Source organism: Nicotiana tabacum, unplaced genomic scaffold (genome assembly GCF_000715075.1).
Source record: "Nicotiana tabacum cultivar K326 unplaced genomic scaffold, ASM71507v2 Un00001, whole genome shotgun sequence".
NCBI classification, from domain to species: Eukaryota; Viridiplantae; Streptophyta; class Magnoliopsida; order Solanales; family Solanaceae; genus Nicotiana; species Nicotiana tabacum.
In genome coordinates this window covers 5,143,581-5,215,669 of record NW_027438239.1, presented here as the reverse complement: position 1 = coordinate 5,215,669, position 72,089 = coordinate 5,143,581, and the positions used below count along the sequence as shown (strand labels likewise).

Here is a 72,089-nt window from a genome sequence, read left to right as displayed (position 1 = left end):
TAAGCTATTATTAGATAAGGAAAGTCAATACCTTCATTGCTTCCTGCGAATAGATCCCCAATAGCTCGCAGATGAGGAATTCTTCCGCTACGACCCTTAGGCAAGCTAATCAGTCTTGCTTTGCCAAAATCTCCCTCCTAACTCTTCTATTTATTGAATTTTGGGGTAAGAAGCATCCAATTCCATGTCTTAAGGATGATTAGGGTTAAGGGAAGGATTGCAGCTAGATAGTAGGTGGCGGGGGAAAGCTAGCTGAAGATGCATAGAATGCCCTGTTAGGGAGAAGCCGATTCGCCACTTTAAGAAAGTATTTTGAAACTAATGTCACATATTCTACTTCGACAAGGCAGGTGCAAAAGGAAAAAGAGTAAGGGCTTAGGAAGGTAGAGCAGTGGAAGCAGCAATCCCTATTTTGCATATCCCTTTATTGGGTAAAGTGAATTAGAATAGGCGGGTTGACATTCAATTAGAATAACCGATGTTGTCTCTTTCCTGCTCTCCTCTGCTACAGAATTTGGTCTTAGTTGAATAACCCTTGCTATTGAATCTGATGCTCTAGATCTTCATCTACGCAAAGATGAATTATTGCTTATTCGACCGGTCCTATCCCGGATTATTAGGATAGGACCTTTTCTTATCCCGGATGACTTGAGCTTGTCTTGGATCTCTTCTTTGACAAATAGGACTTTGCTTAGATGGTTTGGTACGCTTATCTTTTGATTGAAAAAGACGGGAATTTGTGAAAGCGGTCTTATTGCCCTATGTCTTACCTTTAAAAAAAAAGGCAGGAACTTATTAGCACAGATGACTTGCTTGCATACCTTCTCCGAGATATGGAAAGGGGGTTCAGATGACTGACATTAAAGGAAGCACTTTTAGCACACACCTAAACAATCATGTACTTGGGATCCCCAAAACTTCCTTATAGATACAGATTTTCCATACTGCCAAGGAAGGAATACACTTTACAAAGGATCTACTTAACTAGCAAATGAGCATTTCATACTTTTCCGCGCTACTTCCCAGCCCAATAGAGGTCTTTCCAGTGAGGTCATGTACCACAGTTCGAGTTAAAAAGAAGAAAAAGGTTGCGATAGAAAGAGAGGGCACAAGAGAAGCAAGATACGACATTCGTTGGAACAAAAAAGAGCAACAAAAAACAACCTAAGTAAAGATCTGGTTGATTCCATTCACTGCTCCACATTTCTCTTGACTCGTAATGATACTTTTCCTGTAAATGCATTACAGTGTATAGCCCTCCATGCACCCATAGTAGGGGAGTTCGAGTGTGAAAGTAGTGTACTCATGCCCCTGAGGTAAGGTATGTTTTTAGTGCCTTATCTAACTATAAGAGAAGGAGAAGCAAGCACTTACTTTCTTTAAGACATTAAGTTCCACAGCAGCTAAGAATTATCTCAGGTTTTCCGTTAGTGCGCTCCAGAAAGAAGGAGTAAAGGTGAAAAAGCTCAAGTGATTTTCCCTTAACTATTGTCAGGTTAGGGAAGATAACCACATAACCTAGGGAATACAACTCCATAAGAGAGAGAAAGTATGGGGATAGAAAGAATCACACGATTCCCTATCGTGATAGAAGCAACAATAGGATAGGAGTGCATAGGTTCACAACTGGACTCTTCTCTGACTAGAAGAGCCGTGCCTAAGACTTTAAAGCGAAGGGAGGTGGTCCTAAGCGTTGCCTATATGGATATATAATGTCAGCATTGTTTGCAAGTCACATCAGTGCAGGCGTAGCATAGCGTCATAGTAGCGTTAGCTATGCTCGACTAATAGGATGAGTCATGTGATTGACCTAACATTTTATTGAGATGAACTTCGAGCTGCTGAACTGATAACGTGTTTTCTTGCTTGTTTTGGAAGTTTGAAATGACAGACAAGTGGTGACTCTAAGACGGCCTTGCTACTGAGCTTCTTGTCTTCCATCTTTCTTTTTTTGTGGGGTCCGCTCAACAAGAACAAGAGCGCTTCCTCTTTATTTTTCTTTGCCACCATGAGATCAAAAATCAATGCTTTGGCACGAAGTCCTTGTCACTATAAAAAACTGGTACTTTCCTATAGTTGATCAAGGCTACTTGAACTTTCAAACCTGGTTAGGTTTTGAAATCGGGCTAGGAGCAGCTATTGAATCTGGTGATAGTGGTGTGATAATGCTAGTCGAAAGGGTAAGACTTTGGTTAGACAATTGTTGCAGTTTCTTATTTCGGAGATTATCCAATTGTAAGGCCCCGTAAAAATTTTCCTAAAAACCCGGATTTCGTGATGCCAAAGTAGGCATAGAGGTTAATAATAGCAAAAAATATTGAAGGAAAATGTTAGGAAAAAGTACGCATTTCTGCCGCCCATTCTGCGGCCGCAGAACCACTCTGCAGATCGCAGACTGGTCGCAGAGTCGGGCAGATTTCTGGGGCATTTTTTATGTCCAATTTCGCATCCATTATACGACTGCATAACCGTTTTACGGGCCGCATTTTGGTCGTATAATCATCCTTAGAATTTTTTAGAGGGAGGTTCTGTGGTGCACTATGCGACCGCAGAACCGTTCTGCGGTGCACTATGCGACCGTAGAATAGGTCTGCGGGCCGCATAGTGACCGCAGACCAAATCAGTTTCTTCCCAGTTCTGGCACCCATTTTCGCGGTCATTTCACGGACCTCATAACCATTATGCGGTCGCATATACGACTACAGAACCCATTTCGGAGCTTCATTTTTGGGATTTTTAAACCTGACCCTATTCCGTTAAAACACCTACCTTGGACCATTTTGATCATATTTTCTGATATGTTAGAGTGAGAGAGAGGGTCCTAGAGGGAGAAAGTGATCTTCACCAAATTTCTCTTCAATTATCACTTGAAACCTTTAAGATAATCAAGAGAGGCACCTAGGTCTTCTTACTAAGAGGTAAATTCTATCACCCAAACTCTTAATTTCAAAATGTAACTAGAATGGGCCATTAGTAAGGTAATTCATGGGGATAGGGGTGCTTACTTTGCATGCATGTGTTCCTAAGGTATGTGGGAAGGCTGTGAGTTAAAGATAGAAAAGAATGGGGTGTGGGTTGGTGAAGTCTTTCATGAAATGGCCATGGAACCTTAATGCACACATAGTGTTTGATAGAATACTCAAGTGAGCTAGAATTATGATTGTTTTCCTAATTTTGGGTTTAATTTTGCTATATTGCTAAAATAGATTGAAGTTGCTAATATTCCAAAACATCTTAGAGTTTTAAGAGGCTCAATTGAGGTATGTTGGCTAAACCTCCTTCTTCTTAGAATCAAACCCCATGGTGTTCATGTAATTGGAGTAAGCCTTTGATCATTATAGAATTGGCGATTTATAATGTGTTTGTGTTGAAGGATGTTAGTTTAATATTTATTCTAAATGCTTCATCATGTTATCTTGTTATTTGAGGATGTGTTCAAAAATGTGGAATATGTGTTTAGAAATGTTAAGACTTCATGTCCAGAACGAAATAAAGGTTGTTATGCCAAATTGTATGAAAAGCCCCTATGTGCCTAAGACTCCCAAATTGCTCATAAGTGAATCTAATGTCTTGAATGGGAAGCCTTATTGTTGTGGATAATGATGATGATATTTGAATGTGGAAAAAGGGGACCAGAATTATGAAATACGGCCAAGTGCCAAGAATGACTTTGTAATCGTAATCACTAGTGCCAATGAATTGAAAGTATATGAAAGAAGTACGATGTGAGATGATTGACTGAAAAAGGTAATGTCTCAAATGCGATGGCCTAGCTGATCGGGCTGAGATCGGACTCCGTGTAAGAACATAATGGTATTGTGGATGAAATTGTGAAAATGGTTGATGTCTCAAATAAGATGGCCTAGCCGTGATCGGACGCCATGCCGCACACATGGTGGTACTGTGCTGGAAATTATAATGAAATTGTGGTAATGTCTCAAATGAGACGACCTAGCCAATCGGGTCAACATCGGACTCCGTGTAAGAATACGGAGGTATTGTGAATTGTGGAATATCGGTTCTAAAGGTCTCCCAATCTAATAATATGGAAATTGACTTGAAAATGTATATGATCCTTAACACTGTTGTTTCTATATTATTTGAAACCCTTATTGAATTCTTGACTATTCCTCTTGTATTATTATTCATTCTATTGAGTTGATGTTTAGCTTTACATACTAGTGTTATTCGACGGTACTAACGTCCCTTTTGCCGGGGGCGCTGCATCTTTAAATGGATGTAGGTGGTTACATAGCAGACAATGTTGATCACAGATAGTGTTGCATCCTCTTTTCAGTGGATTCAGTGAGCCCCATTTCATTCTAGGCTCATATATTGTACCTTCTATTTATACTGTGGTCACTTTTGAGGTATAGTCGGGGCCTTGTTGCCGGCACCATCTTTACTCTTTTTTGTATCTTTAGAGGCTCTGTAGACACTATGTGGGTTGTATATGGGTGTTGGGAATGTTAAACAAGTATATGTTGTGTTGATCACTTGTTCCACTCAGCCTATAGGAATCTGTATATTTTGAGACTTAAAGGCAAAATAGCTAATGAAACGATTTAGGATTGTATGAATGAGCTTCGTACTGTATAATTAATGAAATCACATCTTTTCTTGATCATGAGTGAATTGGGCAGAAAGTATCTAACATGCTTGCTAGGCCGGGTTCACTCGGTTGAGCGCCGGTCACACTTTTCGAGGTTGGGACGTGACACCAATCCTTCTTCTTAAGCCTTTTAGAGGGCTTTCGGATAGTTCGGTACCGACTATCGGTAAAGGAAACATATGCCTGTAACTCAGTTTATTCCTTACATGGTAATTGTAGGTACGTCGGTACCTCCTTTTTGGTTCAACCAAGGTAGGCTCGTGCCCGGGTTCACTCGTGAAAGGAAGGTTCTAGCGGTAAAGTAAAGAAAATCCTCCCTTCTTCCTTCCTTAGGGTACGCCCCATATCGACTTTCATTTGGAAAAGGAATTATCAGCACTGGCTTCAGTTAGCCGTGAAGTACGCTGATACCCCGGTTGTCTATAAATCGTCACAGTAAAGTGTGATAACCTTAAATTCTCTCTGTACTTTATTTCAAATAAGCACCTTGAGGCTAGCTAATCTAGCCAGCAAGCCATAAAAGAAAGGGAAAAATTAGTAAAGGTGCCCTGCGCGAAACTAACTCTTCTAAAACCTGAAATGGGGAAGGAGAAAGAAAGGAAGGACTAGCTATTCGATTGATTTACTTTTTATTACCCCGTATGCTCTCTTGTTCATATATTGGTTTTTAGATTTGATTCCCCATATGCTCTAGTATAGAGAAAGGTATACTTCTTTTCTCTATACTAGTAAGAGAGATTGAACCTGCAAGGGCTAACCTAACAGAAAAAACCTCCTCTAGGGAAATGGCCACGATGCGTGTAATAGAGAATAGGCATGCATGGCTTACTTGAATCTGCGTTAGGGATGAGATTTCCTACCTGCCTAGTTAGCTTGAATGAAAGCGTAAAGCAAGCCCAAGGGCTAGTAGTAAGGCATTGGGATTGTAGACCGCTAAGGAGAGAGGCCAGTCTTCCTACTCAGCATAGGACTTAGCTGTGAAGAGACTTTCTTCTTCTCCCCCTGTCGATCTGGGAGCAGCCTTGTCTTTTCCTTAGTACTATTTGTAGTTGATAAAGAAGAAGCTCTGGAAGCGGATAGGCCAATGGTAGGGAAGGCTAGCTGCCACGACCCAAAATTCAACTAGTCGTTATGGCACATAACCCAACCCGCTAGGTAAGCCAGTTATTAGCTATCTATTTCCAATGAAATTTAACAAGATAATTAAGTAAAAGAAAATATCTAAAACTTATCACAAATCATGAGCTTCTAAGACTAGAATATACAAAGCTGGTATGAAATAAATACAATATCTGTTCGAAATGTACATAAACAGATCTTTATAAATCTAAGGCTACCATGAATAAGAAGCATCAACAATCGGAACACGGGTACATCTTCAAATCCAGCTCCTGTCGGTCTCAGCAATGTTAGCAGCCAATATCTGCATGCAAGGTACAGAAGTGTAGTATGAGTACAACCGACCACATAAATTCAATAAGTAACAAACCTAACCTTAGGTTGTAAGTAGTGACGAGCTGGAACAAAGGTCGGGTCCAACACCAATAGCCAACAACAATCCATAACAACGTAAAGAAAGTAATAAAAGAAGTAACTCAGAGATAAAATGCTCAGCTTAATCATGATTTCTGAAAATAGTTCTGCCTTTCAAGTATATCAGTGAAAACCCAAATTGTTTACCGAAGTTGCAAAAAATATGAGTAAGATTGAAAACAGTAAATTTCCAAAAATTCCTTTTAACAATAAATAAGATGTTTCATTTTCTTTCCAGATAGCCAGTGTAAAATGCATCACTATGCCCATATGACAATATGTGTGAGAATTCATGACTGGCATGATACCGTACAGCATGAGGAAGATACATCTTTATGCTTGTATGTCATGTGTGCATGTCAATGCAATGTATCTCAGAGATGAACTCATGTACTGAAACTCTTAGAGTACTCAATCTCACTGTCTCACACTTTCAACTCATCATGCTCAATAACTCAGTACTGTATATGGCCAATCTGGCCCAGAGAAGATCCATCCCGGAATATATACATCAACTGGCCATCAGTCACTCAATACTGAGTAGGGCCAATCCAGCTAGTGGGGAAGATCCATCCCCAAGTATAAATTCTTCGGACAAGATCCATGTCCAGAGAAGATCCATCCCTCAATATAAATCAATCGTGCTCACTAGCGGTATGTGCAGACTCTGGGGGGGCTCCTTCATCCCAAGCGCTAAAATCTGCACGGACAACTCATGTGCTATAGTATCAATATCTCAAAATTAGACCCTTGGCCTCACTCGGTCATCAACCTCTCTAGTCTCTCGGGCTCATAATGACATGAACTAGCCCACAATAATGATATGATGTATCAATAAATAACAACAGAGACTGAAATATAATATGCAATGAATGAATATGACTGAGTATGACATTGCAGTGTAAGCAAATAACTCAATAGCAGTAATCACCTCAGTGGGTCCCAACAGAATAAGCATGTAGCCTAGACATTGTTTCTAATACGAATCACGGCTCGATAACGCTAGTACGTAGAGATTTCATGATTCCAGATAAATTCAGGTAACTACATAGTACCACAGAAATAACGGAGTCACAGTTCACACGGTGCACGCCCGTCACCTATCATGTGCGTCACCTCAACACCAAACACATAACACATATAGTCTGGGTTCATACCCTCAGCTCCAAGATTAGAAGAGTTACTTACCTCGAGCAAGACGAACCCAATGTCGGGCAAGCTAAACAATACTCCAAAAATTCCACTCCGCACGTATCAACCTCCGAACGCCTTCATATCTCCTAAATTCCACGCCAAATGATATGAATCTAGTCAAACAACGTGCAAATTAATCAAAATATACTCCAATGCTTGCAATTTAACAATTTATAAAAATTTCTAACTCCGCTCGAAAAATCGACAGTGAGGCCCACATCTCGAAATCCGACGAAACTCACATAATATGACAACTCATCCAATAACGAGTTCAACCATACTAATTTCACTCAAATCCGACTCCGAATCAGCATTCAAATCTCGAAAATTCGTTTTATTAAATTATAGAAATTTCCTGCGATTTCTCTTGAAGATTCGATAATCATACACCAAAAATGAAGATTAATTCATGAAATATAATCACAATGGAGTCAAGAACACTTACCCCAAGTTGTGTGGAAATATTCCTCTCCAAAGTCGCCCAAACCGAGCTCCAAAATACGATAATGGATCAAAATATTGAACCCTCGAAAATAAGTCATTCTACCCAGCGTTTCCGCATTTGCGGATACTAGGTTGCATCTACGAGACAGCCTTGGCCAGCAGTGATCGCTTCTACGATGTTCAAGACCACTTCTGCGGTCGCTCTTCTGCGCAGGTTCCTTCTCATCTGCGGTTCCTTCCGCTTCTGCAATCAGTGTCACCGCTTCTGCAGTCGCGCTTCTACATGCAAAATTCTGCATCTGCGGCTCATGCCCAACAGTGCCGATTCCATTTCTGCGAAGGGTTGCTCACTTCTGCAGGCCGCACCTGCGGTTCCTCATGCACAAGTGCGAAGATACCAGCAACAGAAAAATTCCAGCATTTCCTTAAGTCCGAATTTGATCCGTTAATCATCCGAAACTCTCCCAGGGGCCCCGGGACCTCAACCAAATATACCAACAAGTCCTAAAACATTATACAAACTTAGTCGAGGCCTCAAATCACATCAAACAATGCTAAAACCACAAATCATACCCCAATTCAAGCTTAATGAAACTAAGAATTTTCAACCTCTACATTCGATGCCGAAACCTATCAAATCAAGTCCGATTGACCTCAAATTTTGCACACAAGTCATAAACGACATAACGGACCTATTCAAATTTCCAGAATCGGATTTCGACCCCCGATATTAAAAAGTCAACTCCCCGATCTACCCTAATTTAACTACGAACTTCCAAATAATTTTCCGGACACGCTCCTAAGTCCAAGATCATCATACGGAGCTATTGGAATCATCAAAACTCTATTCCGAGGTTGTTTAAACATAGTCAACATTAGGTCAACTATTTTAATTTAAGCTTTCATTTTGGAGACTAAGTGTCTCAATTCATTTCAAAAACTCATCGGGCCCGAACCAATTACCGCGGTAAGTTATACAACAACTGTAAAGCATAAATTGAACAATAAATAGGGGAATGGGGCTGTAATACTCAAAACGACCGGCTGGATCGTTATATTCTCCCCCACTTAAACATACGTTCGTCCTCGAACGTGCCAAGAGTTGTTACCAAGCCATCAAATCACTATTCCATCTTACCACTCACGTACCCGGGGGTGATCCCACGCCACCCTATTCCATATAGGCCTGACAATATAACATAATTGAAGATCATTACTTTAACTTTAGTCCGTAAATTTTAGAACCCAAATTTCTAACATCCAGAATTCTTTTCAAGACACGAATCTCAAATCTACACAATGTATGAGTCTGAACAAGTTGTATCAAGACATAACCATAACCATAACCCCAAATATAATCACATAACATACTACACAACTCGCATGCTCACAGCACCATTCCCAATCACAGTAACTACTCGAAACTAACATTGTACTAGTGTTAAACCCCATATCAGATCAATAAGTCATGGAGCTCTCTTTCCCCAACCAGAACCATAATCACTTTCTAAGCTGACTTTCAATGCCATCCTCCCAAATATACCGTAATCAAACCTGATAGTACCCATTCTAGGTCCAATGACCATGTATTATTAAACACAACTATCCCACAGACATTCCATACCAATATACCTCAAGCCACAACTGCGCAATCCGTGTATCCAAAAATGAAAAATGTCTCAGAGAAGAGAACCGTATTGCAAGTTCAACCAGCACCACCACAACTGCAATTCTATAAGTAGAGGTGTCAATGGTTCGGTTCGAAAGGTTATTTTATAAAAATTTTACCATACCAATTTTTCGGTTATTCTATTATGTATAACTAAAATTAGACTTTTCGAAATTGTCCCAATCATGTCGGTTTCTCTTCGGTATCGGTACGGTTCGGTTAATTTTCTTTATTTTTTTAAATATCATGTAAAATTCACCAGTAAAAGTATAATGCTATACATACGTTCTCTTATAGGACTTAGCAAAACTTTCTAGACATTTTTACTGTTTAAAGGGTGATAAATTTTAAAAAAATGAAAGATGCCTAGAGTATAGATCCATCAACTATTCTAAAACAACGTAAAAGAAACCAAGCAAAGACAAAGAAAATATAAATTACACGAGTGGAAAGATATTAACCAAGTTGGGACTCAAGAATAAAGTCTATAGAAGATTAAATATCCAAAAAGATAAATCTAAATTATATGAAAGGAAACATAGTCAATACATTGTAGTTTGCTACTCATAATCGCTAGAATACTTTGAAATAACTTAGTTTAAATAGAAGTAACATAATAGGTTTTAGGAATTAGTATTTTGAGTTTAATTACTTGTTGGCTTGTAATAGTTTTCATAATTTCAAGGCCCAAAGAAAAATTTAATGCATTATTATTTTTAAACTCACTAAATAAATATATTTTCCACATGTAAAATTTATTCGGTACAGTTCGGTATTTTTTCGATTTATTTTTATAAAATAAAAAATCTACCTTAATTATCGGTGCGGTTATAGATTTATATAAAAACCTACGATTTCTTAAAAAGAAACCTAAAAATCGATTCGGTGCGGTACAGTTCGGCCGGTTTAATTGGTTTTCGAATATACATTGAAACCCCTAGATATAAGCTCATCATATATAGTAGAACCAAGACACACGAATCTAACAACAGTAACCAGCTCTTCTAGAACTCACATTAACATCAACCGCACGGCATGGTCACAGGCCTCGAGTCCCAGCATATTATACAGGAGCAATTAAACAAGTGCACATGTATATGATAATAAAATAAGATTCCCATTATCCTGGACTGGTATAAATAACACGCCATAGTGTAGGCATGTACAAAGTCTGCTATCACAACTCAAATCGGCAAGTTAACACAGAAATAGTAACTACCAAGTTTTCTTAGGGAATTAACCTCTTCATAACCTTAAGTATAGCCTAGATAGTTCTCCACAAAGGTACGAGTACGAGAAACGTTATAACTTTATGCTTAACAGTCAACTCTAGGCATATCATAGCCTAAGCATTCTTCCGAGTATGAATACTTGCCCCGATGCCCGCACATGGGCTCAAACCTTACCTATATGCACACTCTTAGCGCGTAGCTGTCACAAATAATTAACGCAACTAGTGCCTCCACTGAGTTTAAATAAAATACTCACCTCAAACAGGTCACAACCCTAAAACAATATGCTTCTGAGAACTCCCAGTCTCCAAATTCATAGGACACATGAATCTTCATAACTGATCCCAGTTCTAGCATTCGAATGGCTAACTCACCCTTCATACACGATCTTCCCACGAGGAATACTTCTATAATTCTTCCGTGCCACATAGCAAAAATTTGAATACCATGAGTCTATCAACCAGGTGAGTATCGCAATACTAATGAAACATCTGTAAGTCAAAACACAATGTGCCTTCTAAAATACGCACCCTTCTCATGCAATACCAAGTAGTAATAGTATTCATCTAGTCATTTGGAACCATCCATGTTGTCTAAGAATTCCTTACCATCCCTTCAAAACTGAATTGTATACTTGCACATGCAAATCTCAGTCTCACTCCACGCGCCGCCTCTATTAGGCCATTACATGAAAACACAAGAACCTCATTAACACTCTGAGTCACCAGCAAATTACATACCCGGTCAGTTAGAATCCTTCCTCTTGCTTCCTTCTAGGAGGAAATCACAATACACAACACGTTCCCCACACCGGTAGAAAATATCTGATTCAAACCATGGTAGAAACCATCAAGAACACTTTGAAATCCATTTGCACATAACCAAGCTATCATAACTGAATTCCTCTAACTTGACCAAGACACGCAGGTCACCAAACCCAAGAATATTTCCACTAAAACATCTGTAGAGCCTCACCACATTATAATCACCCAAAATAACCAAGAATACCATTACCACTAAAATACGCACCCTTCTCATGCAATACCAAGTAGTAATAGTATTCTCCAAGTTTCTTCGGAATTACCCTCAAGTTGGCACTTCTCCTTGTCAGAACACTACGACCCTTACCCAAAGCTCACTATAAGATACCCTAACATAAAACCACACTGCCCTAAGGTCCATAAGACGTTGTATTCTTCTTAAGCACCCCGTAAATACCACAACCAAGACATCTACTCTGAAAGTCCTTATGTGAATTTAAAATTCTTCCTCTTCCCTTTTTTATACTGAAATGTAGAATCCATAGTCATACAGAATTATCGCAAGTCCCGACACCATCCAATGTAAATAACTGATTCTAGCGATATACGAATCCGAAAACTTTTTAATTGCCACTTATACATTTTTGAATCCATTAGCACCTTCTCGAGAGTCACCCACTTTGTTCAAATCTAAATTGCACCGCCCCAAACGGGCCGAAAGACACATGCCCCATTAGCATAACACCCAAAGAAGTAACTCTGCCTTACTACCACCGATCAAATTCATACTCCGTACACACTACATCTTTCAGAAATAACAGCTCACTCATCCCATATTTTTCATATACTCTTAATGTGCCATATAACCCGTATCCAGTAATTTCATTACTTGAGTCCTCCTCGATATCAACCTCGGTAAGTCGTAACCGATCCATAAGTATGCCTCAGGCCAAAACCAATACAGCACATAACCGTGTAATCAAATCGTAGGTAGTAAACTCCCCCACTTGGCTCAAAGTCATATATCATGACATTCAATAACTCACAATAACCATACCGTATTATTGACATGATATTGCAGCGAGATTTGACTAAATTCTTCACAAGCTCATGCAACGCAACCCGTATAGTACCTCAATTCATCTGCTAAGCTCGCCTTTATTTCTTTAGACAGTCAAATAAACTTTCTCAACCAGATTCAAATTTAAATCTCAACACATACACCCTGCTGGTAGAAAATAAACTCCCCACTCAACATTATAAGGAACACACTTACGTAGATTACTACACAGGAGATAACCCACCTACTTAGCCTCAAATTCGTATCTTGCTATACCCTTTCGCAGCCACAATTCCTACGTAATCCCTTAATCTTTATGAGTTTGAACTCATCAACACGACATGAAAATCTAATTCGCTCCACAATTAAATTGTATGACAGATCCTTCAACACACTCACAACTCGGACCGTACGTCACATCACAACGAAAATCAAGCACCCAATGGCCCTCTTTACATTCCAAGAAAACACTTCTCGTCACATTTAAACCATCTTAACACATCCCACAATTACATCATACTTATCATATATCCATTCAACCATTCATCGAGCCACAAATTCCATTCATAGGGACACCACCGGATATATGAGTCCAATTGTACAAGTTACAACTGAAGATACCGAGCCTAAGCTACGGTCTAAACCTGGCCTCAAGTCCTCCAGACTGGCCCATCACCAAAACATAGAATACATATTTCGAACCTCATTCATGGAATCAAAAGATGGCGATGCACAGCTGATACTGAGCGCTCACATGCGCACACGAATGCGTGGAACGAATTCAAAGAGTTATGTTTCAAGCTGAATTAATTTCGCACGATAAGGAAAGAAAGATAGAAAATTATCCTAAATGCCTTGTAGCCTCTCGAAGATAAGTATGGACGTCATCATACCGATCCGCACGACTCTACTAGACATTTGCTCATGACTTGTAGTACCTATGAACCTAGAGTTGTGATACCAACTTGTCATGAACCAAAATCCAACTAGTCGTGATGGCACCTAACCCAACCCGCTAGGTAAGCCAGTTATCAACTATCAAATTCCAATGAAATTTAACAAGACAATTAAGTAAAAGAAAATATATAAATCTTATCACAAATCATGAGCTTCTAAGATTAGAATATACAAAGCTGGTATGAAATAAATACAACATCTGTTCGAAATGTACATAAACAGATCTTTATAAATATAAGGCTACCATGAACAAGAGGCAGCTACAACCGGAACACGGGTACATCTTTAAATCCAGCTCCTGTCGGTCTCAAAATGTCAGCAGCCAATATCTGCATGCAATGTGCAGAAGTTTAGTATGAGTACAACCGACCCAATGTAGTCAATAAGTAACAAACCTAACCTTAGGTTGAAAGTAGTGACGAGCTGGAACAAAGGTCGGGTCCAACACCAATAGCCAACAACAGTCCATAATAACGTAAAGCAAGTAATAAAAGAAGTAACTGAGAGATAAAATACTTAGCTTAATCATGATTTCTGAAAATAGTTCTGCCTTTCAAGTATATTAGTGAAAACCCAAATTGTTTACCGAAGTTGCCAAAAATATGAGTAAGTTTGAAAATAGTAATTTTCCCAAAAATCCTTTCAACAATAAATAAGATGTTTCATTTTCTTTCGAGATAGCTAGTGTAAAATATATCACTATGCCCATATGCCAATATGTGTGAGAATTCATGAATGACGTAATACCGTACAATATGAGGAATATATATCTCTATGCATGTATGTCATGTGTGCATGTCAATGCAATGTATCTCAGAGATGAACTCATGTACTGACACTCTTAGAGTACTCAATCTCACTGTCTCATACTTTCAACTCATCATGCTCAATCAGTCAGTACTGTATATGGCCAATCCGGCCCAGGGAAGATCCATCCCGAAATATATACATCAACTGACCATCAGTCACTCAGTACTGAGCAGGGCCAATCTAGCCTGTGGGGAAGATCCATCCCCAAGTATAAATGCTTCGGACAAGATCCATGTCCAAGGAAGATCCATCCCTCAATATAAATCAATCGCGCTCACTGGGGGTGTGTCTAGACTCTGGAGGGGCTCCTTCAGCCCAAACGCTAAAATTCGCACGGACAACTCACGTGCTATAGTATCAATATCTCAAAATCTATCAATATCTCAAAATCAGACCCTTGGCCTCACTCAGTCATCAGCCTCTCTAGTCTCTCGGGCTCATAATGACATGAACTAGCCCACAATAATGATATGATGTATCAATAAATAACAACAGAGACTGAGATATGATATGCAATGAATGAATATAACTGGGTATGACATTGCACTGTAAGCAAATAACTCAATAGCAGTAATCACCTCAGTGGGTCCCAACAGCATAAGCATGTAGCCTAGATATGGTTTCTAATATGAATCACAGCTCGATAACTCTAGTACGTAGAGATTTCATGATTCCAGATAAATTCAGGTAACTACATAGTACCATAGAAATAACGGGGTCACAGTTCACACGGTGCATGCCCACACGCCCGTTACCTAGCATGTGTATCACCTCAACACCAATCACATAACACATATAGTCAGGGTTCATACCCTCAGCTCCAAGATTAGAAGAGTTACTTCCCTCGAACAAGACGAATCCAATGTCGGACAAGCTAAACAATGCTCTAAAAATTCTATTACGCGCGTATCAACCTCCGAACGCCTTCATATCTCCTAAATTCCACGCCAAATGATATGAAACTAGTCAAACAACGCGCAAATTCATCAAAATATACTCCAATGCTTGCAATTTAACAATTTATAAAAATTTCTAACTCCGCTCGAAAAATCGACAGTAGGGCTCACGTCTCGGAATCTGACGAAACTCACATAATCCAACCCATCCAATTACGAGTTCAACCATACTAATTTCACTCAAATCCGATTCCGAATCGGTATTCAAAACTCAAAAATTTGTTTTATGAAATTATAGAACTTTCCTTCGATTTCTCTTGAAGATTCGATAATCATACACCAAAAATGAAGATTAATTCATGAAATATAATCACAAGGGAGTCAAAAACACTTACCCCAAGTTGTGTGGAAAATTTCCTCTCCAAAATCGTCCAAACCGAGCTCCAAAATCCGAAAATGGATGAAAATGTGGAACCCTCGAATATAAGGCATTCTGCCCAGCGTTTCCGCATTTGCGGACACTAGGTCGCATCTGCCACCATCGCTTCTGTGTAACAAGCTCGCATCTGCGAGACAACCTTGGCCAGCAGTGATCGCTTCTGCGATGTCCAAGACCGTTTCTGCGGTCGCGCTTCTGTGCAGGTTCCTTCGCATATGCGGTTTCACTACAAAAAACGTTGAATTTGCGGAGGTTTTATTTGCATATTACGGCGGTCAGAAACCTCCGCAATATACTTTTACGGCGGTTTCCAAAACCCCCCGCAATAATGTTCGCCGAAACCAATTTGGAAGGATTTTTTGACAGACCGCCGTTATCATATAGCGGCGGGTATTTGACGCGGTATAACCTCCGCAATTTGGTAGTTTGACTGTCACTTATTAAAAAAAATAGCGGAGGTCTAAACCCCCGCAATTTGTTTACTTAACCTCCACAAATTTTATAACACAATATTATTATAGGTTAAATAGTGGCAGTCATAACCTCCGCTATTCATTGAATTTTGTTTTCTGCAATGTCATTCCATAACTGTTCCAATTTCAATTATATTAATATACTGAAGCATCAACAAATTATATAAATTGCTTAATGGAATCAAGTAACATTATTATATTAATAAATCACAAAATACATTAAAGTAAATTATCATTAGTCTCAAAAATTTTCTTTAAACACAACTACTCCGACCATTAAACACAAAACATCAATATTATAAGTCTTAAAACTAACTTTAAACAGAACATCCACTCCAACTCATTATGGACAAAAGATCTACTATGACCATTCAATCGAGTACGATACTTAATTATCTAATATATTTACAAGCAACTTCAATGGTTGTCGTTAGGATTACTTCCACCGGATGATCTTCTTATATCCATGGGTGAAATGGATCCGCTAGCCGCATCACTTGGCTACAAAACAATCAAAATAAAATATAATTAACAAAAAGTACCTCAACAATATCCTAACTAATAATCACTTAGCTTTAGTCAAGTATCAGTAACTAATAGAAACAACTTCTTATTATCAAATAAGCATGAGAACAAATGGAAAACATTCAGTTCTTGGTATTACAAAAAAGTGCTTAGTCAATTGGTTCAAAAGCAGAACTGAAAATTAATATGTAGAGTTAAAATTTCAACATATGTAGAGTGAAATTTTTTGGCCATTTGCTGTATAATCTGATCTGTGTCTATTCTATATTTCCACTGTGAAAGAATGACAATTTTATTCTTAAGTTTTTTCATTTCTGAGAATACATTTCCTGTTTATATCACAAACTGTGATTATGTACGTGAATGAAAAATTCCATACAAGTTGGGAGAGGGTATTGTAACTCTTCTAAGTTCTCCTTACCTCAAAAAGGACAATATTGAAACGAAAATGGTGAAATGATGCGAATTCAAATCAAGTTTTACATGATACAGAAGTGAGAAATTAGTTAACAGTAACTTTGCCAACCATTCCAGCTCCCTGGTGAGGTACACAATAGAAACTGTAAGTTCCTTTCTCACTCAAAGTGACAGAGTAAGTCTCCCCTGGTCCATTCAGATATTCCTCTTCAGGCATGGAAATCTTACTTACATCAACACCAGTTGGGATTTCATCTTCATCAAATACAACGTTGTGAGGGAACCCGACATTAGAAAGACTAACCCCTATGATTAACATTTTGTTCAGACATTGCCTATTCTAAAGGTCTGTTACCAAATACAGGAAAAAGATTATCTCACATCCTTCCATTAGAAAGATAATGCAAAATGCTAGATTCAACCAGACACATTCTACTTGCACCACATTACACATTTCTGCTAAGTTGCTAACAACTTGTAATTATCAATGATGCCATAATATAGCCCAAGAAATGGCAATTCTCTCCACAGTAAACAACCAAATTTCCAAAAATCCAACAAAGAATATCTTAATGTTGTGAAGCATAATTCAGGGGAGTGTTAAACTCCAGGTAACTCCAGGATAAAAAAGAACTAAAACCCGCAATTTACATACATTTTCCAAACAAACCCGCAATTTACATACATTTGTTAGTATTTTCTGTGGAATATTTCTTCCACGGAAGAGAAGGCATGAAGATGAAGTCAAATTGCCAAAGAAACATACTGTAGGAAACTGCAAATGTGATATATGTTAATAATGTTATGAACGATCACCACTAAAACAACTGCAATACATACGTAATTACTTGTTGACCAAATCCCATAAACTGATAATATCAGTCCAATATATTCCTCATCACTCTGACAAATAAAATAGAAAATATGTTATTGATTCATTAGCCTTTTGAAAGAAAGCATAATTGATGTTCATGCAACCTAATTTATTTTCTGCGCATTTTATATTACAAACCTAGAAAGAAAAATAACTATTATTCAACACTACGAAGAAAACTAAAAATCTGTTGGTACCTTAAGATTGATTCAAACACCATGTAGAGAAGAAAGAAGAATAGTATCTAGTGACAATTGCGTCTTCTCTGAAGGTCCTCAGGAGTTCTAAAATACACATGCAAGAGGAAATATTTCAATTAAGTAGACCCAAAATGGCAGAAATTAACCTACAAAAATACTGAAAAAGCTAAATTTTACAACCTAAAATACCTAATACAGAAGGAGAAAGAAGACTTACATCTCGAATTCAAAAGAGAGTGTTATTTCCTTCTTCAAAATACACTGACTCAATAAAAATTTCTGTTACTCTCAGTAGAGAATCGAAAACAGAAAAGCCACAAATTGGAGGAAAAATCAGTTAAGTTAAAACACAAATTAACAGAGGAAATAAACCTAAAACCCACATGCAAGAAGAAAGAAACACAGAAAAGCAAAATCAAAGAATGGGAAAGAGGAATTACTATAGATCTGAATCCACAATCAAACTCAGCGTTGTGAATCTCTTTCATAGAATGGGGAAGAAAGCAAAAATTTGCATTAGTGACGGTCCGAGCCTGAACCCAAGTTGGGAAAGCTATTCCTCAATTTTGAAAGCTGAAAATCTGAAAAGTCCTACGGTCCAAATGGAAGTGAGGGAGGGGTTTGGGAAAAACATAGGGAAAAAATTGGGGTTAGTGCGCGCTTTTTTTTTTTTAAACGTTGGCGGAGGTTATTGACCGCCGCAAATATAATATATTTGTGGGGTTGTATAAACCCCCACAATTTGATATAAATTGCGGAGGTTACAATAATAGCCGCAATTAATCCTCCGCAAACTCACTATTTTTTTGTAGTGTTCCTTCCGCTTCTGCGATCAGTGTCACCGCTTCTGCGGTCGCGCTTCTGCGCACAAAATTCCGCATCTGCGGCTCCTGCCCAGTCCGTTTCTACGAAGGGCTGCTCACTTCTGCGGGCTGCACTTGCGGTTCCTCATGCGCAGGTGCGAAGACACCAGCAACAAAAAAATTCTAACATTTCCTTAAGTCCGAATTTGATCCATTAATCATCTAAAATTCACCCGAGGCCCCCGGGACCTCAACCAAATATACCAATAAGTCCTAAAATATTATAAGAACTTAGTCGAGGCCTCAAATCACATCAAACAACACTAAAACCACGAATCATATTCCAATTCAAGCTTAATGAAACTAAGAATTTTCATCTTCTACATTCGATGCCGAAACCTATCAAATCAAGTACGATTGACCTTAAATTTTGCACACAAGTCATAAACGATATAACGGACCTATTCAAATTTCCAGAATCGGATTCTTACCCCGATATCAAAAAGTCAACTCCCCAGTCAAACTTCCAAACTTAAATCTTCTCTTTTAGCCAATTCAAGCCCAATTTAACTACGGACTTCTAAATAATTTTTCGGACATGCTCCTAAGTCCAAGATCATCATACGGAGCTATTAAAATTATCAAAACTCTATTTCGGAGTCGTTTAAATATAGTGAACATCCGGTCAACTATTTCAACTTAAGCTTTCATCTTAGAGACTAAGTGTCTCAATTCATTTCAAAACCTCACCGGACCCGAACCAATTACCCCGGCAAGTCATACAACAATTGTAAAGCATAAATTGAGCAGTAAATTGGGGGAACGGGGCTGTAATACCCAAAACATCCGGCCGGGTCATTACACTAGCACACATCATTTCTCTAAGAATAAGTGAGTTTCACGACGAGTCCAGCTCGTAGTGACCCTAAGACTGTGTTATGGCGAACTGGGAATGCCTTCCAAGTGTATAGTCTTATAAAAGTAGTAATGTCGTATTCCCTCTTCAGTTATCGTGAAATTTCTCAAGGCTCTTATCTTTGAAGAATGCCTCCTCGTTCTTCGTCCATTCCCGTTTGATGGAGAAACAACTTCTTTCGGGTGTTCGGTCAGGCTTGCTTAGGCCGAGTAAGCAACTGAAGAAATTTCGTATACAGGTTTTCAGTATTAGAAAGGTCTGGGTGATTGTAGTATATTTTGGCCTGTAGTTAGCTTCAGCTAAGGTAGTGAAGTGAGCCATTAGCTCAGATTTCGCATCTAAATCATTAGCTCAGCTAAGAAATCAAGCACCCATTTCGATAAGAGCATCAAATACAAATCATGTCCGAGACAGGAGAAATAGCATAGTAGTAAAAAAAGTGCATAAACCCATTCCTTCGAAAATGATGCCATAGTCAACGCTCTATCTAAAAACCATTCTCTCTTTCAGGCCGGTAAGGGGAACCTTCCACATGAAAGCGAAAGAAAGCGACCGATCAAGAAATGCAAAGAGATGGGGAATGGTTAGTGATTACGGCATAGGACACAGAAAGTTCCTTCTCTCTCTTTTGAATCTCAGGGATTGCCTCAAGGGAGAGGCCAGTCCCTGAAAAAGCCATCTCGATTGGTATTATTAAAATGCGAATATAGGCCTTAATAATAATAATAATAATAATAATAACAATAATAATAATAATAATAATAATAATAATAATAATAATAATAATAATAATAATAATAATAATAATAATAATAATAATAATAATAATAAGAGGCTTTTGTTCGTTGACGGTCATATTACCTGTGTCCTACGCTATGCTATCAACTGGATCAATCGCTTTGTCCTGATTTATTAAACAGGTGCCCTGTGGAACATGTTTTATGGAATTTCAGTCTTTATGTAATATTTCGTTTCTTACTGATTGAATTCAGGTAGAGAGGGGAATATTCGATCAAAACCCTTAGTCCAATAGGGGGATAATATACATTCAATCCGGATAAGACACTGAGATGAAAGACAAATCAAGCAAGAAAGGCAGAAAGGGGAAGCTTTCTCGAGTGATAGTTCTTTTTGGGTTAGTCTGACTGTCCTCATTCTAGTTGGTAGGCGTGCAAGTAAGAGGGTAGTTGGCAAAATTATATGAATTGAATGGGACTTCAACTTCGACAATCGTATCCTCCCTCCAACAAATAAGGTGGAGTGGGCAAGGCAGAGAAGACAGGAAAACAAAAGCTCAAACTTCAGCATTTTTATTACCTGCGGAAGTAAAGGAAGCATTTTTAGTGAATAAGAACTAGAATTTCCATTGGGTTGGGAGCTAAGAGAGATTGAAAAGGTTTAAATAAGGGTGTGCCTAGCGTCTTTCTCTCTCTCTTATTAGAAGAAGGAAGGGGTGCGACCCCACTCAGCTCGAAGATGTAGCTCTTTCAACTAATCCATACTTTTCCTTTCCTTCTCCTCGCTACTGTAAAAATATTGAATTTCTTTTTTTACACTGGCACAGATGATTTCCCCTAAGGCACCGATGGACCAACGCCTTTGTATGTATATCACCCGAATTTCTTGATTCACATCGTCGAGTATTTGCACTTTAGATCTCATGACTCGACATGTAGACGATGATACTGCCACCTTTGCCGACGTGATCTTTTCTTAATCACTTGTGCTGGTGGTGGAGAGGTCGGTGCCTGTGTTCTGGATCTGGGGGTGGGTCTTCCCTTTCTCAATTATGACGTACTCGGCTAGGTTGCCATCTAGGTCTCGGTAGGTGGCGACTTCCAAATTATGGTCTCATTCTTCCCTTCCCTTGATTCACGATCCTTGCAGCTTAATTAATCCCCCATGTGTCGGGACCTCAACCGTGATGGTGCTCTTCTACAGCTTCTTCTACATAGGCTCCGTAACTTCTGGAATTGAAAAAGGAAGTTTTTCCATGCCCGAACAAGATCAAAAGAACTGATCGCTTTCTACAATAACAAAATAGTTATCTACTAGCCATGTTTTCTTTCTATGATAATGTCGTAGCGTAGGACTCCAGGAATTTTGGAAGTTGAACATGCTCAAAAGATGCCTAAAGCTTTTAGCTTTGATCATTAGACGCCGAGTGAGACGGTTCCTACTTAATAAAACCAAAGTTCCACTACAACCAAGGAAAGAGATAGAACACATCTTGGCCAAATGTCAATCCTCCTAGTTTAAAAGAGAATAAGAGTGGAGATGTGCGAGGAGCCTCACCCTCTTGACTTGATATGTCAAGAAGACTACAACCAATAGTGGATCACATTTTTCTTAAAAAGGCCTGCCCATCTCATATATATGATAAAGGAAGCAGGCTATTTTTAGCTATTTTTGCCTTTTCTTTTATTTTTTTTATGGGGGTCTAATATGAGATGTATAGCGTGCTCATACTCATCCATTAGGATATTCCCCCCTTCAATAGCTCCGCTAGGATACTAACTTGGTTACCTAGCATTGAATTAGGTAGGACACTCGTCCTACTTCATAGATAGAAAAATAACTAGTAAGTCCATTATTTGTGGTACCCCTACGAGACCTTTTTCCTTGTATTGTATTGTATTAAATAAAAACTAAAGAACTTTCTTTTAAGAATGTATCCGGTTCCATCTTTCTTTCATTAGTTAAGCCACCTTTTTTCTAAAAAGGATTGTAGTAATTCTGGTTTGACACTATTCGTAATGGCTCTCTCATATTGAGAAATTCTATCTAGTGGCATTCGATCACAGAATCCATTAACAGCTGCATAAATGATTAGAATTTATTTTTCAATTGGCAGTGGTGCATATTGTGGTTGTTTCGGTACTTCTGTCAACCTTACACCTCTATTGAGTAATGCCTGAGTTGCAATATCAAGGTCTGAGCCAAATTGAGTAAGGGTGGCCTTCGCGATATTGTGCCAATTCTAGTTTTGAACTACCGCAGACTTGTTTCATAGTTTTTAACTGAGCGGCAGACCCGACGCGACTGACAGATAAGCCGACATTAATGGTAGGTCTAATTCCGCGATAAAAGAGCTCTATTTCCAAACAGATTTGTCCATTAGTAATGGGGATCACATTGGTGAGAATATAGGCCGATACGTCTCCAGCTTGTGTTTCAATGATGAGTAAGGCATTCAAGCTACATGCGCCTGTCTGGTCCGATCATTTAGCCACTCTTTTTAAGAGATGTGAATGTAAATAGAAAACATCCCTTGGGAAAACCTCACGGCCTGGTGGTCGGCATAACAATAATAACATTTGTCGATATGCTACCACTTGTTTACTCAGATCATCATAGATTATTAATGCATGCATTCCATTATCGCGAAAATATTCCCCCATGGCACACCCAGAATATGGAGCCAAAAATTGTAGAGGAGTAGGATCTGAAGCGGTGGTTGCTACAAGAATAGAATATTCCAAAGCATTTGCTTCTGCAAGAATTTGAACTAATTGTGCCACAGTTGAGCATTTTTGTCCAATCGCTACATAGACACAATACAATATCTCACTCTCAGAGGTGGCCCTTGAGTTCAATTGCTTTTGGTTTAATATGGTATCGATAGCAATAGCAATTTTTTCAGTTTGTCGGTCCCCGATTATAAGTTTTCATTGTAGAGACTAACTTAGTGGGAACTTTATTAAGTAAGTATGTTGCTGCTTACAAAGCATATCCCCTTAAATTTATTGGAAGATCAGTGAACCCCATCATAAATCTCACCATATCTAATAAGGTTTGATTTCTCCTTTCAGACACATCATTGTGTTGTGGTGTTCCTGGAGGTGTCCACTGTGAGAAAATCCTATTCTCTTTCAGATACCTGGTAAACTCTTCACTAAGATATTCTCCACCCCTATCAGACCTTAGTATTTGATACTTTTACTAGTCTGTTTCTCAACTTCACTACGGAACCTTTTGAACATTTCAAAAGATTCGGATTTATGTTTCATAAGATACACAAATTCATATCTTGACATATCATCAGTGAAGGTGATGAAGTAAGAATATCCACCTCTAGCTTGAATTTTTATGGGCCCACAAATATCTATATGAATTAGTCCCAATGATTGCATATGCTCTTTCTCCACTTCCAGTAAATGGAGATTTGGTCATTTTTCCTTTGAGACAAGATTCGCAAGTTGGATATGATTCAAAATCATACTTATCAAGATACATTTTCTTGTACAACTTGTTAATTCGTTTCTCTCCAATATGACCAAGCCTATAATGCCAAAGGTATGTATGATTTACTTGATCATCTCTTTTCCTCTTAAGACTAGAAACATGCATAATCGAATTAGCATTCACATTAGGTAAGACATAAACATCATGTTGGAGATATCCATTCACATATAAATCATCACCATAATAAATAGAGCAAATACCATTGCCTATGTTAATGCAAAACCCACGCTTGTCTAACATAGAAGCTGAAATTATGTTCTAAATAAATTTAGGAACATAATAACAATCATCTAGCATGAGTACTTTCCCCGAAGGCATTATTAAAGAAATTGATGTTACGGCTATTGCTGCAACCTTTTTACCATTTCCAACTTGTAGATTAACTTCTCCTTTCTTCAGCCTCCTACTTATCTCGAAACCTTGCAATATATTGCAGATGTTATAACTATTGTCAGTATCTAATACCCTCAGTGAAGAATTAGTAGTAACTAAAGAAACCTTGAAAACATTTTTCATTAATGTTTTACCTTGTTTCTCATCCTTTAGAGTTGAAAGATACTCTTTGCAGTTTCTCTTCCAATGTCCATTCTTCTTACAGTGAAAACATTCAACATCATATACTGACAGCAAAATCAAATCTTCAGAAAGCTCTTTACCAAGCTTATACCCCAACTTCTCAAGTTCTTCGGTAAGATCAATCACATGATTGACATGGGGTCCAACTGGAGAATTTCCAATGTCCAACTGTGTATCAACCATCTTCTTAAGATGTTCAATGATTTCATTTGGAACTATATTCTGATGTTTCCTCTGGAGTTAAAAACTCATAGAAGCGAGAATGATGCATTTAATAGCAAGGCATTCTTCTAAGTATTTCTGATAAACCTTGGTGCCTTCAACATCATTCTATGGTGGGACTATCTTTACAAGCTTATTGATCACATCAATGAGCTTTTCATGCATGAGAACAATTCTCAAATTTCTATACCAGTTATGAAAGTTTGGTCCTACCAACTTGTTGGTCTTAAGTATTTTACGCAGTGATATAACAGACATATTGAGAAATCTAAAATATAGAAAATAAAAAGCAACAATATAAGAACATATTTACATATATCATAAAGACATGAACTTTTATCTAAATGATATTTTCACTAATTATTTTAAACTATTTACCCTCATTATAGTTTAAGAAATTTTTATTTTTGTTAGTGGAGTAAAGGAATCCTTCAACAATATATATGAGCCCCTTGAAAGTCAAGTCGTTTCTCACATATATTTTAAAAGTAGGTACTCTTACCAATTGTATCTCCATACAATTTCCTTAAGTAGCTCTATGCCAAATAGTCCCCTGGTAGTCAGGTCGATCATATTGGCATAGTTGAGTTCAACCATCATGATAACAAAAAACTTATTAAATTTTATACTCCCCAGGTAGTTCAGGCATCTAATGTAAAATTGAATAATTCTTTCAATCCATGCATCTAATGCAATAAATAATTTTAACATATTCTCGAACTATAAGTCTCCTGGTAGTCAGGTCGCTCCTAATAAACAAGAAATAGATAAAATTATTTATTTTGATGGATAACTTTACAATAAAATATCTTACATTTTATTATATAAGAACTCAAATTTTAGTAGGGGGAATTGTTATTAAAACAACTTTTAATAACATGATGATCAAATCTTTTATAGCACATGAATTTAGTTCAAGTTGTTTACATGCTTAGTCCTAAATTAATGTACATCACATGTAATAAATAATTCAAAATTATGTAACAAACAAGCACGTGACACAAAAACAAAATTCAACATTCTTCTAACATGTTTATCTTATATATCACATATATCAAATAAAAATAATTCATGCCAGAATATTATTATTAATTAACATCTCATGAACTAATAACAATTAAAATAACAATAAAATCCAATAACCTATTATAGATACCCGTCGTATTTAATACAAAATTTTAAATTCAAGTTACGAACTATCTCAAGAGTTTAATTTATATGAATACATATTTTATTCACAATAAAATAATATCAATTCATATGCATTCAAATGATTTGACGATTGCACAAGACACGAGTATTATGGTTTGAACTCTTCAAATATAATCTTAAAATTTTCGTAAATAAATTTTAGACACGAGAAACCATCGCTTTGATACCACTGAAGGATTGCATATAGATGTTCGTAACATGCAGCGGAAGACAATAGCAATCCTAGGCCGATCTTTTCGTATTTAAAATTTATTTACATGTCAAAGTTCGAATCTAAGACGTACCTGGTGAAGAGAGTCTCATTTCAAAATTTCTTCGATAGTGCGATGACTCTATGTGTATCCACACCGAGACCGATCATTGCTATCAACTCTTTGATCAATGAAACCCGTGAATAAATTGAATGAAATATTGTGCTAAAATCTTTCTCAAAAATCTCAACTTAACGGTAGAAGAACAAGAAATACTTTTTCTTGTAATTGTATTTTCTCTCTTGGCTTTGTATTGCATTCTCACTTTCACAAAGTGATTTTTCTTCTTAAGAATTTCTCAGGCAAATTTTTTCCATCACCCTTTATATAGCATCACCTATAAACTCTTTTCCTATTTGGTTGAGGTAATGATTTACTTAGGGTGAAAGTTTATTCCAAAAATAAACTTCATGGAATATTTTATATGGTTATACGAAATTCTATCTAATTGGCATCGTGACTGCCGAAATCAAGTCCAATTCCAATTGGAATACAAGTATCAATTAATATATTATATTAAAAAATACCAATCCCATTCTTAATGGGTTTGAATCAACCTCACGTCCTTCCTTAGACTTATTGGCAATCCAATCCTAAATTGTTTTTTCCAAATAAGTCTTCATCATTAATATATTATATACATCCCATATAAATAAATAAATAAATAATTTTATATTTATATATATATATATATATATATATATATATATATATATATATATATATATATATATATATATATATTTTTTAATCAAGAGATAATTTAATTTTCTATTCCAATATTAATTTGTTCACAATATTAATTATATCCTCTGTGCTAGCAAAAAATATAATAATATTTTATTTGGACTAATAATTAAATTTGTTTGACTAATTAAATTCTTTAATTTAATTATCAAATAATAAAGTAATTAATCCTTTAGCAAAGATCAGAACACTCATTAGTGTGCGACCCCATAGGTTCAATACTAAACCGGTAGTAAATTGATCACATCAATATACTAATCAAGGGTGGCGTCTAGCAACACTTCTTAACGACCGGATAGAATGAAGTATACAATTTACTCTCAAGAACCAGTAAAAGAATAATATAGTAATTCCTTTTGTCCTTATAGCTCTTGGTCACCCTAGGATATGGTTCAACTGTCAAATCTTAATAGGCGACCAACTATGTGTTCATGTCAAATATAATCAACCATTGAATGACCTAAGAAACTATTTTCTTCTTTCATTCAATTACCTTGGCCAAGGTCTTAGTTTGGTTGTTTATAATTCATGATAATGTGGAGCTTAAACTCATTACCAAGAGTTGACAGATTCCATCTTGATCAATCACTAATTCTACAAGTATTTAATCATACCCAATATCTTTTCAACTATCGCCCTAGGACCATAGGTTTTTAGTATCAAAGCACAATAAATAACTTGTCAATTACTATGACGATTTCAGGTCAAAGGAAATTTTTGCATCACATTCTTCAAGAGAATATCCTACTGACAGTTTATGGTAATTCTAACCGTTAGGATTATCCAATGAGTCAGTTTAATGATCATATCTCTATATGCATCTTCTATCTATGTGGTTTAGTTAATGAGATCAACAAATCTTTATCCAATAAAGACGATCACATAAATATTGATCTAACCAGATTACTAATGTTCAAATTAATAATCTTATGATCAAAAATAAATTTAGATTAAATTATAAAAAACTTCACTCTCATTATCACGATCTCCATCACAATGTCAAGTCACAAAATTTAATCAAGGACCTTATCAAGTTAATCAGACAATTAATAATAACTATGATAAAAGAATATCAGATGTCATATATTTTTATATCAAATAACGTTTACAAAAATATGTTCAAATCATCAAATGTGAGGTTGGATCTAGGGCATATCTACTATATCCCTAACACTATTTTACGCTTATTTATGTCTTAAGATATAATCTCTTTTCATTGAATATTTATGTGTTATTTCCATCTTCAAGAACAATTATTATAAAGGGTAAAATGAGAAAAAGAATATAATTTATTTTGTCTTTAACTTCTAAAATGATAAATAATTTGAGACAATTATTTCTAGAAAGTACGACAGATAATTTGACATGTAGGGAGTAACTATATGTGTTTGAAATAGTAAGTCAAATTTTTTAACATCTTCAGATTTAATTGAGAATAATCTTTCGATTTTTGTGCACAAAACTTACTAATATTAGTCCGGATCTTATCATTCTCGAACCAGTCGAATTGGTGAACAGTTTATTACAAGTTTCCAACTATATCATTTCCACCAAAAGTTACCGAATTTCGTATCTTATTGTATGAAGTGTGGCAAGAATGTAAACAAAGCCCGTGACTTTTAGAGGCCCATTAACTCAAACTCAAACGACGATACAACAATAAAGCCCGTTATATTGTCTTACTGGTTCATTGATAAGTAATGATTTCATGTAGAAATGACATCAGGTAGCCACTTAAAGGTCTGCTATTTAGAAATTAGTCAGTGCGTCCTTAATTTCAGTATTTCCGTATTATTTTTCAGGATAAAATACCCTAAATTTTTCTGAAGTTATGATTTTTAGTTTCAAACTTTCGGATAAAATAAATACTGGTTAATCTCTAAATAGCATCCCTGAGAATGGCTATCCGTGAATTTGCCCCATGATTCATTGGAATAATACAGATATAACTTTCCCTGCATTTCGAGGCATTCGCACAAATGGCCTTTTTCTTAATTTATTTAAATTTTGTCCCAGTTAGTCATTGGGTTACATTGTGTGCAAAAAGAAGAAGAAAATCCAACTTCTTCTAAAGACAAATTTAATCACTAAACGAATGGAGGTATCTAAATTTAAGGAGTGGCCTTAAAAAAGCCTTATTGGCAAAATCCAACCAATTCCTGTTCCTCTAGCAAAGAACCCCAAGAAATTGAATTGCCTTCTGTCTCCCTAAGTGCTCTCCCTTAATGGCTACATTAACATTTGACATCTCCCAACCAAAAAATAGAAAAGTTTCTTCTCTATACTAAGCAAATTTTCATTCGCCCCTCTTTCAATTAATTAGTTCAAGATTTATTTGGAAGTCTCTCAAACAACATACTCCCTTATTTATTTGAAAAATGACATTGAACAGATGCTCTCAAAATAATAGTTGAATTTTTTTTTTGTATATATATACATTTTGTATGTTATCTTAGTCAATCATAAAAAATTATTTACTTTCATGTATAACAACAAGAACAACAACAACAACAACAACAACAACAACAACAACAACAACCCAGTATAATCCCACTAGTGGGGTCTGGGGAGGGTAGTGTGTACGCAGACCTTACCCCTACCCTGGGGTAGAGAGGCTGTTTCCAATAGACCCTCGGCATCCTTCCCTCCTAGAACTCCCCACCTTGCTCTTGGGGTGATTCGAACTCACAACCTCTTGGTTGGAAGTGGAGGGTGCTTACCATCAGAGCAACACACCTTGTCGGGCAAGTAACTTTTAAATGATTAAAAAAAAACATAAATAACTTTGATGTCCAATTATCCAAAATTAAGCGACCATCTATATCGGGCAAATAAATTAAGCTGCATGCAGCCAACACAAACTAGTGTCGATAGGTAATACTTAATTTGCTTGGAAGAGAAGGGCATTATGTGTTAGGTTTTTTCTCCACCCTACTTCTTTTTTTATTTTGCGGGGTATTTTAACAAAAGAAGTTTGAGACAACATACAATAAATTGAGAAATAATCCTTCAATTCTAATATATGAAGTATGTCCCTTAATTTACCACTTCGCACTTGTTCTATATTGAGATACTATTAAACTATGTTTTAGGCCATGGTATATATAAAAAGAATTATAATGCGAGCTCGAGTCTCTTTTTTTCCCTCAACAGAAATGTCTCGCTAGTTTTTTAATTTACTGTAAAGAATGGTTAGTGATTGATTAGTAATTTAGTAATAGTGTGAATAACACTTGACATCAAGATTTGCAATTTAGAGGGTGAATTGGTAAATGAAGTTGGACTTTTCTGATAAGTCTAAACCTTTGAGTTGAACAAGGAAAATTGGAAAATCTTGTGCAAGAAATATCTATGGATTGGCCGGCCTCAACAGTAGTATCTTGGGCAGCTACTATAGGATGATAATCGCTTCTAGGGGTGTACAAAGAAAATCGATAAATCGTACCAAATTGATAATTCGAGTTAAACCGGAAAAAAAACCGATGTGGTTTGTTATTGGAAAATAAAACCCGACCATAATTAGTTTGGTTTGGTTTTAACTAAAAAGGTCAAACCGAAACCAAACAAACCCAATAATACATTTAAATAATTTTTAAAAATATTTTATACATATAAATATTTATTGTAATGTAATTTATAAATATTTCTTAAATTTTTTTACAGTTTTATCTTTTAACGTATTATTTTAAGTTTAGACTTAACATTCTTGAATGGTAAATAAATTTTATAGCTCATAAATGTAGTAACTCAAACAAAGTTCAAATCAATACTAATGCTAACAAAAGAATTCAATTCAATACTAGGAATGACGAAAGTGTTGAATAATTATTTTAGTTTTACATTGTTTATAATGAAAATGCATAACTTAGTTTATATTTTTCTTTAATGCTTAGTTATATAATTAATATTAGTACTTATTAGCTATACTTATTTTAGCATGGCCTATATAGTATTTTTAGATTATGTTAATTTTTATTATGGCTTATTAATTAGCAATATTTATTTTATGTAATTTTATTATTTTATCTTTGTTATTGAATATTTTAATATAATGCTATGACTTATCTCATATTATTGTGTTAGTTTCTTGGAAAACACATTATATAATTATATTTTACTATGACTTAAGAAATATTTGGAGCACAAGTTACATATTTTATGCTATGAAGACTTTATCGGAAAAAGATAGAAAACCCGAAAACCCAGAGAAAAACCGAGATTGAAAAACCCGACTTTGTTGGTTTGGTTTGGTTTGGTTTATAAATTTAAAATTCCGACACCATTGTTTGGTTTGATAATTGAAAAATGCGAACAAACCCGACCTATGTACACCCCTAATTGCTTCTATTTTCTTATGAAAAACGTGACTGCAAATAATACGATTTAATATGTATGAAGCATAATTATCGTCAAGTTGTTGTCGGACAAAATTTTCGAATAGATATCCTTCACGAATTATTCGTACTCCCTCCGTTTCACTCCTTCGTTTGGCATTATTTTATCATCAATTTGTGTTGAAAACAATGACACGTCTATATATATATTCTCAAGAAGAAATTGAGTTCATTACTCAAATGGTCACTCAACTATTCAAAATTATCTACTAAAATTATTTTTTTGTCGTTTGTAACAGCAAAGTCTTTTAACTATGCGTATAACACTCAAAATGTCACTCAACTAGATTTTTCAAACTTATGATTGTGTCACGACCCCAAATTCCCTCCGTAGGAGGTCGTGATGGCACCTAGTCTCTAAGACTAGGTAAGCCTAACAATGCGGAATAATCATAAATATCTGAAATAAATAAACTACAATTCAAATAATTACAACTCCCAAAACTCGGTAGAAATAAGTCACAAGTTTCTAAATATTTATTCTCAATGTTTCTATGTATCAAGGTCTAAAGAAAAATAAGGAAGCAACATAAAATGATAGAAGGGAACTCTGGAGTATGCGGACGCTGGCAGATATACCTCGAAGTCTCCTTGCGCAGATAACTCACTGACGTCTAGACTGGTAAGATGTACATGGATCTGCACAAAAAGATGTGCAGAAGTGTAGTATGAGTACACCACAGCAGTACCCAGTAAGTGTCAAGCCTAACCTCGGTAGAGTAGTGACGAGGTCATAATATATCACAATTTGCACCTCAAGTGCCCAATATTTCAATTTTCCAAAAATAAATCAACAACAATATTTTTCAATAATAAAGAGCTCACAGCTCATGCCAAAATAATCCAACAATAATATTTTTCCACAATAAAGAGCTCACGGCTCCATCACAATAAGTACCAAAAATCTTACGAAAATATTCAGGAAAATAATATTTTAAAATATTTAATACGGTGCTTCGATATCAAATTTAGAAATGTCAAATACTTCATATTAATAATACTTAATTTAAAGAAAATCAACCTTCAAATAATGCACAATATAAAAGAAATCAAGTTTCAATTAAACGGGTAAAATAATTAGCAGAAAAAGGTCAAGCAAATTTAAGGTATACAAATCAAATCAATAATGGAGAATATAACAAGATTTAATAATTTAATTAATATGCAACAGTGATCTTCATAATTTGAGCACATAATCCTTCACATTTAGTCCGTGTACACACTCGTCACCTCGTGTACACGACTTTCATCACATTACAATTAATACCAATCCTAGGGAAAGTTTTTCCACACAAGGTTAGACAAGTCACTTACCTCGACTTGCTCCAATTTAACCAAGTAATATGCTTTTTCCTCGATTTTCAGATTCCGGTCGACTCATATCTAGTCATAAATAATTCGATACAGTCAACAAAAAATATAGAATTAATTCTATAAGAAAATACTACATTATTCAATAAAAATTCGAAATTAACTCAAAAAATCTCAGAATCCGGCGAAAGTTACGAAATATGAACGCCCATTCAACCACGAGCCTAACCATACCAAAATGACTAAATTCCAATAACAGTTCGACGCTCAAATCCTCAAATTATCCAAGAGGGTTTTCGAATTTTTTTCAACTTAAATCACCAATTAATTGTTAAAAACGGTGATAGATTCGGGTAACTAACAAAGATTGAGTTAAGAACACTTACCCCAACGTTTTCTCTGAAAATCTCTCAAATATCGCCACAATTCGAGCTCCAAATCGTTAAAAATGGAAAATGGGACGAAGTCTATTTTCTGAACTTAAACATTCTGTCCAGTGGTTTCTTCTTCGCGAACGCGACCTTTGCCTCGCGTTCGCGAAGCACAAAAATGTGCTGCCCAACTTTTCTCTTCGCGAACGCGGCCAACGCTTCGCAAACGCGAAGTTTTGCAAACTCAAACCTTCGCGAACGCATCCCTTATCTCGCGAAGCGTAAAACAAAAGACTGGGGTTCCCAGCTACCTCGCTCTCCTTCGCGAACACGACGCCACTCATGCGTTCGCGATGCACACACAGACCATACCTTCGCGTTCGCGTCCTCCCCTTCACGAACGCGAAGAACAAAACCTCAAACTCAGAAAGCACTCTTCGCGAACGCGTCCTACTCCGTGCGTTCGCGATGCTTTCACTGACCACACCTTCGCGAACGCGAAGAACAAACTTCTGCAACAAAAACCAGAAAAATCTGCTACTTCTCTAAGTCCAAAAATGACCCGTTGAGCTTTCGAAACACACCCGAGGCCCCCTGGACCTCAACCAAACATATCAACAAGTCCTAAAATACCATACGAACTTAGTCGAATCTTTAAATCACATCCAACAACACTAAAAACACGAATCACATATAGATTCAAGGCTAATGAACTTTGAAATTTTTAATTTCTACAAACAACACCGGAACCTATCAAATCAAGTCCGATTGACCTTAAATTTTGTACGCAAGTCATAAATGACATAACGGAGCTATGAAGATTTTCAGAATCAGATTCGACCCCGATATCAAAAAGTCAACCCCTCGGTCAAACTTCCCAAAAATTCAACTTTCGGCATTTCAAGCCTAATACGGACTTCCAAATAAAATTCCGATCACGCTCCGAAGTCCAAAATCACCTTACGGAGGTGTTGAAATCATCAAAATTCTATTCCGGGGTCGTTTGTACATAATTCGACATCCAGTCACTATTTGAACTTAAACTTCTAAATTTTTCATCAAAATTCCATATCTCGGGCTAGGGACCTCGGAATTTGATTCCGGGCATACGCCCAAGTCCCAATTCGCGATACGGACCTACAGAAACTGTCAAAATACTGATCTGAGTCCGTTTGCTCAAAATGTTGACCAAAGTCAACTCAGTTGAGTTTTAAAGCTCTAATTCATATTTTAATCTATTTTCACATAAAAACTTTTCGAAAAAATATACGGACTGTGCATGCAAGTCGAATAATAATAAATAATACTTTTCGAGGTCTTAGATCACAGAATTAATCATTAAATTTAAAGATGACATTTTGGGTCATCACATTCTCCACCTCTAAAACAAACGTTCATCCTCGAACGGAGTTAGAAAAAGTACCCGAGCTGGTGAATAAGTGTGGATAACGGCTGTGCATATCATGCTCGGCCTCCCAAGTCGCCTCCTCGACTGGATGACCCCTCCACCGAACCTTCACGAAAGCAATATTCTTTGACCTTAACTTTCGAACCTGCCTATCTAAAATAGCCACTGGTTCCTCAACATAAGACAGGTCCTTGTCCAACTGAACCGAACTGAAGTCTAACACATGAGACGGATCGCCGTGATATTTTCGAAGCATAGAAACATGGAATACCGGATGAACCGCAGAGAGACTAGGTGGTAGCGCAAGTCTGTAAGCCATCTCTCCAACTCTTTCAAGAATCTCAAAAGGCCCAATATACCTAGGGCTCAACTTGCCCTTCTTCCCAAACCTCATCACACCCTTCATAGGCGAAACCCGGAGCAATACCCGCTCACCAACCATGAATGCAACATCACTAACCTTCCGATCCGCATAACTCTTCTATCTAGATTGAGCTGTACGAAGTCGATCCTGAATCAACTTAACCTTTTCCAAGGCATCCTGAACTAAGTCTGTACCCAATAGTCTAGCCTCGCCCGGTTCGAATCAACCCACTGGAGACTGGCACCGCCTACCATACAAAGCCTCATACGGAGCCATATGAATGCTTGACATGTAAATGTTGTTGTAAGCAAACTCCGCAAGTGGTAAGAACTGATCCCAAGCACCCCCAAAATCTATCACACACGCACGAAGCATATCCTCTAGTATCTGAATAGTGCGTTTGGACTGCCCGTCCGTCTGAGGGTGAAATGCTGTACTCAACTCTACCCGAGTACCCAACTCACGTTGTACTGCCCTCCAAAATCGTGAGGTAAACGGTGTACCCCGGTCAGAGATGATAGATACCGGTACACCGTGAAGTTTGACAATCTCACGAATATATACCTAAGACAGCTGCTCTGAAGAGTAAGTAGTAATCACAGGAATGAAATGAGCTGATTTGGTCAGCCTATCCACAATCACTCAAACTGCGTCAAACTTCCGCTGAATCCGTGGGAGCCCAACAACGAAATCCATAGTGATCCTCTCCCATTTCCATTCTGGAATCTCTAACTTCTGAAGTAATCCACCCGGTCGTTGATGCTCATATTTTACCTGTTGACAATTTAGACACCGAGATACATACCCCACTATGTCTTTCTTCATCCGCCTCCACCAATAGTCTTGTCTCAAATCCCGATACATCTTAGCAGCACCTGGATGAATGGAGTACCGTGAACTGTGAGCCTCCTAGAGAATCAACTCATGCAAGTCGTCCACATTAGGCACACATAGCCTGCCCTGCATCCATAATACATCGTCATCTCCAATAGTGACTTCCTTGGCATCACCGTGTTGAACTGTATCCTTAAGGACAAGCAGATGGGGGTCATCATTCTGGCATTCCCTGATACGATCATAAAGAGAAGACTGAGAAACCACGCAAGCCAAAACTCGACTCGTCTCAGAAACATCCAATCTAACAAATTGGTTGGCCAAGGCCTGAACATCCAAGGCTAAAGGCCTCTCTGCTACCGGTAAATATGCTAAGCTGCCCAAACTCTCCGCCTTACGACTCAAGGCATCGGCCACCACATTAGCCTTCCCAGGATGATAGAGAATGGTGATATCATAATCCTTAAGCAACTCCAACCATCTCCGCTGCCGCAAATTAAGATTCTTCTATTTAAACAGATATTGTAGACTCTGGTGATCGGTGTAGATTTCACAATGGACACCGTACAAATAACGCCGCCAAAATTTTAAGGCATGAATAATAGCTGCTAACTCCAGTGTCATGTACAGGATAACTCTTCTCATGCACCTTTAACTGTCTGGACGCGTAGGCAATCACCCTACCGTCTTGCATTAACACTGCGCCGAGACCAATACGCGACGCGTCACAATACATAGTATAAGATCCTGTACCTGTAGGTAATACCAATATTGGGGATGTAGTCAAAGATGTCTTGAGCTTTTGGAAGCTCTCCTCACATTCTTAGGTCCACCTGAACGGAGCACCCTTCTGGGTCAATTTGGTCATAGATGCGGCAATAGAAGAGAAACCCTTTACAAATCGGCGATAATACCCAGCCAAACACAGTATAAGATCCTGTACCTGTAGGTAATACCAATACTGGGGATGTAGTCAAAACTATCTTGAGCTTTTGGAAGCTCTCCTCACATTCCTAGGTCCACCTGAACGGAGCACCCTTCTGGGTCAATTTGGTCATAGATGCAACAATAGAAGAGAAACCCTTTACAAATCGGCGATAATACCCAGCCAAACCAAGGAAACTCCGGATTTCCGTAACTGAGGACGGTCTGAACCAACTCTGCACTACTTCAATCTTCTTTGGATCCATCTTGATCCCCTCGCACGAAACTATATAACCCAAAAATCCCACTAAATCAAGCCAGAATTTACACTTTGAAAATTTTGCATATAACTTCTTTTCTCTCAAAATCTGAAGCACAGTCCTCAGGTGTTGTTCATGATCCTCCTGACTCTGGGAATACACCAAAATATCGTCAATAAACACAATGGCAAAGGAATCAAGATAGGGCTGAAATACACTATTCATTAAGTACATAAATGCTGCTAGGGCATTGGTCAGCCCAAAAGACATCACAAGGAACTCGTAATGACCGTATCGAGTCTTGAAAGCAGTCTTCGGGATATCTGGATCTCGAATCTTCAACTGATGATAGCCTGAATGCAAGTCAATTTTTGAGAATACCCTGGCACCCTGAAGCTGATCAAATAGGTCATCAATACATGGCAATGGATACCTGTTCTTCACTATAACCTTGTTCAACTGACGGTAATCAATACACATTCGCATAGAACCATCCTTCTTCTTTACAAATAAGACAGGAGCACCCCAAGGCGATACACTAGGCCGAATGAAACCCTTATCAAGCAATTTCTGTAACTGTTCTTTTAATTCTTTCAACTCTGCTGGGGCCATGCGGTATGGTGGAATAGAAATGGGCTGAGTACCCGGTAATAAATCAATACCAAAATCAATATCCCTGTCGGGTGGCATACTCGGAAGATCTGCTGGAAATACATCAGGAAAATCCCTTACTACAGGAACTGACTCTACAGTAGGAGTATCAACACTATCATATTTCACATAGGCTAGATACACAACACACCCCTTCTAAACCATTCGTTGAGCTTTAAGAAATGAAACAACCCTGCTAGGAACATGATCCGAGGTACCTCTCCACTCTAGCCGTGGTAGACCTGACATAGCCAATGTCACCGTCTTGGCGTAACAATCAAGAATAGCGTGATAGGGAGACAACCAGTCCATGCCCAAAATAATATCGAAATCCACCATACTGAGCAATAATAAATCAGCTTTGGTCTCAAAACCACTGATAACAATTAAACACAACCGATACATACAGTCCACAATAATAGATTCACCTACGGGTGTAGATACATAAACAGAAGAACTCAAAGAATCACGGGATACGCCAAAATACGGGGCAAAATAAGATGACACATAAGAATAAGTGGAGCCTGGATCAAATAAGACTGATGCATCTCTATGAAAGACCGGAATAATGCTTGTGATAATAGAATCAGATGCAACAACATCTGTCCTAGCAGGAAGGGCATAATATCTGGACTGGCCTCCCTCTCTAGGGCGACCTCTACCTGCCCGACCTCCACCTCTAGCTGGATGTGCAGGTGGAGTGGCAACTGGTGCAGTAATCATGGCCTGAGAAGCCTGAGGACCATGTGGAATAGGTGGGGTCTGAGAAATCTGTGGAGGTGCACCCCTCCTAAATCTGGGGCAATCTCTCATAATATGACGAGTGTCACCACACTCAAAATAAGCCTTCGGAGGACGTGGCTGTTGGGACTAGCTCGGGCCTGATCGACTAGACTGCCCGCTGAAAGCACCCCGTACAGGAGGAACAGAAGACACTGGTGGTGCATAATATGGAACCTGAGGTCTGGGAGTAGTCCGAATACCACTGGAAGTTGGAAGTGCTGAATGAATAGGACGGCTCACATAACCTCTACCATGTCGGGCTGCAACTGGGGCACGAGAATTATTATATGTGCCAGAATCTCGTGGTCTCTTAGCTTCCCTCTTTTCCCTCTCCTGAGTCCGCATACCTTCCAATCTCCTAGAAATTGACACCACCTGTTGGTATATGATATCCATCTCTAGCTCTCGTGCCATACTGTATCTGATACTAGGGTGAAGACCCTCAATATATCTGCGAACCAGCTCTCGAACAGTAGCAACTAAGGCTGGTGCATGCCTAGCTAAATCACTGAATCGGACCGCATATTCTGACACAGTCATAGAACCCTGGCGCAACTGCTCAAACTCTGAGCGCCATGCATCTCTAAGACTCTGAGGAACATACTCCCTTAAGAACATATCTGAAAATTGAGTCCAAGTGAGTGAAGATGCCTCAGCAGGACTATCCAACTCATATGCCCGCCACCACTGGTAGGCTGCTCCTCTAAACTGGAAGACCGTGAAAGAAACCCCATTGGAATCCATAATACCCATAGTACGAAGGATACGGTGACATTCCTCCAGAAAACCCTAAGCATCCTCTGAAGCTAAACTGCTGAAAGTGGGAGGGTGGTACTTCTTATACCTCTCGAGCCTGAGTTGCTCTCCCTCTGAAACTGCTGTCATAATCTCAAGCCGAACTAGGACAACTGGCTACACTGGTATAACCTCTGGGGCATGGTCAACTTGGGCCCGTGGTTCTGGAGTACGGGCGGCAGGATTCTGTGCTCCTCCCCCGTCTTGAGATGTGGCAGGAACAAGTTGAATTAACCCTGCCTGAGCTAGAGTGCCAAACATGCTCAAAAACTGGGCACGAGTCTCCTAAAGTGCAAGAGAAGTAACAGGCGTCTCAAGTGCCTGTTGTCCAACTGGAACTACTGGTGGCTCTGGTGCAGCAGCTCGTGTGGGGTACTCTGGCTGCACCACGTGGTCTCCCTCGGCCTCTGGCTCAGCCTCGGCCCCGACCCCGGCCTATTGCGGCTCCAACAGGGGGCGCGAGTGTCTGATCATCAGATCCAGTTGTGCGTGTCCTCACAATCTGTGAAAGAATAGAAAGACAATTGTTTAGAACCTTGAAATCAACAAAGGCGCACGATAAAGAATCAAAGAAGTGAATATTTCCTAACAGTTCCATAGCCTCTCGAAGATAAGTACAGACGTCTTCGTACCGATTCGCAAGACTCTACTAAACCTGCTAGTGACTCATAACACCTATGAACCTAGTGTTCTGATACCAACTTGTCACGACCCCAAATTCTCTCCGTAGGAGGTCGTGATGGCACCTACTCTCTAAGACTAGGTAAGCCTATCGATGCGGAATAATCATAAATATCTGAAATAAATAAACTACAATTCAAATAATTACAACTCGCAAAACCCGGTAGAAATAAGTCATAAGCTTCTAAAATTTATTCTCAATATTTCTATGTATCAAGGTCTAAATAAAAATAAGGAAACAACATAAAATGATAGAAGGAGACTCCGAAGTCTGCAGACGCTGGCAAATATACCTCGAAGTCTCCGTGCGCAGGTAACTTCACTGACGTCTAGACTAGTAAGATGTACCTGAATCTGCACAAAAAGATATATAGAAGCGTAGTATGAGTACACCACAGTGGTACCCAGTAAGTGCCAAGCCTAACCTCAGTAGAGTAGTGACGAGGTTAGGTCAGGCCCTACTGGAGAATAGATAATGACATGGAAAAATGTTTAAACAATTTAATAAGATAAAATGACTATGGAAATAAATCAAGTAGTATGTCACATTTAATGACACCAAATAATTGCAAATAATATCTCGTGGAATCAAAACATAATTTCCTTTCAGCTTTATGAAAATCACAACAATTAATCGAAGGCAACTATGGCCATAAATCAATATCAACAAGGGCACTACCGAGGTACCGCCTCATAGTCTCAAATCATAAATAAATTCGCAATATCTCATTTCTTTATATCACCGCGGGAGCCTTCATAATTTATTTAAAGAAAGTATTTTTTTCGAAATAGCATCCCGCGTTTTAGCCACCCTTATCACACCGCATGACTTCTAGTATTCACTCCTACTAGCCACGCGTATCAAGCCACCCTTATCTCACCGCATGCATTTCAATACCAAGGCCTTTTACCACCGCATGCATATCAATATCACAATATATCACAATTTGCACCTCAAGTGCCCAATATTACAATTTTCCAAAAATAAATCAACAACAATATTTTTCAATAATAAAGAGCTCACGGTTCATGCTAAAATAATCCAACAATAATAATTTTTCACAATAAAGAGCTCACGGCTCCATCACAATGAGTACCAAAAATCTTACGAAAATATTCAGGAAAATAATATTTCAAAATTTTTAATACGGCGCTTCGATATGAAATTTAGAAATGTCAAATACTTCATATTAATAATACTTAATTTAAAGAAAATCAACCTTCAAATAATGCACAGTATAAAAGAAATCAAGTTTCAATTAAACAGGTAAAACAATTAGCTAGAAAAGGTCAAGCAAATTTAAGGTATACAAATCAAATCAATAATGGAGAATATGACAAGATTTAATAATTTAATTAATATGCAACAGTGATCTTCATAATTTGAGCACATAATCCTTCATATTTAGTCCGTGTACACACTCGTCACCTCGTGTACACGACTTTCATCACATTACAATTAATATCTATCCTAGGGGAATTTCCCCCACACAAGGTTAGACAAGTCACTTACCTCGACTTGCTCCAATTTAGCCAAGTAATATGCTTTTTTCTCGATTTTCCAATTCCGGTCGACTCGTATCTAGTCATAAATAATTCGATACAGTCAAAAATAATTATAAAATTAATTCTATAAGAAAATACTATATTATTCAATAAAAATCCGAAATTAACTCAAAAAATATCTCGGAATCCGGCGAAACTTACGAAATATGAACGCCCATTCAACCACGAGCCTAACGATACCAAAATGACTAAATTCCAATAAAAGTTCGACCCTCAAATCCTCAAATCTATCCAAGAGGGTTTTCAAATCTTTTCCAACTTAAATCACCAATTAATTGTTAAAAACAGTGATAGATTCGAGTAATCTAACAAAGATTGAGTTAAGAACACTTACCACAACGTTTTCTCTGAAAATCTCTCAAAAATTGCCACAATCCGAGCTCCAAATCGTTAAAAATAGAAAATGGGACGAAGTCCATTTTCTGAACTTAAATATTCTGTCCAGTGGTTTCTTCTTTCGCGAACACGACCTTTGCCTCGCATTCGCGAAGCACAAAAATGTGCTGCCCAACTTTCCTCTTCGCGAACGCGGCCAACGCTTCGCAAACGCGAAGTTTTGCAAACTCAAACCTTCGCGAACGCGTCCCTTATCTCGCGAACGCGTAGAACAAAAGACTGGGGTTCCCAGCTGCCTCGCTCTCCTTCGCGAACACGACGCCACTCATGCATTCGCGATGCAGACACAGACCATACCTTCGCGTTCGCATCTTCCCCTTCACGAACGCGCAGAACAAAACCTCAAACTCTTACTCTTCGCGAACGTGTCCTACTCCTCGCGTTCGCGATGCTTCCACTGACCACACCTTCGCGAACGCGAGATCTTCTTCGCGAATGCGAAGAACAAACTTCTGCAACAAAAACCAAAAAAATCTGCTACTTCTCTAAGTCCAAAAATGGCCTGTTGAGCTTCCGAAACACACCCGAGGCCCCCGGGACCTCAACCAAACATACCAACAAGTCCTAAAACACCATACGAACTTAGTCGAATCTTCAAATCACATCCAACAACACTAAAAATACGAATCACACATAGATTCAAGCCTAATAAAATTAGAAACTTTTAATTTCTACAAACAACATCGGAACCTACCAAATCAAGTCTGATTGACCTCAAATTTTGTACGCAAGTCATAAATGACATAACGGAGCTATGAAGATTTTCAGAATCGGATTTCGACCTCGATATCAAAAAGTCATCCCCTCAGTCAAACTTCCCAAAAATTTAACTTTCGGCATTTCAAGCCTAATTCCACTACGGACTTCCAAATAAAATTCCAATCACGCTCCTAAGTCCAAATTCACCTTACGGAGCTGTTGGAATCATTAAAATTCTATTCCGTGGTCATTTGCACATAATTCGATATCCAGTCACTATTTGAACTTATACTTCTAAATCTTTCATCCAAATTCCATATCTCGGGCTAGGGACCTCAGAATTTGATTCCGGGCATACGCCCAAGTCCCAATTCACGATACGGACCTACCAAAACTATAAAAATACTAATCCGAGTCCGTTTGCTCAAAATATTGACCAAAGTAAACTCAGTTGAGTTTTGAAGCTCTAATTCATATTTTAATCCATTTTCACATAAAAACTTTCTGGAAAAATATACGGATTGTGCACGCAAGTCGAGTAATGATAAATAATTCTTTTTGAGGTCTTAGATTACAGAATTAATCATTAAATTTAAAGATGACATTTTGGGTCATCACATAAATGATGAAGAATATAACAAGATAAAATAATTTAATAAATGCACAACAATGATCTACACAATTTAAAAATATAATCTTCCATATTTAGCCCGTGTATACACTCGTCACCTCGTGTACACGACTTTCAATACATTTCAATAATCACATTCATATTAATTCTAGGGAAAATTTCCCCCACACAAGGTTAGACAAGTCACTTACCTCGACTTGCTCCAATTTAACCAAGTATTATGTTTTTTCCTCGATTTTTCGACTCCGATCGACTCGTATCTAGTCATAATTAATTCGATACAGTCAACAAAAATTATAGAAATCAATTTCATAAGAAAATACTATATTTTTCAATAAAATCCGAAATTAGCTCAAAAATTGCCTGTGGGCCCCACGCCTCAGAATCTGGTGAAACTCACAAAATCCGATAACTCATTCAATTACGAGTCCAACCATACCAGTTTCACTCAAATCCGACTCTGAATCGATACCGAAATCTCAAAAATTTGTTTCTATGAGATTTTCTAAAAGTTTTCAAATTTCAATCTCAAAACACTAATTAAATGGTGAAAACAATGATATATTTGTGTATATATACCAAATCCGAGTTGGAATCACTTACCCAAAATGTCTTTCCTTGAAAATCTGTCAAAAGTCGCCTCTGTTCAAGCTCAAGTTTGTCAAAAATGGCAAATGGGTCGAATGCCTCTGTTTTTATAACTTACAGATATGTCCAGTCCGATCAAGGAGCTCGATCAGGGAGCTCAATCAAGGAGCTCGATCAGGGAAGTTCGATCTTGGGAAGCTCGATCAGGGGAGCTCGATCTTGGGAGCTCGATCAGGGGAGATCGATCTTGGGAGCTCAATCTTTGGGAGCTCGATTTTGGGCTAGAATTTTCAGCAGAAAGGAAAAATTGCAGCAGCTCTTTTTAATCCAACTTTTGATCCGTTAACCATCTGAAACTCACCCGAGGCCCTCGGGACCTCAACCAAATATACCAACAAGTCCTAAAACATCATACGAACTTAGTCGAACCTCTAAATCACATCAAATAACGCTAAAACCACGAATCATACCTCAATTCAAGCTTAATGAAACTAAGAATTTTCAACTTCTACATTCGATGTCGGAACCTATCAAATCAAGTCCAATTGACCTCAAATTTTGCACACAAGTCATAAATAACATAACAAAGCTGTGAAAATTTTCAAAAGTGGATTCCGACCCCGATATCAAAAAGTCAACTCCCCGGTCAAACTTCCAAACTTTAAATTCCTATTTTAGCTATTTCAAGCCTAATTTCACTACGGACTTCCAAATAAAATTTTGATCATGCTCCTAAGTCCAAAATCATCATACGGAGCTTTTGGAATCATCAAAATTCCATTCCGGGGACATTTGCACATAATTCGATATCCGATCGCTATTTAAATTTAAACTTTTAATCTTTCTTCAAAATTCCATATCTAGGGCTAGGGACCTCGGAATTTGATTCCGGGCATACGCCCAAGTCCCAATTTACAATAAGGACCTACCGGAATTGTCAAAATACTGATCTGAGTCTGTTTGCTCAAAATATTGACCAAAGTCAACTCAGTTGAGTTTTAAAACTCCAATTCATAATTTAATCCACTTTTCACATAAAAACTTTCCAGAAAATTTTACGGACTGCGCACTCAAGTCGAGGAATGATAAATAGTGCTTTTTGAGGTCTTAGAACACAGAATTAATTATTAAATTTAAAGATGATATTTTGGGTCATCACAGATTGCCAAATACCTATTTTACCCTCTAAGTTATCAACGTTTTTCTTCTTTTTATTTTTATTTTTAATATTATAATTTTTTCTATTTTTAATTTATATTATGGACTTACCCATATAATACATAAATTTTATTTATAAATTTATAAATAAAAATAGTATTTAAGCATATATAATGTTGGAATAATAAAATATTGAGCATAGTATAAAAAATTAATTAGAACAATTTGTTCGTACTAATAATTTTAATATTAACAACAAAATCTCAAAAATTTATTTACACAATTCAAAATGAAAGAAAATAAAAGTTTTAAAATAGATATTCCAAGCACGTAATATAAAAACTAACTATTTAAAATAAAGGTATTGTATATTAATACATTATATATTCTTGAGTATTATGCTCAATTATATTATTATTTTGATATTATATATTCTAAAATATTAATTTTTTATTATTTATTATACAAATAAAAAAATTATTCTATAGGTAAGTCCATAATGTAGATTAAAGAAAGAAAAAATTATAATATTTAAAAAGTTAAAAAAAAGAAGAAGATAAAAGTTAATAATTTAAAGGGTAAGATAGGTATTTGACAATGAAAAGTTTGAGAAATTTAGTTGAGTGACCTTCTGAGTGCTATAAACATAATTAAGTGATTTTTCGTATAATTGAGTGACCATTTAAGTAATGGACTCGAAGAAATTTTTATAGCAACACAAAGACGATAACATACTTAAAATTATATGTTTCAATAGTTTTTCATTCTTTTAAATATCTTTCGAGTCAAATAATGCAATAAATTGAAATAGAGGGAGTAAGGGAACTAGGAAGTTCTTATTTTCCTGACCAGCCTTGACAGTCCAAAAAGCATCACAGACCAATTAAGTGTTCCTAAAATTTCCAAAAGATAAAGACAGGTCAAATATATTTGAGGGATTTGACATATATTTTGGGTTGGGAAATGATTTCCACGTGGAAAGAAAACTCAGAGGGTAGGTTTATTTTTATAGTACCATGCTAATTATAAAGACATAGACTTCCTAATTCGCCCACTTACTATTATTTTTAGTTCTATATATCTATTTGCTGTGTCAAAATAAAGAGACACACAAAAAGCATGTGTAAGTTTTTTCCCTGTTATAAAGATGAATCTATATATTTAGATAACATTAAGCTAAAAATATATTCTCTCCACACATTGAAGTGAATCAATATAATGGACGTGGCAATATGTACCGACGTATGGATGCTACACATGGCCACCTCCAAAAGACCTCCGTCATCTACTTTTTTAATTTCCTCTTTCAGCCGAGGAGAGCCAAAAGCCAGCTGCCTCTCTACCAAAACTGAACCATCACCTAATCAGTACTCTGCTATTTCATCTTCAGATCAAAATCCCACTAGACGTTCAGGGAATTACCAACCTACTATGTGGGATTTTGAGTATATTCAGTCCATACACAATGATTATGCGGTAAAATAATTTGTTTAGCACATATTCATGTTATTCAATATAATTATATGCATAATTAATTCGTTGTAATATCATTCAAAAGATTACGTAGCTGATCATCAATTGTAAATGTGTTGCGTAGGGAGAGAAGTATATGAAGCGTTTTAACAAACTGAAGGAGGAAATGAAGAAGATGATAATGGCTGAGGGATAACAAGAATTAGAGAAGTTGGAGCTGATTGATAATTTACAAAGGCTTGGAGTTAGTTACCACTTCAAGCATGAAATCATGCAAATTTTGAGCAACATAAACCAGCACACTTCAGCCACAAGAGATTCATTATACGCCACGGCTCTGAAATTTAGACTCTTGAGAGAACATGGTTTTCATATCTCTCAAGGTAATGTTTTTGCCAAATCAATTTCCTTCTTCTTTCATGCATATGATATTTGGTCATTTTATTTAATTTCTTCCTTGTGTTTTAGATATACTGTACGATTTCAAGGATGAGCAGGGTAACCTCAAGCAGAGTCTCTGTAAAGATTCGCAATGTCACATCTACAGAATTATTATCTCAAGAATGAATATAATAGGAGTAATCAAGACAATCCGACAGTCGCATTAGTGGGCCATGCACTGAAACTTCCTTTGTATTGGATGATGTTGAGAGTTGAGACAAGTTGGTACCTTAACATTTATGAGAATATTTCAAATGCTAATCCTCTTCTGCTCGAGCTGGCCAAGTTAGACTTCAACATTGTTCAAGCAACACATCAAGAAGATTTGAAAATCCTGTCAAGGTTACTAGATATATATCTTTTAAGTGACTAATCTTTATATATTTATGAGAGTTGTTCTCATTTTGCACCCCTAAGTTATGTCCTCTTCTATGATTCGCACCATATCCTAGTATTATTTTTAATGAATTAAACCTTATTTTCTTGAAAAATAATAATATTATTTTCAAATTATCTGCAAGGTCAAAACAAGAAAAATAGTTATACAGAAGAAAAACGCAGGTGAGAATGTATGAAATCTGGATGGTGAAAATTATATTAACAACAACAACAACCCAATGTAATCTCACAAGTGGGGTCTGGGGAGGGTAGGATGTACACAATCTTACCCCTACCCTGGAAGGGCAGAGAGACTGTTTTCGATAGACCATCGGCTAAGAAAATATAAAAGAAGTACTGATAGCAAATAATAATCATACAAGATATATATTTAGAAAACTAAATCCAAGAATGCAAAAGAGAAGATGACAGGAGTACTGGTACCAAGTAATAACAGTACAAGATATGTCGTGATAATAAACTAAGGGAGTACTGATGGCAAGTAAAAAAATACATGATATGTGGTAATAATAGACCAAGGATAAAAGGGATACCATACTAACAATAATACTATTGAACAAAAAGAAAGATAAAGGGAACTACCTACTAACCTTCTATCCCTAATTCTCGTTATCCACACCTTCCTGTCAAAGATCATGTTCTCGGTTAGCTCAAGCTGCACCATGTCCCGCCTGATCATCTCTTCCCAAGACTTCTTTGGCCTTTCTCTACCCTTCCTCGCATCCCCCAAGGCCAACCTCTCACACCTTCTGACTGGGGCATCTACGCTTCTCCTTTTAACATACCCGAACCATATTAGCCTCGCCTCTCGCATCTTTTCCTCAACATGGGTCACTCCCACCTTATCCCGAATAACTTTATTCCTAATTTTATCTAACCAAATATGCTCACACATCCATTTCAACATCCTCATTTCAGCTACTTCCATCTGCTGAACATGAGAGTTTTTGTCTGGTCAACACTCTGCCCTATACAATATAGTCGGTTTAACCACTACCTTGTAGAACTTACCTTTAAATCTCAATGGCACATTCTTATCGCACAAGATATCGAAAGCGAGCCTCCACTTCATCCACCCTGCTCCGATACGATATGTGACATTCTCATCAATCTCCCCATCACTCTGAATAACAGACCCAAGATACTTAAAACTCTCCCTCTTAGGAATGAGTTGCGTATTAAGCGTCACATCCCCGTCCGCTTCCTGGGTAACACCGCTGAACTTGCACTCCAAGTATTCTGTCTTGGTTCTGCTCAACTTGAAACCTTTAGACTCAAGGGTATGCCTCTAGACCTCCAGCCTCTCGTTAATACCACCTCGCGTCTCATCAATCAGAACTATGCCGTTTGCAAATAACATGAACCAAGGCACCTCCCCTTGAATTATATTAAGTCGATCTGAAATAAAGGGAAGCCCTTTTTTTAATTTCTACAATACATTTTATTACTTATATTTTGATGTTATTTCTCTTTCCAAGGGCGAATAATATGTTTTAATTATTATTTTCACAAATGCCTCTTGTTAGTGTTTTATCCCTTAATGTGGGATGTTCCGGCACCAATCCAAATTTAGCCGGGCCTAATGCGGATACTAGAAAGTGGATAGAAAAAAAAGGTTTAATTTGGAGGAGTTGAGATACTCTCTAATACCTTGAATATTTATCTAAGAATATATGAAATATATTCGGTCCAATAATTACTTTGGTAGTTAAAGATTTATTATATTATATAGGTTTAAACCTGATTATTTAGAAATTAATATGCCTGATAATTTCTCTCATACAACATTAGTTTTCACGTAAAGATGGTGGAAGAGCACACGCCTTGCAGAAAAGTTGCCATTTTCAAGGGATAGACTGGTGGAGGCTTTGTTTTTTGCAGCGGGGATAATATTTGAGCCTCAGCACAGCTACTGCCGAAGAACGTTGACAAAAGTCATTGCTTTTGTTGCAGTCATAGATGATATTTATGATGTTTATGGTATACCTGATGAGTTGGAAGTCTTCACTAATGCTATTGAAAGGTAAACTTTAGGGAAGCAGTAAATTTGATATATTCATTTGCTCATTGGTTAACTATACTAATTAATTAATTGCTTCGCCGTCTAAAACGGTTTAACGAAAGACAGGTGCCTGTCCTTTAATTACGACTTTTACAAAGGAAATTGGAGAAATTGCTCCATTACTGGTTTTCTAATTAAATATAAATTCAGATGGGAGACTGCAAAAGCAATGGAACAACTTCCAGACTATATGAAAGTATGTTATGTTGAGCTCTTCAATACTACCAATGAAATAGCTTATGAGGTTCTCAATGAGCAAGGGATCAACGTTCTACCCTACCTTATAAAATCTGTAAGATTCATTCTACTTAAGAGTTATTCTAATTTCTTCATTCTCCTTCTCGTTTTCTGAACCACTTGCATTTTTTAAAATCATGGGTTCATTAGAATTTGATGTTCGTTGAAATTTCACATTTATATTTATGTTTTATGTCAAAAATGATAGTTTTAGTTGAACCTATTAAACTCATGCTACATCTTTTATTTGAGACATGAAGTTATTAATTAATGGACCGATTTGTGCAAATTTTACCTACAAGAAGTAAGGTGGTACTACAATGGATATATGCCAACTCTGGAAGAATACATGGATAATGCATGGATCTCAGTTGCAGCTCCTATGGTTTTAGTCCATGCATTTCCCCTTGTTACCAATCCAGTTCCCAAAGAGGCATTTGAATCCTTAAGCAAATATCCTGACATAATTCGCTGCTCTGCTATAATTTTTCGTTTCGCCGACGATTTAGGGACATCATCAGTATGCTTTTATACCTTTCTCTCAGATAAAACTTACACTTATATTTGACTCCTGAATTGACATTACTTTATGATATATTTCAATGGAGACATTGTGATTGAAAAGGAGATTTCTAATTTATAAACTTTAAGTTTGAAGAATTAATCCAAATAGCCGTTCACCCAATTACTTAAATTAAAAATAGCAGGTAAAGTATAATACAGTATGCATAATTTATGCATTATATATGCATAATTATGTATAATCAATGTATAATTGATATATATGTTTTGGAAAAAATAAACAATGAATATGACCGCCTATTAGTGTAAAGACACCTTTTAATAATTTTCAAAATCGAGTGTACCTTTAGCAAAAGAGCCCTTAAAAAAAAATAAAAAATAGCGAGATTTATAATTAATAATTGAAAAATAGCCACAGTTTCAAAAGTAATAGAAATTTAGTCACTTTTTCATGTAAAGATAAAATCTAAACAAAAACACCCTTAAAAGTCTTGAAAAATTCCGGCATAATATGCTGGAGTTCGAATTTTTTCACATATGAGATTCCAACATAATATGCTAGAGTTCCAACATAATATGTTAGAATATGCAGGAGCTCCATAATTCATGATATTATGCTGGAACTTTTTGGGTGCTGGAGTTCCAACATAATATGCTAAAGTTTATATGGAGGAGATCCATAATCCAGCATATTATGCTAAAGCTTTCTGTGTTTCAGCAAAAAAGTGGCTAATTTTCAATCACTTTACGAACACTGCTATTTTTCAATTACCAGTCCGAAAATTACCTAGCCCGTGCTATTTTCAAGGGCAAAAGTATACATATGAATCTCGTACAACGCTGAAATTGTTTGGCCTTCAAAATAAATATAATAAATAGATATAACAAATTCTATATGTCTTGATTCATTTAATTTATCTATTTCCTATAATTAATTCAGGAAGAATTGAGGAGGGGTGACGTTCCCAAGTCAATTCAGTGTTACATGAACGAAAAGGGAGCTTCAGAAGAAGAGGCAAGAGAACACATAAGACTTCGTGTAAAGGAGACATGGAAACTCCTGATAAACACAGCTCAAAGGGAGAACTCATTATTTTCTTAGACATTCATTAGATGTGCAGTAAATATTGCAAGAACGGGTCAAATCATTTACCAGCATGGAGACGGGCATGGAATTCAAAATTTTGAGATTAAAAATCGCATTTCCAAATTATTTTTTGAGCCTATCAGAATTCAATTCCATGAAGTCCTATCCTAATTTTGGTTTTTTTATCTTTAAATAAATAGCTAGTTATATTTATTGTTTACTTTTTTTAGCTATATACATAAATTTTACATTAATTATACACTATTATACACATATAATACAAAACTTATGCATATATTATATCTTTACTGCTATTTTTTGACTGGGTGAACGATTATTTGGGTTAATTCTTTAATGCATTTCTTATCAAGAAAGATCACTGTGAACAAAAAAGGACAAAAAACACTACGTATCTAAACTATTATGAATGGAAGGGCCAAAACAGCTGTATTTTGGGTAGCTGGATGACAAGTGTGTCTATGTTATGAGAAATGTGACTGCAAATAAAGCGCAGCCTAAAGAAATGAAGACGTGATTTATCTTATGAGAAACGAAGACGTTATTTAACATGACGAGGGGCTACTCAACAAGTTTGGGGGCCAGGCAAATTTTAATCTGAGGCCCTTTTAAAAAAAATTCTATATATTTTTAGTTCAAGTAGATTTTTCTAGTTTTTTTAGTATAAAATTACTTCAAATTTTTCGCATAAACCATTTAATCTCTCATGTGCAATATCGATCTTAAGTAATAGAACCTGATTCAAGAAGTAGATAAATTTATATTAATTTCTTTTTAATGTTTCAATATACTTGTTGCAATGATGAAAATCTGAGGAAAAAAATAGAGTTTAAAAGTGTATTACGTATTTTCTAATGATTAATGTAATCCTTTTTTTATATAAAATATTTTACTTTTCTACTTTGAAATACTTAATATTTTCTTAAAAAGATTTGGGGCCTCACGAGAAGAGTTGTGGTGGGATGAATAGTATATCTCCTTTTTTAACCGAAAGTATTCGGTCTCAGTATTTTGAATGAAAACAAATCCCTTCTCAGGAACAGTTCTCACTTTAATGAAGTTTATACTGTACGAATTCGAATTAATCAATGCCTAAATACCGGACATCAAATAAAAATTGAAAAATAAAAATTGGGGCCCTAAAAATTCTGGGGCTTAAACCCACCGCTTTAGCGGCTTTACCCTCTCACCGCCCCTGAACATGATTTGATACATAACACGTCCACTATAGAGAAAATCAATTTTATTTTAGTAAGAAATATTGAAAGGAGTAACAAGCCCATTAATTCTTAACCTCAGTTTAATTCTTGATGAGACTGTTTCTATAAGTCTCGCCTCTTAAGTCTCTTCATCAGAAGCAAATTCTATTTCAGTCCTTAGGATCTAAGGGCCCTTGAGTACTTTAATTGAGCCAACTTTGTATCCACAAAATGGATTCAAGAATTCTCTAATTTTCCCTAGCTAGGCTAGCCGCTAGCTATTTGAGTACTTGAAAACGAAATGCAGAATAAATTATAACAAAATTTGGAAAATTTCCTAGAGGAACATGATATGATGAACTACTCCAATTTGATTTCGCTTTCGCCCTTTTCACCGAAGTTATAAATAGTTTTTAATTTAATTTTTTAACCGATGTCCAATATCCGTATCGGGACCGACTAATTTAGACTCGGAAAGTCTCACATTTGGGGTTAAATGCCCTTTTAACAAATGCACTCGATATACGTAGGGCTAGAACTTGAGACGAGGAAAAGTACTTACCACTCTATCACGAACCTAAAATCCTATATTCGTCACCGTTGACGAATGTACATTTATAGCTAAAATGTGCTTCACATTTTTCCTTTTTTGAATTTTTTTTGCCAAATTTATATGGCTCTCCGTGAATTTTATATCTTTATGTATGTGGCTCACGAAAAATAAGACGTGCTATATGTCTACTATATTGAATTAAGATTTAAGGTCATGCCTATACATACATGGTCATGAACTTAGAGAAATAGATATACTATATGTATATATACATATCTGCACAGTTGGAAATTGGGTCCAACCATCTAGGAAATCATCTAGATGGATAAGTATATGTAATAATTTCCTTTTTCAACCATCTAGGAAACCTTGGACAATCAAAAATTCTAATTGATCAATCAATGGAGGGCAATTAATAATTTCACCAACTAAGAGCCTGTTTGGCCAAGTTTTTGGGAGATCAAAAATATATTTTTTTTGGGTAAAAAAATACTTTTTGAAAATTTAAGGTGTTTGACCAAAATAAAAAAGTACTTTTTAACAACAGCAAAATCAGTTTTTCTGCTTTTGGGGAAAAGCTACAAATTCTAGCTTCTTCCAAAAAGTAGAAGCAGAAGCAAAAAATTAATTTATTCAATACAAAACTAACCTTACAATAAATTTATATTTCAGTTTTTCTGTTTTTGGGGAGAAACTACAAATTCTAACTTCTTCCAAAGAGTAGAAGCAGAAGCAAAAAAATAATTTATTCAAGAAAAAAATAACCTTACAATAAATTTATGTTTTTCAAATTATCCCTCATTAATTAATCATTTTTTTTATTTTTCTTTTTCTTTTCCTTTTCCTTTTCCTTTGCCTTTCTCTTTTATTTCTACTATATATTTCTTCTCTTTTTTTTTTTAATCATAGTTTTATTCTCAATTTTAAATTATATTGAATGATATATTTTGACACATTTAAATTATCATGTAAACAATAAGTAATACCAAACACTCAATGTTATTGCTTTGGAATAACTATATTTTATATTGATTGAAAATTTTAATTTATATTTTTACTTAACGTTTTACATTTTAATTGAATTCTTTTATAATAAATATTTAAATTTATTTTTATTTCCTGAATGATACTAATGGCAAATTAAACTTCAACTGTCCTTTTTCATAATTTGATACTTAAAAGTATTTTTTAAAAGATTGGCCAAACACAATGAACTTATAAAAAGCATTACTCAAACGAATAAGTCAAACACAAACTGCTATGCAAAAGTACTTTTTCAATAAATACTTATAAATAAAAATACTTTTTAAAATATTGGTAGCTTGGCCAAACGAGCTCTACGATTGGTACCCATGCCAACCCTTAAAATACATGTTTTCCTCTTTCAACGGCAGAAAGTCATCACTTTCAATCAAAAGCCGACATCTCTACAACTGTTGTTGCTACATGCACATTTTAAGATTTGAATATTATGAGTTCGAATTTAAGATTCTATTATAATATATTTGTACTTATCTAGTAGATTTTCAACACATATACAAAATTTATGCAGAAAACTTCTAGATTTGGGGTGAGTTTGGTACGAAAGAAAATATTTTTTCAGAAAATGTTATCAAATTTTTTTATGTTGGTTGACTTAAATGTTTTGAAAAACAATGTTTTCTCCGACAAAAGAAGGGAAAACATTACCAAAATTCTTTTTTAACCTTCTCCACTCTATTCCCCATCCCTACCAACCCCCACCACCCCACCCCCAAATCACCACCCTACCCACCACAACCCTCTACCCCCACCACACCCACCCACCTCTTTCATTTCAACAAAATGATACTTTTTTAATGATGTAAAATTAGTATTTTCTTTTATTTCAACAAAATGAGTATTTTTTTTTCATGATGTAGAAAAAATATTTTCTTTTATTTAAACAAACACAAGTACTTTCTTTTCATGATGTAAAAAAAATTAGTTTCATTTATTTCAACAAACTAAGTATTTTCTTTTCTTGTAATAGAAAAATATTTTTTTTCCAACAAAATAAATACTTTCTTTCAAGATGTAGAAATTTTTTTTTCTTTTATTTCAATAAAACAAGTACTTTCTTTTCATGATGTAGAAAAAATAGTTTCTTTCATTCCACAACTAAGTATTTTATTTTTCTGAAATAGAAGAATTTGTTTTCCAACAAAATAAGTACTTTCCTTCAAGATGTAGAAAAAATATTTTCTTTCATTTTAACAAAACAAGTACTTTCTTTTCATGATGTACAAAAAATATTTTCTTTCATTTCAACAAACTAAGTATTTTCTTCCTGAAATAGAAACAATATTTTTTCCAACAAAGTGAGTACTTTATTTTCGTGATTTAGAAAAAGTATTTTTCATTCATTTAAAAAAAGAGTACTTTCTTTTTATGATGTAGAAAAAGTATTTTTTTTTAATTTTAACAAAGTGAGTATTTTCTTTCAGTTTTCATGATGTTGAAAAAGTATTTTCTATTTCATTCAACAAAATGAGTAATTTCTTTTCACTTTGTAGAAATGATACTGTTTCAACAAAATAAAGTATTTTCTTTTTAGTTATCGAACTCAAATTTCAACGTTGTTCTTGTGCAAAAAAATAAAGTAGCACATTAGTTCCTTTTGATTTGTGTGAATTTTGAAAAGAATAATTAAATTGTTAAAGAAAATAGAATTGGGGGGGGGGGGTGGGGGTTTACAGGAAACATGAAAATTTTTGGGAAGGTGGGTTGAGGAGAGTAACATAAAAAATTATTTTCCTAAAAATATTTTATACTCTCTAATCAAACATTAGAAATTACTTTCTGAATAAAGCTTTTCACTCGCCAACCAAACAAGGGAAAACACGTGATAAAATAACTCATTTTCCATGAAAAATATTTTTCTTCGTACCAAACACACCCTTGATGAACCCATAAATTCTAGATTGTATCCCCTTGGCTGGCCGGTGGAGAAAAAAAAAAGAACCCTCGGGTTCACTCTACTATTTCAAGAAAGCTTTCATATATTTTTATGGCAGTAGTGCACCGAGTATTTATTACCTCTTATCAACATATGTATCCGGAAACATTTACTATTAGAAATTCGGCAAAAACCGACCAATTTTGGTTGGTTTTTCAAAAAAAAAAAAAAATTATTTTTTTTACGAAACCGACCAACTTTGGTCGGTTTTCTTTGGTGCAAAAATGTATTTTTATGTCCTGCGAAATTTATGTTTCAAGAAATCGACCAACTTTGGTCGGTTTTTCAATTAAAATAAATAAAAACTAATATTAAAAAAATCGACCAAAATTGGTCGGTTAATTCGGCCGGTCATTTAAAAAAACCGACCAACTTTGGTCCGTAATTTTACTTTTTAATAAAATCGACCAACTTTGGTCGGTTATTTTCGTGCGAAAATACAATTAAAGAGTATAAATCAAATAAAAGACAGTCTTAAAATAAAATTTATCAATGGTCTAGTGGTAGAATAGTATCCTGCCACAGTACAGACCCCGGTTCGATTCCCAGATGGTGAATTTTTTTATTACATAATTAAAATACCGACCAACTTTGGTCGGAAAAAACCGACCAATTTTGGTCGGTTTTTTTTGCAATATCTTTTTTTAAAATTTAATTGACCGACCAAAGTTGGTCGGTAATTTCCGACCAACTTTGGTCGGTATGCCTTTCCGACCACAAAAATACCGTCCACACGTAAATGGTCGCGTTTTGGTCGATTTTTGGCCATTACCGACCAACGTTGGTCGATTTTTTTGGTCGGTTTTTACCGGATTTCTAGTAGTGATTATTCATTAATGCTACTATGTGTGATTTTGGTTTTATTCCGTCCATAAAAAAATGAATATATGGTAAATTTGTTTTGCAGGCAATCTTTTATAATTGTTTCTGTAATTCAAAGATCTGAAGTTCAGAACAATATAGTTAGTGTTTGGATATAAATTTAGTTGAAACTTGAAAAATAAGAGTTTTTGAAAGTTGATCGAATTTGTGTGTTGGACATGTATTTTACTTGAAAAAATATTAAAATTTTGTGAGTGAAAGACAAATTTTCACCCAATAATAGGCCCAAACCAATTTTTGAAAATTTCAAAAACTTTCTCATAGTTCTTTCAAATACCACAAACAAATAATGTTTTCAAATTTGTTTTTGAAAAAAATAGCCAAATTCAATATCCAAACGGGAGATAATTTGACGATTCAGAATTGGGCTCAACAACTTGGTAATCTCACCGAGGTGCCGGATCTATAACCACAACGTCTTACCCATCGGATCAACCATGAAAGCTATTATCGCGTCGGATCTTAGCCATGATGCCTTAACACAATTTTTTATTAGTTCATTCCAAAAAGAATGACATGTTTTTATATTTAAAAATAATTTTATTTTAAACTTTCTATTTTATATATTTTATGAGAATTAACTGCCAGTATATTTGTCTCCAATCTCCATCTTGAGGATTCTGATGACCTGCTCCAAGCCTTTCTAAATGAAGCAACCACAATCATTTTTAGTCTAGGACCAGATGACTCGCACACAAAAGTTCTTTGCTCTAAAACTAAAGTTTAACTGAAAAGCCCTGTTGATTTAACTACGGTGTAAAAACAAAAACAAAACTCAAGTATAATTAATTTATTAGACCGCCGTTTGTCCACTGTGGATATAGTTAGCAAAATAGGGATGACATTCTAGTAGAAGTCTTACTCATAGGAATGAATTGACCAGTCCATCGCCCACTTACCAATATTCAAAGTGAAATTATTTTAGTTGAATTCAAAGTCTACTGCAATAATTGCTAATGTCTGTGTTATGCTTAACATTCACAATCTTTTGCTGCCTAAGAAGATCGACGCCTCCTCAAAGCCCTCTGCTGATGAGGATTAATTAGATTGGAGCGATTTGGAATCGGGCTATATGTTTCCTATCATTAGTCCATATAGAGTCAATTTTATGAATCTTTTAATAGTCAAAATTTAAGTTAGCTTAAAGTCTTAAGTCATTAAATAATTAAATGATAATTTTGTCCGATATATAATTTATTTTTAAAAGATAATCAATTTCGATAGGAATATTTCAATCCTATACCATGCATGAACGCGAGATACTTTATGCACCGAACTGTCATTTTTTCAATTCAAAGTCTACTTTAATAATTACAAATTCATCCAATATAAATTATTAGTCATCAAAGTTCTAGTTATTTCAAAGTCCAATAATCCAGGAAGAAAATGATAGTACTACTAATGAATATAACACGTCCCATTCATAATAGACGAATCTGCGACCTCTCTCTCTATATATAGCAACTTTTATTTGGGGGATCCAACCAAATAAAGAATCTTGTAAAACATAGAACTGAATATATCAATGGAGGCAGTATTCAACAACGTAGGGATACAGTCCATGGCCACCTTAATAGGGTTAAGAAGACCTTCAGCTACTCTTTTTTCCTCCTTGAGCCGTTTAGGACAGCCATCACTACTTGTATCAAAAGCCTGCCTCTCTAGTGGCACGATAGCTGAACCAAATCCCATTATTATTAGACGTTCAGGGAATTACAAACCTTCTATGTGGGATTTTGAATATATTCAGTCCATACACAATGATTACGTGGTATATATATTTTGTTTTTGTTATACACACATTCTTTCATAACTGTTCTTGTTAATTATTCAAAAATCTGCATATATTGTATAGTTAATTGTATCATTAAGATAAGTAACCTTTGCATAGGGAGAGAAACCTATGAAGCGGTTTGACGAACTGAAGAAGGAAATGAAGTTAATGATGATAGAGGTTGAGGGATTAAAAGAATCAGATAAGTTGGAGCTGATTGATAATTTACAAAGGCTTGGAGTTAGTTACCACTTCAAGTATGAAATCATGAAAATTTTGAGGAGCATACACCTAAATGCAGCCACCGGAGATTCATTATATGCCACATCTTTGAAATTTAGACTCTTCAGAGAACATGGTTTTCATATATCTCAAGGTACGTAGTAATACAATTTTTGACAATCTTTGATCTTCTTTCATTATGATAGTGGTTAGTTAACAGTATTTCTTAAAAGCAAATTTTGGTTAATGTGGAGGTTGCCACATACAGTTGTTTTACATGTTTGATTGTTAATGTAGGGACATACATATATACATACAAGCAATAGTTACTTTAAGAATGTAAAATAATTTTTCTGTACATAATTTAGGAGATACTATGTATGTTTGAAAGAATATCTAATGAAGTCAACCTTCTAGGATTTGACCATCATATATATTTTCTCGTGTTCTAGACATATTCAACGACTTCAAGGACGAAAATGACAATCTCAAGGAAAATAGTTGTAAGGACACAAAAGGTTTGTTACAATTATATGAAGCTTCGTTTCTCGCTACAGAAACTGAAATCACTTTGAAATATGCAACAAGATTCACAGCGGCACATCTAAAGAATTATCTAAGCAATCATTGTGATCATAAAGACAATCGAATGGTCGCATTAGCGCAACATGCCTTGGAACTGCCTAGGCATTGGATGATGCCAAGATTAGAGACACAGTGGTATATAAGCATTTACGAGATTATGTCAAATGCTAATCCTCTGTTGCTCGAGCTTGCTAAGTTGGACTTCAACATTGTTCAAGCAGTACACCAACAAGATTTGAGAATTCTATCAAGGTGAGATATATTTTAATTAAGTGGATTAAAGTTAAATAAGATGATTTGGTTTTATCCTATAATTTTTCTTCATGTAAAGGTGGTGGAAGAGCACATGTCTTGCAGAAAAGTTGTCATTTTCAAGGGATAGACTGGTGGAGAATTTATTTTGGGCAGTGAGGATAGAATTTGAGCCTCAACACAGCTACTTCCGAAGAATGTTGACAAAAGTCGATGCTTTTGTTGGAATAATAGATGATATTTATGATGTTTATGGCACTCTTGATGAGTTGGAAGTTTTCACTGATGCTATTGAAAGGTTAGTTACTTTTGGGAAAGGCAGCTATATATATCTCTAGTTAATCACCTTTCTCTTCTGTTTGTCACGTAAAATTAATTTGATATATGATAATATAAATTCAGATGGGAGATAAAAGCGATAGAGCAACTTCCACACTATATGAAAGTATGTTACCTTGCACTCTTCAATATTACCAATGAAATGGCATACGAGATTCTCAAAGAGCAAGGGATCGACGTCCTACCCTACCTTACAAAATCTGTATGATTCATTTTACTTAAGATTTTTCCTTCTTTTAGTACGTACCCTTAATTTCATCTAGCTATTGTTCTCTCTTCCCAAACCGCCTCTAATTCTCTCCTGAGGCATTTTCAATATTTAAATTTGATGTGTTTAACTTTTAAGCTTTTCATCATAAGAATCAATTGTATTTTTGAAATTACGGATTCAAAATTTAATATACATTGAAAACTTACCGAAATTTCACATATATAGCTATGCTCTAACCTATTAAACCCATGCGACATCTGTCTCAGCCTTTGCAATATCCCCACCCCACCCCCAAAACAACAACAAAAAAAGAAATACTACAAATTTTAAAAACAATCAATTTATTTGCACTACTAATTATTTGAGACATGTTATTAGTGGGCAGATTTGTGCAAATCTTTCATACGAGAAGCAAGATGGTATTACAGTGGATATGTGCCAACTCTGGAAGAATACATGGACAACGCATGGATCTCAATTGCAGTTCCCATGGTATTAGTTCATGCATTTTTCCTCGTCACAAATCCAGTTCCCAAAGAGGCATTGGAATCATTAAGCAAATATCCTGACTTAATTCGCTGCTCTGCTATAATTTTTCGTCTTGCTGATGATTTAGCGACATCATCGGTATGCTTTTAAACCTTTATTCTCTCATATAAAATTAATTTATACGACTCCTGATTTATAATTATAAACAATATCTGTGTCTCATTTATTTATTTATTTATTCTTATAATTAATTCAGGATGAATTGAAGAGGGGTGATGTTCCTAAGTCAATTCAGTGTTACATGAACGAAAAGGGTACTTCCGAAGAAGAGGCGAGAGAACACATACGTTTCTGTATTAAGGAGACATGGGAACGGATGAACACAACTCAAAGGGAAAACTCGTTATTTTCTGATACATTCATCGAAATTACAAAGAATATCGCAAGAACAGCACATTGCATGTATTTGCATGGAGATGGGCATGGAATTCAAAATGGCGAAGTTAAAAATAGTATCTCCAAAATACTTTTTGAGCCTATCACTCCATTATATTAAGAGGTCCCAAGTACTTCGGCGCCTAAACAGTCTTCTCATTACTATTAAGTGTGTATGAAAATTATTATGTACTGCATCTATTATCAAAAAATAAGACTCTAAACCTATGCTTGTGCAAAAATAAAATAAAAAACAGCATCTCAACGTAAGGCACCTCTGTTGCCCAATTATTTTTATGACTGATGTATTTTTTCTTGTGCGTCCAACTGCGATATAACTCCTATAACGTTAAAAATTGGATTTGTTCATGGATTAATTTTGCTTTGCAAAACTCTATCAGGCCAATTCTCATGTGCCCGAACTCCACTCTTTATTCATTAGCTCATTAATAGATTAACTTCTTTTGAAGTGCATGAAGATGAAGTTATTCCCTTTTATCTCAATAGAAAAGAGTCCGTCATTGTTAAAAATATATTCACTTTCTTCTTCAACACAACTTACGGGTAAATTGGTAAATTAATGAACTTGGACGTGCCTATCAGACCAAGTCCATCGACGGTTAACTAAAATATCAATAGCTTGAGCATAGGCGGATCCATCATTTATGCACCACTACCTGACCAACGTTGATTTGGTCCTATAAAGTCACACCTTTTTTTTTTACCTTACTACCTCTTTAAAAGATACAAAGTGGTTTTCAAGTTCAAAAGGGTTTTCAAACCGAAAGTGATAAAACATTGTGTTGATTTTTTCATAGTCGCCACTTGACATTTGGTTTCGGTGAGCCAAGTCACCGTTTTAAGAAAATAATTTTTCCTCTTAAAACACATTTAGATTCCAAAACTAGTTTGCACCATAGATTCTAAGTAAGGTGTTCATTTGACTCCGGGAGAAAGTGTTAGGTATTCCCCAAGTTCCGTAACTAGTACGGTTACGTATGTGATCAAGTTAGCTTTAAAGAGTACTCTAATTAAGGTAAACACACAAAAGAAAATAAATACAAAGAGGTTTAAGGTTGTCCTCGCCTAATAAAAGAAAAAAAAAAGGAAAGAAAAATCCTAAACTAACCTACACTATGCTTCCTCCACGACGCTCACCACGTCCTCCAAATACATGTACTACGGCGCATTCTCTAGATAAAATAATAATTAAGGGACAACCTCTCACCTCGAATATAATAAAGGAAAGACCTAAAATTTGCTTATCCAAATGTGGTCGGCCTAATCAAGTAAAGTAAAATAATTAATATGATAAATTCAATTTTTCATCCTAATGTACAAACCCCCGTATTCAAAGCAGCGAGAATTCCAATAGATTTACTTAATTATGTTAAATTAATTCTTTGTCATCAAAATAGTAACTGTGAAGCCTTAAACAATCATCTCTTAATGCTGCAGTGAAACATGGAATCAAAACCTCATTTTAACCATCAAAAACCCATCGAAAACGTATTTAAACTAAACAACATACAAACAATAACCATCAACAAAAAGCAAATAATACTAAGACATTAAAAAACAGAGCAATGATATATTAATTCATACGATCAACAAATACAACAATGTGTTTACCCAAAAAACGGATAACAATTGAATTTATATACATTTTTAAGGATACGTGATATAACTTGACACAAATTGAGAATATATATATATATATATATATATATATATATATATATATATATATATATATATATATATATATATATATGTATTAATATTGAAATTGACTGTGAAAGAAATAAATGCAAACCAAACGAATCGAATAGCCTTGGCCCTTGAGTTCGATCACCCTCAAACCAAGTGAAGTTTCAAATGATATAAGAACATAGTAACAAGATATTGAAAGTTAAAAGGAGGTAGTATATTAACTACAAAAAAAACAGCGTTTAGCGACGGATGTATTCCGTCGCTAAACATGTTCTTTCTGTCGCTAAAACAGTTTAGCGACGCATTAGCGACGGATTTAGGTTGGTCTCTAAAATGCTCGTAGCTAAGATCACAATGACGGAAAATACCAAATCGTCGCAAATATAGCGATAGATTAGCGACGCAATATACTCGTAGCAAAGTTTAGCGACCGAAAAAACTGTCGCTATTTTGGTTGGTTTCGTCGCTATGTTGACTAATTTTGTCGCCACAATTCATAACAAAATTCGTCGTTTGTTCTTATTAGCAACGAAAGAATTCGTCGCTAGTTTTTCCTGCTTTTAGCGATAAAAATCTTTTGTCGCCAATCCGTCACAAGATTTAATTTAATGCGTTAATTTTAGCTACGAAAAATAACTGTCGCTAATTCTTTTTAATTTTTTTTTTATTATTTTAAATGTACCCTGTTCAAGCATATTACATAAACGCGATTAAATACACTTAATTAAAAGTGACTGACATTAATATAAATTACATTCAACAAGGTCCAAAATCTATAGCATAATGCATATAACTGTATCGTTAAGTACAAAACATCCACAAGTACCAACAATAAAGTCTAAACAAAATAGGCTAACTATGCGAGGCTAGAGAGTCACGGTCATCATCAGAACCCAATGCATGAACCTCATCAATGTTAGCAGTAGTAGAAGAGGTAGGAAGTGCCACATTTGATGGGTGATTGGTAAGATCAATATTTGGCTGATGTGAGGGTAAATAAACTAATTCACATACCCGCTCAACAATTACAGGAACTATATAATCTGTCAGTACAGGAATTAATCATGTCACTAACTCATCCAGATTCCCTATCAGTGTTGATTGAGCATTTTGAAGGTGTTGCTGAGGATGTTGCATCAAATCCAAAAGAGTCACGAAGATTCGGCTCGTAGTAGTATTTTGCTTGAGATCCAAGACCATATACTCTTCTTTTCTTTTCTCCTCCCGCAGCTTCGTAATATGCTTTACACTAATCAATATCAGATTGACACTGTGTTTGTTGCCGTAATATTTTCTGATATTTTTCCTATAGAAGAGTTAATAATTAGTGAAATTGAAACATTAAAGAATATTGAGTATTTAATTTACAAAATAAAAAAAGATATGAAAGTAAAGTCAATAAAATTATTTTAAAAGTTGACTTACATGTACGATTCGGGATTTCTCACAAACAAATAATTTTTCATCATTACCATGTGTATGGACATGCAAATATATCTCACTTGGTGTTGGATCTCGATAATTTTTAACAGCCTTTACAAAATATATTCAATTCAAAAGATTGGAAAAAAGACATTTGTATAAAAATGAAATTGAAAAATAACATAGAGAAAAGGAAGCAACTTAAGTAGAACAGAAAAACTAAAAACTAAACACGTTCCCACCTTCAAAATCTTGTTAGTTTAAGGAGATAACCAAATGAATCTTGATTATTGAATTCACTGGAACTTTTCTCACTTTTCTCCACTACGCTTAATATATAAATCTTGGATTGGGACGGCAAAATTAATAAATTTATCAAGTGCGCTTAGGGATGTTTCTTTCCAGCACACAACAGAGCACCTGGAAAGAATATTTTAATTTGTTTCTTGAACTTCCATGTAAATTAAAGACTTTCCAAACCTCATTAGTCATATAGCTAGTTTTAGATTGCAAAGAAGTCTCCAAACTGGTTTTGTGATGACTCAAAAAGTCATCTTATGTTTAAAACTAAATTCTGCGCTCTTAAACCTTAAAAATCTCATTATTACCCTCCTCAATTTGCGTGCGCAGTCCGGGTGTATTTCCGAAAAGCTTTTATGTTGAAAATTGATGAAAATAAGAATTTTTGCCTTAAAAGTTAATTTTAGTTGATTTCGGTCAATATTTTTGGTAAACGGGTTCGGATCCGTATTTTGACGATCCCGGTGAGTCCGTATTGAATTATGGAACCTGTGCATATGCCCGGAATCGAATTCGGGGGTCCCTAGCTCGAGTTATGAATTTTGATGAAAATTAAAAGTCTAAAAATTATTTATTTTTAAGAATTGAGTAATGTTTTGCATTGTTAGTACCGGGTCCGTATTTTGGTTCCGGAGCCCGGTACATGTTCATTATAATATTTAAGACTTGTTTGTGAAATTTGGTGAGAAACAGAGTTGATTTGACGTGATTCACACGTCTAGTTGAGAAGTTAGAAATTTTAAAGTGTTCTTGAGAATTTCATTTGATTTGGTGCTAAATCCGTAGTTCTAGGTGTTATTTTGATGATTTGATCACGCGAGCAAGTTCGTATGATATTTTTAGACTTGTGTGCATGTTTGGTTTGGAGCCCCGAGGGCTCGGGTGAGTTTTGGATAGGCCACGGGATGTTTTGGACTTTGAAAAATCTGGTTTTCTGCAGATTCTGGTGTTTTGGCATGTCCTTCTTCGCGTTCGCGAAGGTCCTCTCGGGAATGCGAAGAATAAACTAGTGAGGCAGAAAATCTCTTCTTCGCGAACGCGAGGTGATGGGGGATTTACCCTTCGCGAATGCGACCGGCTCATCGGGAACGCGAAGCACTTGGGGACCTGAGGGAGGATTGGTCGTTCCTTCATCGCGAACGCGAGCAATATCTCGCAAATGCGAAGGCCGGGGGGGAGGGGGAGGGGGGGGGGAGGGGGTATCCTACGCGAACGTGAACAAGGTCTCACGAACGCGAAGGCTTGGCAGCCTATACCCTTCGCGAACGCGACAGTGTTCTCGTGAACGCGATGAACACTGTCGCCCAGCACTTAACAGAATCCAAACACGGGATTTAGCCAAAAAATTTATTTTCTCATAAACCAAACGGTGAGAGGCAATTTTCAAGAGTCACTTTGTTCCTCAAAGTGCTGGTAAGTGATTCTAAACCATTTTTTTTCAATTACCTATTACATTTCATGAATATTCAACCTAAAATCTAGAGTTTTCATGGTAGAATTAGGGGTTTGGGTAGAAACTAGGGATTTTCAATTTGAGATCGGATTCCAAAACCAATTACATATTCTGGATCGGGGGCGAATGGATAAATAAATTTTGGTCCGAACCTCGGGTTTTTGACCAAGCGGGCCCGGGGTCGATTTTTTGACTTTTTGGAGGAAAATTTAGAAAATTTAATTTATGCAATATAATTGATTCCCTTAGCAATATTTGATATTATTGAGTCAGTTTTGAATAGATATGAGTGGTTTGGAGGCGAATTCTAGAGGAAAAGCTGTGATTGAGAATTAAGTGGCCTTCGGAGCGAGGTAAGTATTGTGTCTAACCTTTCTTGAGGGAATTAGGAACCTTAGACTATTTGCTATGTGAAATTCATATGAGAGGCGTATATGTGAGGTGACGAGTACTTATGCGCTGCCAATTTATCCATTTTCCATGTTTCTTTTGCTTTTCTTATATTGTCTCTTTCCTATGCCTAATTGCTACGTGTTTATACTAGTGTTGTTAAATGGATTGTTCTTATCATATTTATGGATTTTCTGGTGATAATTGAGAATTTATTTCAAAGTTGAGATTGATATTGTGGAACCAAATGTTGAAGTAAGGCTTGTACATATTATTCTATCTCCCTGTTGTTATTTATGCATTACATTATGGTAAGGGAGAGTGTAAAAGCACGAAGAGTGATGCCGTGCATTTTTTCTTTACTGTATTCGTGTTCCTGTTGATTCATAATATGTTGGTTGTTCCAGTTATCTTTCTGTTGTAGTTCTTTATCTTGTATTTCCCCCAGCATGTTTCCCCCTCCCGATATCTTCTGTCTAATTCTTCATTACTGTTATTTGTATATACATTGTTAAACTGTACATGTTGATTTGTAGGTGCATTGCCTTAGCCTCGTCACTACTTCGTCGAGGTTAGGCTCGACACTTACCAGTACATGGGATCGGTTGTATTGATACTGTACTCTGCACTTTCTGTGCAGATTTTGGTATTGGCTCGGGTTGATCGAGATTTTGCTATCGGACCGCTATCCGGAGACTCAAGGTAGATCTGTCGGCGTTCACAGACCTTGAAGTCGCCGTCTATCTTTTCTGTTCTACTGTTTCTTTCATTCAGACAATTGTATTTCTTTCAGAATATTACTTGCAGTAAATTCTAGAATGCTCGTGAATTGTGACTCTAGATCCGGGTGGTAGTAATTGATATAGTCTTTATATTATTCCGCACTTACTATATTTTATCTTAGCTAATTATTGTTATTTACTAAATGGAAATAAGGATTTGGGTTAATGATTCTCTAACGTTGGCTTGCCTAGCAAGTGAAATGTTAGGCGCCATCATGGTCCCGACGGTGGGAAATTTCGGGTCGTGACAAGTTGGTATCAGAGCACTAGGTTGCCTAGATCTCACGATTCACGAGCAAGCTTAGTAGAGTCTAGAGGATTGGTACTGAGACGTCTGTGCTTATCTTCTAGAGGCTATGAAGTTAAGGAACAAATTTCACTTCTATTCTCCTCTGTCCTGCGATGTTGTTTTCTCAATACTGATTGAACTCTTATACTCTTGTTCTCTCACAGATGGCGAGAACACATACCGCTTACTCAGTTGAGCAGCAGCCAGAGCCTCCAGTGGCAGCTCCTATGCGGGGTAGAGGTCGAGGCCGTGCCAGAGGCTGAGGTAGGGGCAGGGCTCAGTCAAGAGCCCGAGCAGCAGCCCCAGCAATGGAGCCTCAAATAGAGCTCGACGAGGAGGTTCCGGTCTAGACTGTTCCTACCGGACCAACTCAGGTTCCGGAGGGGTTCATTGCGACCCTAGTACTTCAGGACGCTTTGGTCCTTTTGGTGGGCCTTATGGAGATTGTGGCCCAGACGAGCACATTTCCCATGGCGCCAGGAGTCTCTTAGGCTGGAGGAGGAGCCCGGACTCCTACTACTCCCGCTCAGGAGCAGATAGCTCCCCAGTATCAAGCTTCAGCAGCTTAGCCAGTCAGAGTAGTTCAGCCGGTTATTCCGGCACAGGTCGGAGATGGGCCAGCTATGTCTTTTGAGGCTTTGTAGAGGTTGGACAGGTTTACCAAGCTCTTCCCAGTTCACTTCAGTGGTGCTCCTTCAGAGGATCCCCAAGAGAATCTTGACAGCTGTCATGAAGTTCTACGGAACATGGATATAGTGGAGACCAATGGGGTCGATTTTGCTGCATTTCAGATGACTGGTTCCGCCAAGAAATGGTGGAGAGATTATTTGTTGACCAGACCAGTTGGGTCGCCTGCTCTTACTTGGGACCTATTCTCTCAGCTCTTCATAGAGAAGTTTCTGCCTATCACATTGAGAGAGGAGTGTCGCCATTAGTTTGAGCGTCTCCAGCAGGGCAGTATGACTGTTACTCAGTATGAGACCCATTCTATGGATTTGGCCCGTCATGCTATTCTTCTGCTTCCCACTGAGAGAGAGAGAGAGGGTGAGGAGGTTTATTGATGGACTTGCTCAGCCAATCAGATTGCAGATGGCTAAGGAGACTAGGAGTGAGAATCCTTTGCAAGCGGTTGCTAATGTCGCCAGACGAGTCAAGATGGTTCTTACTCAGGGAGGTCAGGGGTCTGACAAGAGACCTCGTTATTCTGGTGAGTTCAGCGGTGCCCCATCTAGAGGCAGGGGTACTTTTGGTAGAGGCCATCCTCCCAGGCCGTTCCATTCAGCACTCTAGGCATCCCATGGTGCCTCAGGTGGTCATGGTCCTCATATGCCTTATTCCGACCAGCTAGCTTACAGTGCACCACCAGCTCCTATTAGTGCACCTCCACTCCAGAGTTATCAGGGTGGTTATTCAAGTCGATAGGGTCAGTTTCAGGGCCAGCAGTCATGGCAGCCAAGGTTATGTTATACTTGTGGTGATCCGAGGCACATTGCTAGATTTTGCCCTCGGGCAACAAGCGGCTCACAAAATTAGAGTTCTCGTGCCATGGTTCCGTCACCAGTTTCTGCACCACCTGCTCAGCCAGCCAGAGGCAGGGGTCAGGCAGCCAGAAGTAGGGGCCAGACTATTAGATGTGGAGGTCAGGCAGTTAGAGGTGGAGACCAGCCAGTTAGAGGTCATCCCAGGGACGTAGTTCAGGGTGGTGGGGTCCAGCCCCGGTGTTATGCTTTCCCAGCCAGGCCTGAGGTTGAGTCGTCTGACACTGTTATCACAGGTACTATTTCAGTTTGTAGTAGAGATGCTTCAGTTATATTTGATCCGGGGTCTACTTACTCCTGTGTGTCATCCTATTTTGCTTCATATTTGGTTATGCCCCGTGATTCCTTGAGTGCTCCTATGTATGTGTGCACGCCAGTGGGGGATGCTATTGTTGTAGATCGTATTTATCGTTCGTGTGTGGTCACCATTGGGAGTCTTGAGACACGTGTAGATCTTCTACTCCTCGATATGGTTGATTTTGATGTCATACTGGGTATGGATTAGCTGTCACCTTATCATGCTATATTAGATTGTCATGCTAAGATGGTGACCTTAGCCTTGCATAGGTTGCCTCGATTAGAGTGGAAAGGGACTCTTGGCCATTCTACCAGCAGGGTTATCTCTTATGTGAAGGCTCGGCATATGGTTGAGAAGGGGTGTCTAGCTTATTTGGCTTATGTCCGCGATCCTAGCGCGGAGGTTCCTTCCATGGATTCAGTACCAGTTGTTCGTGAGTTTCCAGAGGTGTTCCCTGCAGACATGCCGGGGATGCCACCCGACAGGGACATTGATTTCTGCATTGATTTAGCTCCGGGCACTCAGCCCATTTCCATTCCTCCATACCGCATGGCCCCGCTAGAGTTGAAAGAATTGAATGAACAGTTACAAGATTTACTTGATAAGGGCTTCATTAGACCTAGTGTCTCGACCTGGGGTGCACCTGTGTTATTTATGAAGAAGAAAGATGGATCGATGCGGATGTGTATAGACTATCGGCAGTTGAACAAAGTCACCATCAAGAACAAGTACCCATTTCCTAGGATTGATGATTTAGTTGATCAGCTTCAGGGTGCCCATGTGTTTTCGAAGATTGATTTGAGATCTAGCTACCATCAGTTGAGGATTAGGGCATCTGATGTCCCTAAGACAGCTTTTCGGACTCGGTATAGGCATTATGAGTTTCTAGTTATGTCATTTGGGCTGACAAATGCCCCAGCAGCATTCATGGATTTGATGAACCGGGTGTTCAAGCCCTACTTGGATTCATTTGTGATTGTGTTTATTGATGATATCTTGGTCTACTCCCACAGCCGAGAGGAGCATGAGCAGCACCTTCAGATCATTTTTCAGACTCTGAGCGACAGCCAGTTATATGCTAAATTTTCAAAATGCGAGTTTTGATTGAGTTCAGTTGCTTTCTTGGGTCACGCTGTATCAGCAGAGGTATTCAGGTGGGTCCTAGGAAGATTGAGGTAGTACATAACTGGCCTAGACCCACATCAGCTACAGAGATCCGTAGTTTCCTGGGTTTGGCGGGCTACTACCATCGATTTGTGGAGGGGTTTTCATCTATAACAGCCCCGTTGATCAGGTTAACCCAGAAAGGTGCCCCGTTCAGGTGGTCAGATGAGTGTGAGGCGAGCTTCTAGAAGCGTAAGACAGCTTTGACTACAGGGTCGGTATTGGTGTTACCCACAGGTTCAGGATCTTATACAGTATATTGTGACACATCTCATATTGGTCTGGGTGCGGTATTGATGCAGGGTGTCAAGGTTATTGCATATGCTTCACGACAACTGAAGGTTCACGAGAAGAATTAACATGTTCATGATCTAGAGCTGGCAGCCATTGTTCACGCGCTGGAGATTTGGAGGTACTATCTTTACGGCATGCCATGTGAGGTATTCACGGATCATCGGATCTTGCAGTATTTGTTCAAGCTAAAGGAACTCAATTTGAGGTAGAGAAGGTGGTTAGAGCTATTGAAAGATTATGATATCACCATATTGTATCATACCTGGAAGGCCAATGTGGTGGCCGATGCTTTGAGTAGAAAGTCAGCTAGTATGGTTAGCCTTGCTTATATTCTACTTGGTGAGAGACCACTTGCATTGGATGTTCAGGCCCTGGCCAACCAGTTCGTGAGGTTGGATGTTTCTGAGCCTAGCTGTGTTCTTGCTTGTACAATTGCTCGGTCTTCCTTGTTTGAGCGCATCAGAGATCGGCAGGATGACGACCCTCATATACTTGTCCTTAGATACACAGTGCGACACGGTGGTGCCAAGCAGGTTACTGTTGGAGATGACGGAGTTTTGAGGATGCAGGGTCCTATTTTTGTGCCTAATATGGATGGACTTCGTGAGTTGATTCTTGAGGAGGCCCACAGTTCCCGGTATTCTATTCATCCGGGCGTCACCAAGATGTATCAGGACTTGCGGCAATATTATTGGTAGAGGATGATGAAGAAAGACATAGTTGCATATGTAGCTTGGTGCCTAAATTTCCAGCAGGTAAAGTATGAGCATTAGAGACCTAGTGGTTTACTTTAGAGGTTAGAGATTCCTGAGTGGAAGTGGGAGCGTATCACTATGGATTTTGTTGTTGAACTCCCACGGACTCAGAGGAAATTCGATGCAGTTTGGGTCATTGTGGACAGGCTGACCAAGTCAGCGTACTTCATTCCTGTGGCAGTTACCTATTCTTCGAAGCGGTTGGCAGAGATTTACATTCGTGAGATCGTCCGTCTTCACGGTATGCCCGTGTCTATAATTTCTGATCGAGCTACGCAGTTCACCTCGCACTTCTGGAGGTCAGTACAGCGTGAGTTGGGTTCGCGGGTTGAGTTAAGCACAACATTCTATCCTTAGACGGACGAGCAATCTAAGTGTACTATTCAGATCTTGGAGGATATGCTCCGCGCTTTGTGTTATAGACTTTGGAGGATCGTGGGATCAGTTCTTGCCCCTTACAGAGTACTCCTACAACAACAGCTACCAGTCGAGCATTCAGATGGGTCCTTATGAGGCATTATATGGTAGGCGATGCCAGTCGCTAGTGGGTTGGTTCGAGTTGGGAGAGGCTCGGTTATTAGGCATAGACTTAGTATAAGATGCCTTGGATAAGGTCAAGATTATTCAGGATCGACTTCGCATAGCTCAGTCC

General features: G+C 36.9%; 1 protein-coding gene, 1 long non-coding RNA gene and 1 pseudogene across 4 annotated transcripts; 2 read left to right on the top strand and 1 right to left on the bottom strand.

Moving 5' to 3' along the window:
- Positions 1-16,258: 16,258 nt before the first annotated feature.
- LOC142178827 (uncharacterized) lies at positions 16,259-18,777 on the bottom strand. 3 transcript variants are annotated; one of them, XR_012707042.1, is made up of 4 exons: positions 18,537-18,771; positions 18,314-18,375; positions 18,094-18,180; positions 16,259-16,581 (listed from the first exon to the last, which is right to left on the bottom strand). It is a non-coding gene; the product is annotated as an uncharacterized LOC142178827 (long non-coding RNA). The 3 variants fall into 3 exon arrangements; XR_012707041.1 differs by lacking the exon at positions 18,314-18,375 and having other exon boundaries at positions 18,537-18,767; XR_012707040.1 differs by lacking the exons at positions 18,094-18,180; positions 18,314-18,375 and having other exon boundaries at positions 18,537-18,777.
- A 27,198-nt stretch (positions 18,778-45,975) lies between these two features.
- Positions 45,976-51,354, top strand: LOC142178822 (terpineol synthase, chloroplastic-like; annotated as a pseudogene).
- Positions 51,355-58,240: 6,886 nt separating this feature from the next.
- Positions 58,241-61,300, top strand: LOC142178820 ((R)-linalool synthase TPS5, chloroplastic-like). Its single transcript, XM_075248558.1, has 7 exons — positions 58,241-58,503; positions 58,624-58,882; positions 59,181-59,565; positions 59,645-59,863; positions 59,968-60,106; positions 60,494-60,742; positions 60,861-61,300. Exons 1-7 carry the CDS (start codon positions 58,258-58,260, stop codon positions 61,158-61,160), a joined length of 1,797 nt encoding a protein of 598 aa, XP_075104659.1. The 5' UTR covers positions 58,241-58,257; the 3' UTR covers positions 61,161-61,300.
- Positions 61,301-72,089: the final 10,789 nt, after the last annotated feature.

Excerpts from the sequence above, each read along its gene's own strand:
- LOC142178820 (XM_075248558.1), top strand. The coding sequence starts at position 58,258 with ATGGAGGCAGTATTCAACAACGTAGGGATACAGTCCATGGCCACCTTA. Across the intron at positions 58,504-58,623 it reads CCATACACAATGATTACGTG|GGAGAGAAACCTATGAAGCG; the intron begins GTATATATATTT and ends ACCTTTGCATAG. Across the intron at positions 58,883-59,180 it reads TGGTTTTCATATATCTCAAG|ACATATTCAACGACTTCAAG; the intron begins GTACGTAGTAAT and ends CTCGTGTTCTAG.